The sequence below is a fragment of the Cryptomeria japonica genome, chromosome 3 (assembly GCF_030272615.1).
Source record: "Cryptomeria japonica chromosome 3, Sugi_1.0, whole genome shotgun sequence".
Lineage (NCBI taxonomy): Eukaryota > Viridiplantae > Streptophyta > Pinopsida > Cupressales > Cupressaceae > Cryptomeria > Cryptomeria japonica.
In genome coordinates this window covers 899,920,002-899,992,090 of record NC_081407.1, presented here as the reverse complement: position 1 = coordinate 899,992,090, position 72,089 = coordinate 899,920,002, and the positions used below count along the sequence as shown (strand labels likewise).

At 35.3% G+C, this 72,089-nt stretch overlaps 1 protein-coding gene across 1 annotated transcript; it reads right to left on the bottom strand.

The window, feature by feature from the left end:
* Positions 1-43,587: 43,587 nt before the first annotated feature.
* Positions 43,588-67,857, bottom strand: LOC131066380 (elongator complex protein 3). The gene is made up of 9 exons (XM_058001133.2): positions 67,057-67,857; positions 61,226-61,295; positions 60,953-61,125; positions 60,572-60,746; positions 59,988-60,154; positions 58,128-58,347; positions 55,758-55,862; positions 46,792-46,944; positions 43,588-44,112 (listed from the first exon to the last, which is right to left on the bottom strand). The coding sequence occupies exons 1-9, from the start codon at positions 67,548-67,550 to the stop codon at positions 43,954-43,956; spliced, it is 1,716 nt and encodes a 571-aa protein (XP_057857116.2). The 5' UTR covers positions 67,551-67,857; the 3' UTR covers positions 43,588-43,953.
* Positions 67,858-72,089: the final 4,232 nt, after the last annotated feature.

Sequence of the window (72,089 nt, the reverse complement as noted above, 5' to 3'; positions counted from 1 at the left end):
TAGTTTTGGTTGTTGGATGCCATACTGCGGAGTTTTGCTTCTAGTTTTGACATCTTGAATGTTCGCAAGTTTTGACGATTTTAATGCCCCTAGCTGAGTGTGCCTCTTGATGTGAATATGTACAGTGATTTCCAAGCCATGGTGGAATGTGGTAAGAGGATATATATGGATAAACCAGGATAGTGACTACGCTAAGTATGTCCTAAATGGATATGTGCTAAGTGTCGGGCGATGGCCGATAGTGTTTTTAAGGATACAGATAAAAAGGTACGGAGATAGATAGAGGAGCATGTTTATCAGGTTTTCACCATTTTGTTTTTATTGTACTTTTTTTTTTTTTTCTGGATTTTTTGATTTTTTTGCTTGTTTTGGCTTTTTCCGTGCACTAGGCTACTTAAGTGTAGTGCTTCTTCAGATGGATGTTGTTAGTTGGTTCGTCGAGCACATCTCCTTCTGAAGTTGTTAGCTGATAGGCACTTGATCCATAGATGGATATGATGACATAGGGACCCAACCAGTTAGGTTCAAACTTCCCTTTCTTTTCTCGATCTTGTTGATTTCTTGGATTTTCTTTGAGGACTAGGTCACCAATTTTGAAGTTGCGAGGGATGACCTTGTGATTGTAGCTCCTGCACATGCATTGCTTATATGCTTTAAGATGAGTGTAAGCATGCTGACGTCTTTCATCTAATAGTTCAAGTGTTTGCAGTTGGTTAACTCGATACTCTTCATCTAGGATTAAACCTTTCAAAGAGACTCTGAGAGATGGAATTTCTACTTCCAGGAGTAAAATGGCTTCTGATCCATGTACCAATGAGTATGGTGTTGCTCTTGTAGGCGTGCGGATGCTGGTTCTATATGCCCAAAGTGCTGGATTAAGTTGGACGTGCCAATCTTTGCCTGCATCATTCACTGTTTTCTTTAGGATTTTTAGTATTGTCTTGTTAGATGCTTCTGCTTGACCATTTCCCTGTGGGTAGTATGGTGTAGAGAACCGATGTTGGATTTTGAATTTTTCACATAGTTCTTGTACATCTTGGTTTTTGAAAGGTCGTCCATTATCTGTGATGATTGAACTTGGAATACCGTATCTGCAAATCAGATAATTTAGGATAAAAGAGGCAATTTGTTTCCCAGTCACTGTGGTCATGGGAACTGCTTCTATCCATTTGGTTAAGTATTATGTTGCCGTTATAATGAACTTGTGTCCATTTGAAGATGAAGGATGAATTTTGCCAACTAAGTCTAGTCCCCAATGACAGAAGGGCCAGGATGTCGTGAATGGTTGTAGTTCTTGTGCTGGTGCATGTATCAGATTGCCATGGATCTGGCATTTAGGACATTTCTTGGCGAAGTGATATGAATCTTTCTCCATTGTAGGCCAGTAGTATCCCATCCTTAGAAGCTTTTTAGCAAGAGTAGTACCACTTGAATGTGTGCCACAAATACCTTCGTGAAGCTCATGTAAAGCGGAATCGGAATCATTACGATCAAGGCAACGAAGAAGAGTACCATCTAGACCTCAACGATACAAAGTATTAGCGGTAAGGGTATAACGGGTAGCGTGCCGGATAAAGTTATGTTTTTGGTTACGGGATTGGTCAATTGGTAAGATATTGTTCTTGAGGTATTCGTATATGGGTCCATATAACAGAGAATCTGAACCAGTCAAGGCATAGATAACATGGGATTCATAATGGTCATAAGCTGGGGAGAACAGTTGTTCTACCAGGAACTCGTAACGACTCTGTTGCTCTGGAATTTGTAGTAATGAAGCAACAGTAGCCATTGCATTGGCTGCTTTGTTGTTCAACCTTGGTATTTTCTCGAAGGTGATGTGCACAAAATACTGTTTGAAGTCATCCACCATTCGCTTGTAGGGTAGTAGCTTGTCATCCTTTGTCTGATAGTCATTGTTGATTTGATTGACGACTAGTTGTGAGTCTTCGTAGACCTTTAACTCTATGATTTTCCATTCTACGGCCATTTTGATGCCTATAACCAATGCCTCATATTCAGCCACATTATTTGTGCATGGGAACATAGGCCTATATGATCTTGGTATAGTGTGTCCTTCAGGAGTGATGAATAGAATGCCAACACCTAAACCATGTTGTGTGTAGGATCCGTCAAAGTATAGGGTCCATTGTTTGGTAGAAATAGCAAGAACTTCCCTGTCTGGAAATTCAATCTCCATAGTTTGTTTTCCTGGTAGCGGTGCTTCAGCCAGCTGATCTGCAATCGCTTGTCCTTTGATGGCGCGTCTTTCTATGTATTGAATATCAAATTCACTGAGAATCATGACCCATTTAGCCAATCTTCCTGTAAGAGCTGCCTTGCTGAGTAGATATTTGAGAGGATCAATTTTTGCCACTAGCTTAATTGTGTGGGCTAGCATATAATGTCAGAACTTCTGAGATGCGAAGATCACTATTAGGCAATCCTTTTCAATGAATGTATAGTTGAGTTCATAGCCATTCAATGTCCTACTGATATAGTATATGGCTCGTTATTTCCCTTGTTGATCTTCTTGTGCCAATAGTGCCCCCAACGATATATCTGTTGTTGAGATATATAGGATAAGTGGCTTTCCTGCGACTGGTGGTACTAGAACCGATGGATTCATCAGGTACTGTTTGATTTGGTAAAAAGATTATGCACACTTGGTCTCCCATCTGAATGGTAATTTTTGTGTAGTAAATGGTTAAATGGTAGACTTTTATCTGCTAGCTAAGCGATGAATCGCCTGATTGATTGAAGTCATCCTTGTAGAGATCTGAGTTGACTGATATTCTTTGGTGGTGGCATTTCCATAATGGCTTATACCTTTGTTGGATCTACTTTGATACCTTTAGCTGAGACTATGTAGCCTAGTAACTTGCCTGATGTAACCCCGAAGACACACTTCTTAGGGTTGAGCCTGACTTGGAATTTCTCCAATCGATAAAAGATCTTTGTTAGGATGTTGAGATATTCTGCTCTGGTGAAGGATTTAGCTAGTAAATCATCCACGTAATCTTCCATAAATGTGTGCATCATATCATGAAAGATTGTTGTCATTGCTCTTTGATAAGTGGCCCCTGCATTCTTTAAGCCAAAAGGCATAACATTCCAACAGTATGTTCCCCAAGGACAGGTGAACGCGGTTTTATCTTGATCTTCTGGGGCTATTTTGATTTGATTATAGCCTGAGAAACCGTCCATTAGTGAGAGCATTGCATGTCCTGCTGTGAGATCTACAATTATGTCGATACTAAGCAGAGGAAAGTCATCTTTTGGACAAGCTTTGTTGACATCTCTGAAGTCAGTGCATATTCTGATACTACCATCTGGTTTTGATACTGGAACGATGTTGGAAATCCGCTCTACATAGTCAATGGGTCGGATGAATCCGACATCTAATAGTTTCTTTAGTTCAGTTTTGACCATGAGTGCTACCTATGGATTCATCTTTCTTAGCTTTTGTTTGATTGGCTTAACTCCTGAAGAGATGGACAAGTGATGCATGATTAAGTGTGGATCCACTCCGAGCATATCGGCATATGACCAAGCAAAGTTAATTTGTTGTTCTTTAAAGAAAACGATGAATGTTGATCTTTCTTCCTCTGTCAGAGATTCTGCAAGGTGTATGTTTTTTATTGCTTCTGTGGTACCAATATTGATTGATTGAGTGGGCTCAATCAATATGGGTGATCGCTCATGAAAGTGCTCAGGAAGAGTGTCAAGTCTCCCATCGTTAGGTGCCTTAAAAAGGTTTTCACCTTCAGATGCGTCCTTTATTTTTACTTTTTTGTGATCTAGAGCTGCCATTGACTGGTTTTCAGCATCAAATCTTTCATTTGGTTTATTTTTGCGACTGATAGACTTGGCACTCCCTGATTGGCAGACATCGTTACTTTGTTCACTGGTAGAGCCTGTTTCCAGATTAACGGTACATAGGTAATGGATAATAGATTCATCATCTGGTAAAATTGGTATATCATGGATTTCAGGTTCATCCCAGTCGATGAGGTCACGAAAGACAAGCGGTAAGGAATCGTTAGGTGGATCAAGTTCTACTACTATAAGTGTTAGGACAGAGTTTTCATCATGATTGTTCTTGGTTTTAAAGAAGTCCAGGATTTCGTTGAGGTCTTCGATGGTATTATCTTCCATATAGACTTGTTCATAATGTTTTTGTTCGCTTTCCTTGGTGTCATAGATATTTTGTGGTCCAAATTCAAGAGGTCTATCTTCTGCGTTATGTTCTTCTTGAGAAAGGGATATAGAATCAGTATCATTAGGGATATCTTTAGTAGCATTGGAGCAGGTACCCCATTCATATTCATTGGAATCAGTCTCAAAGGCATCATCCCAGATTCTATCAGTGTTGTAAACTGGTATGTTGTATGGTGAAAACAAATCTTTGATGATGGATACCATTTTGATAGTTTTTGTTGATTCTGTGTCAGATCTTGCTTCTACTTTCTGTATTTGTTCATAGACTGTGCCTCCTTGGGGAGAAATAAAGGTATCCGGAGATGATTTTATTGGTTCTTGAAATAGTGGATTCTGAACATGAGCTACTGCTGTCGATATGGCCCTTTTGTGGTTTAGAAGTTTTTCCTGATGTAACTTCTGGTCTTGACGTTCCCGTGCCTTGCGGATTGTTTTTGTTGATTCAAAGAGTGCTTCTTGCCAGGATTCTTCTTTGTACTTCTTCTTTACTTTCCATTGCGGTTTCGCAGCTATGCGGGGCGACTTTCTTAATAGGAAAGTGAGCTCACAACCCAATCCTATTTTGTCTCTACTGGGCTGTGAAGGAAGATCTATGGGTTCAGTGACTCCTTCTTTGCATTTCCCAATAGGTCCTTTACCGTCATATCCCATTTGTTGCATGATTAAGTATCATTTTCCATATAGGTGTGTTGGTAAAACAATGTCTAGAGCAGCTGCTCTGTTATCTTCTTCCTCATCTTTGTATAACCAGCTAAGAATATCCTTGTCTTCTGATTCATGCGCTAGAGTCCCCAATTGGATGAAGGTACCATCAAATTTGGTGATGGGTTGAGTGACCAGATGTGTTGATGTAGTAGGCAATCCATGAGATCTGGGTGATGTCGGTAATTTGGCCAAACATAAGGGCTCCAAAGAGTATTCTCCCATGCCTTGGTCTTTGATTTGCATTTTCTGCTTGAAATCTCCAAATAAGGAGTTGGGCTTTGCTATTTGTAGATCTGATGTTGAAGATTGCTGCTTTTCTCTATTATGAGGAACCAAACTGTCTTGGGCTGCCCCCATTGTGTTGCAATGTTGAAATGGATTGTGATCAGTAGATATGGAGATTTCTTGTCTGTTATAAGGAAATTTGACACACTAGTGATACGTAGAAGGTATTGCTTGCATTTCATGTATCCAAGGTCACCCTAACAAAATATTGTAGGTGAGATCTATGTCTAAGACCTGACACATAGTATCCTTTTGCACTGGTCCCACTTGAATAGGTAACATCACAGTTCCTTTAGATGATCTTTCCTCATCATCATATGCCTTTATGGTAATCTTCTTGCAGGGATTAATAGACTCTTATGAGAAGCCTAATGCACGGATAAGCTTTAAAGTACATATATTAAGTCCGGCTCCTCCATCTATTAAGACTCATTTTACTCGGTGTTTGCAAACAATGACTCCGATATGGAGAGGAGTGTTATGCAGATGACTCAAGGAAGCATTGTCATGCTCTAAGAAGGTGAGGTTATGAGGTCCTGTCATATGGGCGACCATGGCTTGAAATCTATCTGTATCCAGATTTTGAGGTACATTGGTTTCCAATAGCGTTTGTTCCAATATGTCTTTGTGCTTCGGTGATAGTTTCAGCAATTCTAGTATAGATATCTGAGCTGGAGTTTTGCGTAGTTGGCTAACCAAGTCATATTGGATTTTTGGTGTAGTAGTTGCAGGTGACGTATGTCCTTTTAAGACATATTTCTGAGTTCGGGTTGTTACATTGACAGATTCATGATCATGTTGATCTCGGATGGTGATGACATTTACTTGATGATCTTCAGCTGATATGTGATTTATGGTGTTGTTGTAGATATAGTTGATACGAGCTCTGCGTGTATCATCTAAGGTTGAAGCTCCATCTTTGTTGTAATTTGGGAGAGGATTTTTAAAGGCTCTGTGATCACCATTTATTTTGAGACCATCTACGTTAAGTCACCTCGATCAATCATGTCCTGCACCATGTGTTTCAATCTCATGCAATCGTTCGTCCGATGACCCTTGTTACGATGGAAATCACAATAGTGTGAATCATTCCACCAAGGTGGTTTAATTTGGGGTTCATAGTTGTTGATTGCAGGCAAGGAAAGAATTTCATTTGCCAGAAGTTCTCTGAATGTTGATTCTAGTGATTGCCCCAGTGGTGTGAAGATACACTTTTGGAAATTGTTCGTGTTGTTGCGTGAATTGTTGTTAGATCCTGGATTCATGTTTTTGCTTTGAGTATCATTGGTGTTGTTTGTGTTGAGTTGTCCTTGATCGGTGTTTGGTGCATATGTGTTAGCATTTGGATTAGCATTTTTAGGATTTTTCTTATTTTGAGGATTTCCGGATAATGCAAGCACTGGTTGTTTAGATTTGGGATCATGTGATTCATTGTTGCCTTCGTTTTTGTTTCGAGTCCAAAATCGAGATTTGTCTAGGTTGGTGTTGTTCTGGTTATTGTAGTTTGATGAGTTTGTTCCTTCCTTGTAGAATTTGAGTGTTCCCTTTTTGACACACGCTTCCTCTACTTGAATGCCATTTTCAATCAAATTAGCGAAAGACAGTATGCATTGAAGTTTTAGCCTGTAACTCATTTCACCATTCAAATTATCAATGAAGATTTCCATTTTCTCCTTTTCAGGAATATCTCGAGGATATCTGGAGACCATACGTCACCAGCGTTGAAGGAATATCATGAATGTTTCGTTGTTCTTTTGTTTGGTGTTGCAAACATCTAGCATGGTTATGGCATGTTGGATGTTATAGGAGTATTGGGTTATGAATTTGTTAACCAATTCATCAAATGATCTGACAGGTGGTGTAATTTTGGATAACCATTCCATTGTTTTCCCTCCTAGGCTTCTTGGGAATAACCTCATCAAATAGGTGTCATCATGAGCAAATTCAAGACTCATTGTGCAAAATTCTCAAACATGATCCCGAGGATCACTTTTCCCATCATATTTATCAAATTTAGGAACGTCTGAGTTTGGAGGAAAAGGCACCATGTTCAATCTTCTGTCAAATGGATAAGGACAGATTTCGTTTAAAGAGTACCACACTATTGTCTCTTGCTGCATGTCATGTATTTTTCTTTGTAACATTTGCATTTGTTGAGTAGGAGCCACCAAAGGCGCATTATTTTGCCGAGGAAGAAACTCTTCCCTTGTATTAATTCTCAGCTGAAAAGGTGTGTTAAATGGTATATTTTTCTTTGGAGTTTCTAACTCAGGTATACGCATTTCTGGTATACGTTGTTCTGGAATGTGTTGCTCAGGTATGTGTTGTTCAAGGTTACGAGTTTCTTCTTCTCTTTGTTGTTCTTGATATGCATATTGTCGAGATCCGGTTCTAAAGATGTTTGTGTCTAAATCTTCGGGAAGTTTAACGCCTTTACTTGTGAGCATGAGCAGATACTTTTCTTTGCCATTTTCCATAAGCCTTTCTACAAGCTTTTGGAATGAAGGGTTTTCCTGACATTCCTGAAGAAGCGCTTCAGAAATTTTAGTCTCTTCTAAGTGTGGAACTTCAAAAGGATTTGACAACCTTCGATTCATACTAGACTTTGCGTGTGTCTTGCTTTGTTGGTTTCTTTGAGAGCGAGTAACGGGCATTTTAGTAGAAACTTTCAGTGACAAAGGGGACAAAATCCTTATTGATATATTGCTCGGGGGTGGGTGGTTCTGGTTGAGATGTGTTATAAGTGATACACTCGTCAGGCAAGAATGTCGGATTGATTTTTCCTCCGCGGTTTATGATTTGATTAAAAGCAGACTTTTGACAGGAGGCTCTTGTTTTTAAGGGCTCTTTGTCAAATTCATTGAATTTGTTTTGGATATAACGTTTGACGTGATGAAGGAATACCCGATGAGATTTGAAGAGTTCACAATTGATGTATAAAAACTTATTTCTTTTGAGAACTTGGAAAAACTAGGTTGTTGTTTCTTCAATGTGATGTTACGATAAAGGTTATTTCTTCTCAGAATATGGGGATTAGTCATGCATGAGTGATCAACGGTTTCCTTTGATTTGTTTGGATTCAGTTGATCTTATTTGGAAAATTTCAAATCTTACTCTATCAAAGTGAAGGTTTAGATGCCCCTTCACGACAAAGCGTGTCAAATGATATGGATAAAAGCCTCCTGATATAGAGACTTGATTTGACAACTTGAAATTTTTAAACAAGTGTTTTTGAAATGAAATCCGTAAGATGGTAAAGGATTTTGTTGATACTGATGATGAGGTTTCTGGATTATGATAAGATAGATATGTTTTATCATGCGATCAGTTTAAGATTTTTACAACGTTTATTCTGACACAAATTTAGCTCAAGAAATAGTTTTAACGGTTTGTTTTCGCTACTCCGCTTTGATGAAAAATGTTGTTGATAATGAGAGGCTTTTGAAAATGTTTTCAAAAATTTTTAAAATTCCTCACTGTTTTGCCCTCTGTCTATATGTTTTTGGCCACGCGCTAAAATAGGGACGAAATGCGCTACTAAAATTACTCCACGCACTAAAATAATGACCACACGCGCTAGGCTGCCCCCAGACACGCACTAAAGATTTGACTATTCAAAAAATTGTTTTCTACCTGTTTAAAAAGTCATGCGCTAGCCTGGGCCTGTGATGCGCTAACTTTTGAACCTGATGCGCTAATATTTCGCTGCTACGTGTTAAGCTGATGCTCACACACGCTAGACTTTTTCTCTGATGCACTAAATATTTTAACACTGGTTTGATTTTGGAATAAAATGCTACTATTTGGAACAAACGCGCTAACTTGATGGTTGGATGCGCTAACAAAAGTACCTCACGCGCTAAGAAGTTGCTCTTATGCGCTAAACTGCCCTATTTTTCCTTTGGTTGGTTTTTTTTTTGTAAATTTTGGATTTTTGTGGTGAATTTTTCAGGTTTGATGGATGATTTTCTAAAGTAGTAAATGCAAGCATGGCACAAAAAGTACAACCATTTTGCCTAATCTAACAAAAAGTGTATGTTCTGCGAGGATGTGTTCAAATCCCCAATGTTTTAACAGGTTTGGATACGAATAATACACTTCAGAAAGACTCTTTATTCAAAGGTCATAAATAACATCATAGCCCACTAGTCTCGATACTCCATCAGCTCAAACAGCCATGTCACCCCCTAGAGGGCGCCCGTTTTTTTGCCTTTTGCCAGAAATTAACTCAAAGTGAATCGCTTCACAGTTGAGTAGTTATCTTGGGAGATATATGGTGAGTAATCTTGGGGGCAGATTCTTCCCCACCCTTGCACTATGATGTTATAAATGTCTGGTTACTGACTCGGTTCAAAGCTTCTATTTTTATGGTTTGTAATCAGGCTTCCTGTTCAGCTGTCAGTGATAAACTCCCTCGGGAGGCTTCCTAACCTTTAGGACAAAGGCTTTACGTATCTCGAGGATACTGGGGGAAGGCTAATCGCTGCGCGCAACCGTTGAAAAAGACTTTCGTCACTTTCCACTTTTGATTATAGTGGGTTGGAATACTTGGCGTCAAAGTCATTCCCCACTTAGGTCGTTCCCTTCACACCGGCCATAAACGGCTTTAAGAGTTGATTTCAACTCCTCGGGAAGGCAGGCCTGCTAAAGGATGTAAATGTTTTTGAAGGATATAAAGCTTTTTAAGAAAGGTCTGGTTTTTTTATCACCCAGTTAAGGGGAGAGCATATACCTTCCTCTTTCGATTCAAGGCAATCACAAATTCTTTGTAAACCTTCAATTCAGTGATTTTCTAACCTTCTTTTTAAAAGCGGGTCGATAGAACTCAAAATGTGGAAAACGGAGCTCTATGGAGCCTTGCTCACACACTCATAGGACTTCTTGGTGCAAGCTATGGACTAATGAAGTATCACTCAGCTTCCCAAGGTTGGTCCCATGGTTCTCTATCTTACACGGTCCCTCAAACCAATGTTTTTGCTCTCAGATCACTAAGCAAAATGGTTTAGGGATGGCCAATGCAAGAACGAGGGATGTTTTTTGTTGATTTAATATGAGATGCATCCTAAGCTATGCATGATGCTACAAATGCAATAAACTAACTATAAGATGACAAGATTAGTAGCAATACTATCCTAGCATACTATATTAGTTAATGATTTAAGCTAATGATAATAGAAATACTCTAAAATGCATATTAGATTAATTTCTATTTTAAAGAGAGGCTAAATGATGAGCATATATGAAATGAAAGCTTGAATGTATTTGAGCATAAGTATGATACTACCAACTTGGATGATGAAAATGGAGGAATGAGAGCTCTATTTATAGCAAAAATAGGGCAATGGATGGCCAGGATTGAAAGGTTTAATCAAGGGTTGAGTTTGAAAGTTGGGAATCCATGTTTGCAATTTGCACCAATGAAATGGTGACAAATGTCAACATAAGACTGGTTGAGAAAAGGGGTTGGAGACATTAAATGCCTGAGAAGACCTCATGGTTATCTAGAGGGTAAGAGTCAAGCTTAAGTTAGGCTTACCCATTGGATTAAGAGTTAATCCAAGGATAAACTCTTGTGCAAATGATTAAGAGATAATCATGGTCAAAGCATTAAAGGCTTGATGAGACCCTTGGGTTGGATGAAGGTTAAGTTAGGCAAAAAGTCTCTAACCATGTAAGAGGGTTGAATTAACCATTAATGGTTTGGGAGACTTTGGAAAATTAAGTGGTTGAAGACTTGAAGCCTTTAATGGTTATCAAAAACTTTAAGGTTTTGAGAAGTGACTTCCCTTTGCTTAGGGATGTGACAAAGCTTAGGAGATGGGTTAGGTTAATTTAGAAGTGATTAGAAGGGTCTAGAAGAAATTAGGAAGGGTTTTAGGAAGCAAGTGGGAGATGTAGGAAAATGCAAGTGGATGGAGGGATAATAGGATTTAATTGAAATAAAGTTAATTTAATTCAATTTGGTTGTAATTTGGGGAAATTAAATAAATTAGATTTATTCAATTTAGGATAACTATTTAATTAAATTTGAATTTAATTAAAAGTGGATAGGGGGGATTTAATTGAATAAAATGATTTATTCATTAAATGGGTATAGTGAATTTAATTGAGTAATTTACTTAATTAAATAGAGGAATGCGGGTAATTTAATTAAATTGGATTTAATTAAATAGAGAAATGAACATAAAATATTCATTTAGGAATATGGTCATTTTTATACGTCTACAACACCTATGACTACAAATGGCAAATTATCACTAAGGGATGAATCTACACCTGTTAATCCGACTAGGTACAAGTCTATGATAGGAAGACTACTATATTTGACACAAACAAGACCTGATATTATGAATGCAGTATGTATTGTTTCAAGATTTCAGAGTATTCCTAGAGAAAATCATGAATCAGCAGTAAAAAAGATTTTCCAGTACTTAAAAGGCACTACAAATCTTGGTTTATGGTATCCTAGAGATGAAAACTTTGAATTATGTGCATACACAGATGCAAATTGGGCAGGAGATGTGGATGACAGAAAAAGAACCACTGGTGGATCATTTTTTCTTGGAAGCACATTAATTTCTTGGTTGAGTAAGAAACAAAGTTGTACATCTTTATTAATAGCAGAATCAGAATATGTTGCAGTAGCAACTAACTGTACACAGGTATTATGGCTTAAGGAAATGTTGAAGGACATAGAGGTAAAATGCAAGGAACCTATAACTATCTATTGTGATAACACTGCAACAATTGATATATCTAAGAATCTGGTACTACATTCTAAAACTAAACATGTTTCTATCAAATTGAACTTTCTGAAAGAGAATGTTGAAGCAAAAGAAGTAAAACTGGTTTATGTGAATACTAAAGAGCATATTGCAGATATTTTCACTAAGCCTTTGCCTAAGGAGACTTTTGAATATCTCAGAGACCAGCTTGGGGTCATACCCCCACCGGTAGAGACTAAGATAGTTGATGTTTGTCATCAACCGGCAGAACTAACAGAGAAATCTTTTATTCTGGCTTTAATGAGGAGAGCTACTTCTCAGGGGTAGTAGCTGGTATACTGAATTGGTTTGTATTTTTTATTTGAACTTGGTTTTGTATTGGCTTTGGCATTTGATGTCAAAGGGGGAGAGATTGATATGGAAAAACACAAGGAAAACACATGTTACTCTCAGGGGGAGAGATTGATTACTATGGCACTGAATTTTGATTTCTGGTTATAATCTCTTTTGGGAGATTGTTGGTTTTTGGTTTTTGGCATTTCTGTTTTGGCACTTTGATGGTTTTTCCATCTTGTGTTGCCATCAATGCCAAAGGGGGATATTGTTGGTATTTTGGTATGGTTTTGTCATTGATATCAACACCTATCAACACTTATCAACTCTGGCACTTTGGAGGATCAGCAATGTTCACCGGCAAGCAAGTGACTTATGCACAGTCACCGATATCTGGTACACCGGCAGGATATAATGTTCACCGGCACTTGGAATGATATGGAAAACACCTGGTTATGTCGAAGACATCGTTTGGACACTTTGTCTTGGAGATTTGTTCATTGGTATATTCGTGTTTGCATATTTGCTGTTACCGGCAATTAGGTCCAAGTTATGCACCGGTAGGCTTATCTATACCATATCAACACGACACGCTTTGGAGATGATTTATTATTATTTTAAATGCATTAAGCCGACATATTAAATCGATTATTGCATCGGTTATTGATTTACTTGTAAAATGTTTTTATTGTAATATCTTTTAGAGCCGACCTACTAAAATTGGTCTTAGGTTATGGTATATATGTAAGACCTTATTTGTAAGATCGATATGCGATTGGGCTAAGGAATTGTAAGAAGGTATATGCGAGAATAAGCAGAGCTATACATGCAGACATCATTTAAGGTGAAGCGAGGTTTTTGTGAAGGTTTATCAGAACTGAACCGGTACTGAATCCAACATATGAAGATGTTATTTTGAGCAGTACACCTTTATTGGATTTAACCATCCAATTGTAGTCAGTGTGACTCCTATTTGTGTTTGAGAAGTGAGCTCTAGGCGCTTAGCCTTTCTGCATGTGCAGACCCCATTTGTATACACATACTATCTGCATTAGTATCATCTGATTGTGGGTAAGGTTTCCCACCGTGGTTTTTCTCCTTACAGGGTTTCCACGTACAAATATTGGTATTATGTGTTGTGGATGTTATTGTCTTTTTGTTTCATGCATTAATCTTTACCTATACTACAATTAATTGATAAATTGTCTACCGACATAAAGTTTGGTTTACCGGTATTAAGCATTAAGGTTGGTTAAGTTGTTTGTGGTTTGAATTTATTTGACAATTGATTCACCCCCCCCCCCCCCCCCCCGGTTGTCCCCGGGACCTAACAATAAAAAGGGGCACACTTAGGGTAAAGGGCCCAATTTTATAATGTGTGAAGTGATGAAATGTGACTTTAGATTTAATTTAATTAATTAATTAAATGCTTAAAGGGAAATAATAATGCAAGATGCAAACACACTAAAGCAGGTGCTAACCTAAGTGTGAAATTGTACCACCCTATCAAGGGTGTACAATTTATGACACTACAAATATAAAAAACAAATAAATACCAGAAAACCAATTTCCACAATGATTCCATAAACATCTACAATAAATAAAGCATTCAAACCCCAAATTGCCACTTCAAACCCTTGTTGGCAAGCCAAACTCTGAAACTGTTGTAACTACCAAATCCTCAAGCACAATGGTAACATTTGGATGAGATTACTCTTAGAAAACCTCAACCTCCCAACCTTAGATCACATGGAAACCATGAGCCTTCTCAAAAGGTCTCCTTCTCCATTGGTTTATCAACCACTAAAGAAACAAGCGAAAGCTATATCAAAATATGTGAACAAGAATGCCCAGGATATAAAATAACATCCAAATATATAGAGGTGAAACCACTCATGACCCCCTCTTGGAAAATAAATGAAACATCATCAATTTCCCTCCAAAAGAGGCTACTATTATGGCCATTGATTTGCCAAGTATTGAGTTGTCCCAAAAATGCCTTCTATTTGTATCTTTCATTTCTTGTTTGAGACTCTTTGTTGCATAAATCCAAAGGACACACATCCCAATGTCTCAACAGGCCAAATTTAATATTAATTAATAGTATTTCAAAATATTCCTTTTCCACATTAACCTCATATGGAATTCCCATAGCCATCTTTAAACGTTTAGCTAAAAAGAAGTTGTAATTTCCACTATGATAATCTATCATAAAATTGCCTCCTGAATTGGCTCTATAATAAAAAAAATTAATATTTATTTTCCCAAATGATATAAATTGCATTGGGACATTATAAATATTAAATAAATAATCTTTCCCAAAGTAGCTCATCATAGTCAATCTACTATTTTTGGCCAATGGGGACTTACTATATTTAGTAAGTTATTTTTAGAAAAGGGGACATGACATTAGCCTCCGCCACAAAGCTTTTTATATGACTCAACATGTTACAAGGTTGTTTTTGGATGCTATCCACATAAAGATGCCCTCAAATTAGTGGGGAAAATTACATCCAGTGGGACAGATAGAGCAAGGCTAACCTATAGCATTCTATTGGATTAACCTAGGTATCGATGTAATGCCTAGCAAAATACCCTAAAGAAACTAAACAATAATATACAAATGGAGATAATTTTTTTCTTAATTAACATCTAATAACAACTAATGCAACATATAACCTCTCCATTTATTTACATACATTAACCAATTAACCAATATAAACATACATCATTGCTCATTTCATCAAATAACGCAAGAGGAAATAACACAACATCAATAATCTTTCTCTAGGGTACTTTAACATCATTACTTAATTCATTTCCACAATAACATACTATACACACGATAGGTATATTTCACCTTCATTAATGCATCATATTCTAATTCTTTAACCATGAGATATGCAACCTACAACATTACTATTTCCTCATGATATGCGTAATTTCCTTTCTACCAATGCATCTATGTGAATCAGCCCTATTTACTAGACCCAATTAAAATCTTCTAACATATTCACGAATATTCATCTTTCAAGATTATTTAACATTATATCTAGCCTCTAAACATTCCATGAAATAATACAGTTATTCCATAATGCAGTTCCATTCTATTCCAACTATAATCCACTTATTTCCATGATTCATAAGATCGCATCTCTACACTAGTACCAATACAATATACCTAAATTCCAATTTCCAACTACAATTCATCTTACAAATACGAGTACATTAAATACATCATGAGCATAGCTCTTTCTACTACAAGAATCCATCTACTATATACAAGAATGTTACATTACATGCATTTTATTGTATCCATTACATAAATATGCTACAAGGTACATCCATAGTACATCATGAAGAAGAATCCACATCCATGCAAGAAGAATCCAAGAGAGCGTCCCAATGGCTAAAAAGCACCAACCTCCCGATCATGTGGAACCAATGGAACCACCCCCCATGCTAGGAGATGACACAAGGTCCCAACACACACTCTAAACCTTAAGCTGGCACTCTAACCAAAGAGACTAAACACACAAGGACTCTCAAGAAAGAACCCACACAATACAACAAGAATTAACTCCCAGAGGCGTAAAACTCATCAAGACATAAATGCATCCGATAAGCATAAGCATAAATCATAAAGGGGAAACACATGTAGGAGTGGAGTGTCATCATATGCCATCCTCATAGCATAATAACATAAGGCACGAGGCACTAGCCTGATGGACATGTGGAGCCATCTCAATCTATGAGAGACTAAGGGAGATTAGCTTACCGTCTTCACGACCTTCTCATGCTTATCCTAAAACATCCTCCCTAAGACTAAGTCATGAGGCTCAAACCAATTTATCATCTTATTAATTAATCTAACTACCCAACCCATCAATTATTACGTTATCACTTATTTACAAATCATGGAAAACTCCAATGTGCCCTAGTGGTCTAGACTTCATGCATCCTTACAAGGAACCTCATGCAAGCCTATCTCTCATGACCCTGGTCATCACAAGGAAGCCCACTCCTCCTAACATGGCCCAACAATAAATCACAAGAGGCTCTACCAACATAATTACATGAAAATAATACTCAATGCAGCCAACAATTTTCACACATACTCTTACAACATAAACAAGGCTATAACAACATCAATATAGCAAAATGAGCCTCTTGGCTAGCAATAAACAAAGGCATATCAAGTCATCAAATGTTGCCATCAAATAACAGATAACATCGCAGCAAGGCCTACTCACTTTCTGCTCCAAAACAACATAGTAATCATCTCAATCATCCATGGCCTATCCACATGGAAGAATGTCTAAAATATACACAATGGTGTAGAGAAGCAAATATACTCGAAACCATCAAAATGCATCAAAACTGATCAAACCCAAAACTAGAAAAAATTAACAGACCTCAAATAAAGCCTCTGGTATAAAAATCAATTCAGGAATTTTACCTCAAAAATGACCAAAACTGAGAAAATACAAAACACAGACAAGTTAGCGCTTTTGCCCCGTAGAATAGTGCTTCTGCCAAAAAAGACAATGCTTTTGTCAAGAAGAACGATGCTTATGTCAAGAAGAACAACGCTTATGTTTCCAGAATCGCGCATATGTATCCTGAGACATCGCTTATGCTGTGCAGAGCAACGCAAATGCAATACAGAACAACACTTTTGCAGAAATAGCGTTTTTGCACAAGACTTACGGAAAACTTAGAAAATTTTTGGGTAAAATAATAAAATCCAGACTTTACAAAAGAGCTCGAAAAACATATGAAAAGAGACGCCCAGAAACAAGGAATATATAGGTATAAACACACCGAAATATCTCAGACTATAAACCAAGATTTAATCAAATATCTTCATGGCATAAAACAAATAGAACCACTGCAAAACTCACAGAGAATCCAATGAAGACAATCCCAAACAATCACAACTAAAGGACTCACAAAAGGGAAAACCAGTCTACTCTCATCCAACAAAGATTAATCAACCAAAGATCTTCACAACAATTTTCACATAGTCGTGAAATGCCATACACAGGAAAACCAAATATATATATCCCAGCAACTATATAAAAACTCTCATAACATAAAGTTTCCCTCCCAAATATTAACCTTTAGCAATAATAAAATCATAGAGTAAAATAATATTTCAACCCAAACCCAAAACAATGCAGACACAATGCATACACAGAGAAGCCATTGAAAACCAAAATGCAAAGTGAAGAACTCCAACCTGCAACTTGAAGTAATGGATTGAAGCTGAAGAAGAGCTCCCACAAGCCAAACCAAAATCCAACCAAGCTCCAGCCAAAACCAAGAGAGAAGAAATCCAAAACCAAGAAGAAAACTTGTTGGAGAAATTTCTAGAGAAGAGCCAACCAACCCGAAAAACCTCATGGGAATGAAAATAAAAAGCAACAATAATCCAAAACCCTAGCCTCAATCTCGGCCAATCAAAATATTCCATTTTGGAGTATATTTTACCGACCCACCGTATAATATAATTTATTCACCCATTTTGAATTTAACCAATGAGAGTGAAGGGTAGGTAAAGTAAATAAAATATACTAATCCAGCTAAGTGGGATTGTTTTATTTCTTTATTTAATTTAATGTGTTCATACACCCCACTTAGGAATAAAAGTCAAACTATTAAATAAACATAAGTTGTAAATAAATAATCCAAATGGGGATTAAAATCAAATAAACCAAAAGCTAATAAAATAAATTAAAGAACCAAATAAATGTAAGATATCAAATAAATATCAAACCATAGAAGGTCAAATAAATAATTAAATAATCAAATACCAATAAAGATTAAATCATAAATATTAAATAAAAATTAAACAGTAATAAAGCTCATCAATTATTAAATAACCATAAAATCAATAAACGTTAATTATCAAATAAATATAAATATCACATAATTAAATATTCAAAACTTATAAATTAAATACATTAAAATAAACTTTACCAAATATAAAACTACACATCAAGAGCCACGTAATTACTTTAACATAATCAAGTAAATCGACCGGCATAAACTGGACTCACAATACCAAAAGACCAAGCTTACTAACTGACATGGCGAATTATGCCAAGACACTGACTACTCACGGTGAACAACTTAGACCTAGAGTATGTAAGGGGAACTCATGCCATTTCTGAACCACATAAGCCATTGGAACTAAAGACACACTCAGACCTGTGAAGCCAGGTAGAATCGACGTCTAGTACCTACAAAATCCTGCAACCACAAAACGACAACACCACACATACATATACACATATAGAACAAGCAAGTGATAGAGAATCGCGACGACACATCCTGCTCGCGATGAGTGATGTGGAATCATCTCTATCACAAAGACAGTCAAACAATAGTCAAACACATCTCATAAATATCTCATCATATGTAATCATGAAGTAGGGTTAGCGTAATCATAATCATCATCAAAACCATGATAAATCTAATCTATCAATAATCCATCACATAGTGAGCATATAAAATCCATCGAGTACATATATCAGCAAATCACATGATCAATCATGATAGTACCAACATCCATATAGATAATTAAAATAGCATATGTCCAATAGTGTCTAACATCAATCATAAGTCACTGAAGCACATGAGTAATCATCATCCAAATCATCAAAATATAGTCTAGATAAGTCTATCAAGTATAATATAAAATTCAACTCTAGTCAAAATAAGTCAAATCAAGGGTGGACACTACAATCGAGATAGTTGGGGAGGAGACGATACTGTCGACTAGGCCACAACAAAGTAAAATGAAGCATCAACCAAGCAATAGCCCACCTAGTAGCAAGCAAGCTACCATTGCTATTTTTTCCACTTCTAGTGAGGACACTATTTCTAAGAGCACTAGTTCTAGTTTGAGTTTAGAGGAGGATGATTTGGAAAGGGGGGAAAGAGCGTATTCAATACTAGTATGGCCACCACCTCCACCTCTAGTAAAGATAGTTGTCGGGAGTAGTGTTGTTGGCAGTGTTGCATTTGCACCTTCCATGTTCTTGCCCATTGCATGGATACTCTCGTCTAATGCGCTGTTATGAATCACTACATGGGAGGGTGTCCAGGAAGCCACATTGGTGGCCATTGTGGTGAGATTGAGGGTCCCAATGATGGCAATGTCAAACACGACACTAGTATCAATCGTTGCACTAGTGTCAAGTACTAAGGTGGTGCAAGGTGCCATGGTGTCATTCACCACGAACACAACAACCACACCATTAGATCATGAAGGAGAATATACAAGGGTGGACACCTGGCTTATTTGATTCTAGGCAACACCTGCAGCCCCTCCCCTACCATCACCTAGTTTCTTGGAGGATTTGGAGATTCTACTAGCCTACGAGGGGAAAGTCACACACCTCATAGTTGATGGAGCACGAAGTAGTGGAAGGGGAGCAAATAGTCCATGTTATCGAGCCTATGATATAGTGTAGGTAGATGAGCCTAATGGCTATGCCACACAAGAGATTGCCACTATTTCCCATCCAGTCAAGGCTATGGCCAATGCACTAGTAGGCGGGGATTCAAAAAGTTCTAGCAAGGATGAGACTCAAGGCCTACATATCCAAATTTAAAAACCAGATCCTCATGATATCTTGGGCACAATATAGAGATACCTATCTGAACTAGAGGATATCGCCCTAAATACACATGAGGTAGTAGAGATGTGACAACATATGGACTTCAAGCATGCACCACTAATGGCTCATGAGGTAGAGAAGATTCTGAGCTTTATACAGCTAGGTTGTGAGAAAGAGTTCTCTCGTTGTTTCATATCCTATAGATGGCTTGCTATGAAGACCCTTGATATGCAAGAGGCATGACATCCAACACGACCCACCATGATGGGTAAGCATGGCAGAGTGCTCTCGTCATTCCATAGTATGGAGAATTATTTCCATGAAGTTTTCTACTACATTAAGAGAGCACACACTTCCCTGGAGGAAGCTAAGATAGTGAAGACAAATGCACTAACCTAGGTAGAGGATTTTAGGGAGACTATGAGCGAGTTATCTACTTAGATAACAATTGTGCAGGAGTAGCTTGCTCAAGAAACATAGCTCACCACCTCTAAGTAGGAGCATCATATGGCTTTGGAGGAGTAGTTGTCAAAGCATGAGGATCAATGGGAGCGAAAACAATCTTCCTTAGTAGAGAAGGATGTCATGTTGGCAGAGCTGGAGGAGTGTCAGAACGTCATGGATTAAGAGAGGGAGAAATCCAAGCATGATTTGATGCAGGCAATACAAATGGTGACGAGTTCATGGGAGTAAGAGTTGGTGACAGAGCATGACCCGAGGCTTTGTATGAAGCAAGTGCAATATCTTCGCTGAAGGTTTTCCACCTTTGAGGTTACATTCATTTTGGTGTCCTCTACTTGTCCAGGGAGGTCTTCTCACCCTGCTTCTTAGTAATTTGTTATTGTACATAGCCCAAATTTGATTTTCATCATCTAGAAGATGACTTCTTTTTTAGGGGGCTGATGTAGTTGACAATTTTGTTGTAGTAATAAATAATATGTTGTTAAGTAATAATATTATGGCTATGTAATGACATTTTTTTTGAGTAGTTGTTGGCAATTCCCAATAGTTGGTAATCTTAACCAACTTTTGGGTACTATATATGTACTTCATTGATGCCTCAGAAACTAGTTATGCTTATGTACAATTATATTCAAGGGTAAGTGCATCAAGATGGTGAACAAAAAGGGGGCTATAAGTGGCTACTTGTTTTTTTGAAATCAGTTAAACCTGAACTTGGAGGAGCAATTTGAGACTCGTGCGGTCAAAATTTGAAGATACCAAAAGAACAAGAATTGTAGTACTCTGAATCTAGTTTCTAAACTAATTAAGTTTTTCAAAAATGGATAAGATTAAGGGGTCAAATATTTTGTGCACACAAATGTGTTCCTATTTTTTTCAGCAAAACATAACATAGTGTCTAGTGTGCACGTCAAAGAAGTTATAGTTGCATTTAATATTTTCAAAAACCCTATGGTAGAAAGATAGTTAAAAGTGAGTACAAGAAGTTGTGTATTTTTTTAATGATTTTTCAAAGTGGACGCATCTTGAAAATTAGATACTTGTTCATGTGCGTCACATAACTTGCACCAAAATAATCAAAAATTCAATTTGTTTAAAAGTGTAAAGAATGAAGTGAAGAACAATAATATATAATTTATTTCAAGTTTGGACAAGTAATTCAAAAGATATTAAAAAAATGGTACACATATGTCTCTAAGAACTATGGAGACATTGGTAAAAGAAATAAAAAATTAACATGTTAATGTTGTTCAAATTTGAAAAATATTATATGGTTAGAAATCTCAGAAGATGTGTGAAATTATGGTGGCAATTTTACAAATACCCACCTGATAATGTGTAAACCTAATGATGAGAAAGTCAAGAAACCAAATTGGAAGAAGAAAACACATTTAATTTTTTTCATTAGGATATATACATAAAATATAATGTTAAAGTTATATTTTCTCTTTGTCTTTTATCTTTCTCATATACTATGTTATATTTTATGTATATATTGGTAGGATGTTTGAGAATGGTTTAAGATCTCTAGGAGTCATAATGCAGATTCTAGATTGTAGGAGATCTTATAATTTTTTAGACTTAGTTAAATTTTAGTAATTAGTAAGTTCCTATCATAACTCTCTTGCTATCTCTCTATCTCATGTTCTTTGTCTCCCCCAATATCTAAACCTATCTATTTTCCTATCTCTCCTTCTCCTCCCTCTCTACCTCTCTCTATCTCACTCTCTCCTCTCTCCCCAAACTCTAGATCTTATAATTTTTTAGACAATAAAAATTCAATAATCACTAAGCTCCTATTATCATTCTCTCTATTTCTATTTCACTCTATTTTTCTCCCTTGATCTCTAGACCTATCCCTCTTCCTATCATTCTCTCTCTCCCCCTCTCTTCCCTATCTCTCTATCTCATTCTCTTATCTCTCCCCAATATCTAAGCCTATCTCTCTCACCCTTATACTTTGTATCCACCCTCTCTTCTCTACCTACCTCAACATTATCTCCTCTCTATCTTATCTCTCTCTATCCTTCCCTCTCTCTACTTATCGCTATCTCCTCTCTCCCTCTCCCTACACACCTCCCCTCACTCCCTACCTCTACTTCTCTACATACCTCTCCCTCTCTCTCTTCATTTCTTTATCCCACCCTCCCATGCTCCCTCTCTACTTATCTCACTCTTAACCTTTCCCTATGTACTTACCTCTATATCCCCTTTCCTTATCTCTACATATATCTACATCCCTCCCCCTACCTCTATTTATCTACATAAATCTCTCTCTCTCTATCTATTTCTACATAGCTCTCCTTCCCTCATCTCCCTCCCCTTCTATATCTACTTATATTTATCTCCCATCTCCCTCTCTATAAATACCTCTTCTTTCTTCCATACCTACCTCTATTTCTCTAAATAAATCTCCCTCCCATCCTCTCTCTTTATTCCTGCATCCCTCACTCCCCTCTCTTTGCCTCTCTACTTGTCCATCTATCTATACTCTTTATCTCCCCTTTCCCTTTCTCTATTTATCTCCTCTCTATATATCCATATATCTTGCCTCTTACTCTCTTTATCTCCCCTCTTCTTCTCTCTACCTACCTATCTTTCCATCCCTATCTACTTTGATATCCCCTAACTCTCTACCTCCTTCCCTCTATACTAATATTTATCTCACCTCACTCTCACTCTCCCTCCCTTTCTCTCCCTCCCTCCCTCCTTCCCTCTCCTTACTCCATCTCTCTCTAACTACTTTTATGGAGAGTTGGAGTGAGGGAGGGAAGGCAAAGTATTGAAATAGACAGAGGGTAGATAGAGACAAGTAGAGAGAGAAAGACATGGAGAAGTAGGGAGAGAGAGCGTGAACGAGGTGAGATAAATAGTAGTATAGAGGGAAGGAGGTATAATTAAGGGGACACAATATTAGAGAGGGATGGAAAGAGAGGTAGGTATCTAAATACGAAGAGAAAAGATAAAGAGAGTAAGAGGGAAGATAGATGGATAGAGAGAGAGAGAGAGAGGAGATAAGTAGAGAAATGGAGAGGGGAGATAGAGAGTAGATATGGATAAGTAGAGTGGAGAGAGAGAGAGAGAAAGAGGGAGCGATGCAAGTATAAAGAGAGAGGGTGAGAGGGAGATTTATGTAGAGAAATAGAGGTAGGTAGGGAAGGACAGAGAGGTATGTATAGCGAGAGGGAGAGGAGAGATAGATATAAGTAGAGATAGAAGGGGAGAGAGAGGAAGTAAGGAAAGATATGCAGAAAAACAAAGGTAGGAATGGAGTGAGAGGGAGGTATTTAGAGAGAGGGGTTGAAAGATAGGTCTAGATCTTGGGGTGGAGAGTAGAGAGTGAGAAAGAGAGAGGTAGTGAGAGGGGAGAGATGGGGAGTGATAGGGAGAGATAGGTATAAAGCTCGAGGGAGACAAAAAGAGTGAGATAAGGAGAAATAGAGAGGGAGGAGGGAGTGAGAAAGCGAGAAAGAGGGAGAGAGGGAGATTTATGTAGATAGATAGATGTAGGGAGGAAGGGAGGTAAAGGTATGTGGAGAGATGGAGAGGGGAGATAGAGGTAAGTAGAGAGGAAAAGGGTGACACTAAGATAAGTAGATAAGGACCATGGAGTGTGGGATAGAGAGAGAGGGGGGGGAGGTATGTAGAGAAGTAGAGGTACATAGGGAATGGGGGGATGCATATAGGGAGAGGGGGAGAGGAGATACAAATAAGTGGGGAAGGAGAGAGACAGGTGGGTAGGGGGAGAGAGAGGTGAGATAGAGGAGATAATATGTGAGATAGGTGGAGAAGAGAGGGGAGATGCAGAGATGGGTGAGAGAGTTAAGTTTAGAGCCTAGGGAGAGAGGAGAGAATGAGATAATGAGGTGGGGGAGAGAGGGATAGGGGGGAGTGATAGGAAGAGAGATAGGTTTAGAGATTGAGGGAGACAAAGAGAGTGAAATAGAGACAAAGAGAATGATAATAGCAGCTTGGTGATTGATTTTTTACCGTCTAAGAAATTGTAAGATCTAGAACTTGGGGAGAGAGGAGATAGAGAGATAGAGAGAGGTAAAGAGGGAGGAGAAGGAGAGGGATAGGAAAATAGATAGGCTAGAGCTTGGGGGAGTGAAAGAGCTTAAGATAGAGATATGGCAAGAGAATGATGATAGGAGCCTACTGATTATTGAAATTTGACTAAGTCTAAAAAGTTATATGATTTCCTAAATCCTAGAATCAACATTATGAATCTTAGAGATCTAAAACCATTCTCAAACATCCTGCCAATATATACATAAAATATAACTTAAAGTATAAGAAAGATAAAAGATAGAAACTATAGCTTAATATATAAAGAAACTATAACTTATACTTAGATGTTCTATTTTATGTATATATCATTGTTTTAAAAAAATAAGGGAAGGAAAAAGGCATTAGCATCTAGGGCATGTTCCTTTTCTAACTTTATATCAGCAAAACATGTACGTGTTTTTCTTGATTACCATAACACATATGTGTTATAATGCATGCATGTTTTTGCTTTCATAAAAACACGTACATGTTTTTATTTTAAATAACATGTATGTTTTTATTTTAAATAACATGTATGTTTTTTAAATTTAAATAATGTGTACGTGTTTTGACTCAAATTTTCCAATTTTTTGAATTCATCAAAAAAATGTGTTTCATCCATTTTAGGCATTTTTTTTTGAGTGGCCACTTTTTTGCTCACCATCTTGGTGGACATACCCTTTGACAATAAATGATATATCTTTTTGGCCATATTCTCATATCTGATATTGTTATGTTGCATTGTTGTATATTTTAATTTCTATTCCTATTTACTCCACCTAACCTAAACCAGTTCCCTATAGGAGAAAACACCTATCAACACCATTGTTATTCCTTTATTGTTAAGAATCTCAATGTCGTAAGAGTGTATGGGGTGTTAATTTTAGGAAAATGCATGGAAAGAAATAATTGGTTGAGTGTCTCTTAACTCCTAATCTATATCATCAACAACCTCTTGTACTTAATTAGCTCATTTATGTCCTTGACTATATTTACTATCACAATTAAAACATAATCTTCCTTTTGCACTTTTTTCTTCAAGCCAATAGGTTGATAAAATGACAGTATGGTGGATCTTGTCTCTTATGCTAATGATCCCATACTTTCTAGTGGTCAATAGCTTTTACTCTTCCCTAGATATGCCATGATAAGATACAATTGTAATGGTGGGAAAATGGTGAATGATAAATCAAGAAGGAAACTACCCTTTCCCTCAAAGAGAGATGAGATTTTCGCTATCGATTACCATTCAAGAACTTTTCACCATTACATTAAGAAGAGGAGAGGATTATTCACTAGATTCAATCTCTCCACACAAAGATGGTAGATTGAATTCTAAATGAATTGGGAATGCTAAGTTGATCCCCTCTTCCTTGTTTGATTTGGAAAGGAAATTGATTGAATTATGTAATGCAAAAGTGACAAATAATCGATTATAACTTAAGATCGGAATATGTGATGAAGTTGTGCACCTGGATCTGGCAATAAAATGTCGAGACGAAGTCGCCCTGTGAATTTGAGAAAAATTTGCCTGGACCGTGGTGGGAATGTACACGGTCTTCCGAAAAATCCACAAAATGAAAAGGGTTTTTCCGCCTCTGCAAATGAAGCCCAAATCCAAAAGTACAGTGGCGCACCTGCAACCTACACACAGAAAAGAGAGGAAAATGGGTTGGGATTGGGGGTTTGCCTTTAGGTCAAACCCCAGTTTTGGAATTAACCAAGTAATGAAGGAAAGTACTTGCAAGTAGATGTAAATGAAAGACTAAATTGTAAATCACCTCAAGGGAGGTTGTAGTAGCTATGTTGATAGAAACGCTTGTGTGGAATTGAATATTGAAATCAATCTCCTCTTCAATGGTTGAATCCTTGACTTGAATGCAACACCTATCCTTGAAGAGAGACTTGAGAATGCTCAATGCTGGAAAAGAATGCTTGATCACTTGTGCAACTTGAATCTCTCCAACTTTGACCTATCTAACTTATCGAATTTCCACTTATGAAAATGAGAGGATGAATGCCCCTTAAATACATGTTAGTGGGTTTGAATTTTGTCATGGGCCAACATCGGGGGAGTTTCTCACCCAAGGCACAACCAACAATGCAACCCTAGGAAGGGTCCTGCCCCAAAATAGGGCAAGGACAGGGGCGCCACGCCCCTGTCCTAGGAGGACAAGGGCACCACGTAGTTGTCCTACCCCTTTCTCCAGGGCAGAGTGCAAGCCGAGCAATCTTCGATCTCCAATCAGGCTTAGAGGATTCGAGTTCACATGCGTGAGGACCCTAATTCAATCGAAAATTTGCTAGGGTCGCAATTTTATGACACTACAACAATAAGAGGATCAAACATGTGTACCTGATGTTTGATGTTATCCTTGATCATGCTAAGAAATGTAAGGCCTTCAAGTTCTAAGTAATCATTTCTACCCATAAGGATACATTATGGAACTACTAAATATAATCCTTGATTAATCATGTTTATCATAGTTTGGCTAACTAGCTAAGGTAATTCTCCAATACACTAGGAGTTTTTTCTTTTGGCACACAAACATCTTTACCAAATGAATTTCTTATGTATTAGATGAAGGATGTGATTCTAAACTTATCTCTAAATGGGATTTAATGAACATTTTAAAAATATTTTCATTTTGTTAATCTAGGTAATTAAATTGGGTTGGGGATCTAGCTTGATTGGGAAGAGTTTCATGTGGTAGGAACGAGGTCACGAGGTTCAATCTCCCCCAACCCACGTGGTACTAGACAACGTGTCACACCAATGTCACTAATCACATTATAAGGTTTACCAAGCGCACTACAATTTATAGGGGGGCTACTTGATTCTTGCAATCTAAAAAAAATATAGGTAATTAAATCATTTCCATCAAAATTCTACATGTCCACATTTGGTATGAATTTTTAATATCTAAAATGAGTGTTAGAATTTGGATTAAGATTGGGTTGTTGTTGGCCTCATTTTTTAACTTGGCCTATTTTAATATTTTTCGTGTTTAATGTCCATCATGTGTCATCATTTCATGCCTATATACCAATTTTGGACATATGTGATGAATTGCCTAGTCATCTTTAATACATTACCCCCAATTGTGGTTGAAGTGTCTTGCTGATAGATTAACGAAAAATAATTAATTTTGGAAATTCATAAAGGCTGGTACATATTCCTCTTACAAGAATGTTCATAGGTATTTTCCACTCAATGTGGTCAATTTTTACGCTCATACGCTTCACCAATTGTGAGATTTTAAAAGTTTAGTTTTTGGTTTGATAATTTGTGGAAACAATCAAATCGGGATTTTTATGAAGTTTGGAGCAAAATGGTTTCATAGAGGTATTCATAGGGCTAATATGCACTATGTGCTCGGCTTTCAAATGAAAATATGCACCCAATCAAACTTAAGAATTTTTTCATATTCTGCATTCGCCTAGTATCATGTTGATCACTCGAAGTCATATTTAATTAAGTTAATGTCCCTACTTTGTTTGGCACTTATGAAATATATGAAAATAATTAAAGTATTTGAATGCTCTCAATGAAGGTTTTAAATTTTTAAGGTTAGCCAAATGATTGAATTGCCAAAAGAAGATTTAAAAGAAAAAGATTAACAAGAATTTTTTTAATTTTCCAAAATCACTAAATTAAAAGTAAAACACTTGAAAGTTTAAAAATGATAAAGTCCTTCAAATAAAAATGTGTTGGAAGTTTTAGAACTTTATTCATCCCAAAATAGTTTTGATTGGCAATTTTTTTTATTTAAAAATTACTTGACAAAATTATGGTTGACAAATTTTTTTTCTTTTTGGAAAGATTTTTCATTTCACAATAGGTATGTGCTGAAACGTTTTCTACTAGGAATCAAATACTTATATTTTGAGTGACAATGCAAAAGAAAGGAAGAAAAAACTAACTAAATCGTTCTCGGCGATTGTTAATTATTTGTTAAGCCCGAAAAGCATTATTTCAGCAGATTTTTAAGTTCAAAAACTTGATTTTTCGCCAACCAACATTGAATCAAAGGCCATCATGTATAGCCGAGGGAAGCTAACCTCATGTTTCCATGTGGCTACTTAAGTCCATTTTCTACTTAATAAATTTAAAATTGTTGGGAAAAGATAATCTAGAATCTTTTTGCTATTTTAGTGGAGTAGCTATTATTTAAGAATTGAAAATAAGCTGTGAGAAAATAGGGGGGCTGGAAATTTATTTTTGTCTTCTTTTTTATCATTTTATTTCTATTTTTTCTTATGCACAAATTATTACTAATATTATTAATACCAATTTTAACATGCCAGCTCACAAATATTTCCTAAAAATGTTGAATTTTCTTCTTAATTGGAGTATTCCCATGCAAATTTAATATTGTTGGTAAAGGATAATTTAGAATCTTTTGCTATTTAAGTGGAGCAGCTATTATTTAGGAATTGAAAATAAGCTATTATTTAGGAATTGAAAAAAGCAGCAACTTGCATATTGCCAAAAATGTCACACCACAAATTTGTTTCCCTCTTTTCTTTTAACATTTTATTTCTATTTTTTCTTGTGCACAAATTATTACTAATATTATTAATACCAATTTTAAGATTTCTCTTAAAAATAAGTAGAAAAATAAATACTCTTGGAGTCACCAGCTCCACAAATATTTCCTAAAAAAATTGAGCAACCCCTGCTACCAAAAATAAGCTAAGCAAACCCATAGAAACATACATAAAACAAAGCAAACAAAACATTTGAAAAAATGCTTCAGAATATTAGTCAAAATAGATTCATTGGAAACGCTTTAAAGCAGATGCAAAACGAATTTTTCAAACAGGGGAAGCCCAAAAATAGCATGTCAAAGGGATTACAGCGCAGGTGAAGATTACCAGCTGATTAAAGTAACAGTTTCTTATTATTGTACCAAGAAATTGAAAGATGTCATGGTGGAATGTAAAGGTCAAGATATTGCTCGGTTCCAGAATGTAGACTATGTCCATGGATGGGAGGAGGAGGTTGACGCCATGGTCGTAGATCTAAAAATGAGAGGTAATTTAGCATTTATGCTGGCCAAGAACTGTTTGTTAGAATCAGCCAGAGAAAAATGGTTTCTCTGGCGCCATGATTACAGGACATACATAAAATGGAATTGTTGAATCGGCTTTAGAAATCTTGCGGCATGTGCAAGCGTATAAAGGCGCAAGAGAAGAGGGTATGGATATCCATCAATGCATACAAGAATTGCAAGTGCCCTGGTCGATTTGCATGTGGAATGTGGAAGTATGGACACGACGAATTAACTGTTTGACAAAATGCCTCAAAATGAACTGTTTAACAAAATACCTCAAATAAATGTCATCTCATTGAATGAAATTATTACAGCATGCGCACGAAATGGATTTAAATGCTGCAACTCATGTTCTTCTCCTAAATATCTATGCAGAAATGGGCAGGTGTGGCGCATTCCAATTATTAAGGAGATCGATGAAAGATAGAGGAATCAAAAAGATATCTGGACTTAATTGGATTGAAAGCCATAAAATGGTACTGCTTTTAGCCTAAGAGACCGATCGCATCCTAGGCACAGAAGATCAATACAAAGATGGAGAAATCAGCAAGGTATTTCCATTTTCAGGACATCAACTTAATGTTGTGAAAAAGAAGGAAAAATAATTATTTATCTGCCACCATAGTGAAAAGTTAGCAAATATGATCCTTGAACAACTATTATAGTTGATAAGAATCTTGATTGTTACGCTGCATTTGAATTCATTTCCAATGTTGTGGCAAGAGGAATTGTTTTCAGGAATGTGAATTATTTCAATCCTTTTAAACATGGACAATGTTCTTGTGGATGTTACTGGTGATAGCTAAATGTAATGAAACAATCTGAAAAATAGGCTTGCACTGTATTAAGTATGCAGCACTGATGAAGGAACATTCATCAAAGCATAACAAAGGGAGATTTTTGTCAAATGTTGTGATTAAGTGTTCTCTTAAGCACACATCCAAAATATGGAATCATAGACAAGATGTGTGAACTATCACGAAGAAATCGAAGATGGCAACCAGAGTATATTAAAAAATGTCAATCGGAAGGTTTCTGTTCACAATTTGGTGAAAGAGTTTGCTGATTAAAGTAGAGAAAGCAACGGATACTTTCCAAAATCAAGACATTCACTTAAAGATCCACATTTTATCATTTAATTACGTTTAACGAGATGTGAAAAGTTCACATAATCATTTATAATTCATTTTCAAGAATCAATTACAGAGGAGGGAGACATTATAAATTGAATAACTTCCATTATATAGGGTATCTTTTTTCCACCTTCTCTTGAGAGAAATTTGGGCAAAGGAAATCTTAAATTTTCTTTTGTTGGTCTGTAATAGTGAGGGGAACATTCAAGAATTGAAGGGATTTTCTAAACTTAGTTTCAAAGTTTCATGTAATTGTAGATTTTTCTTTAGTGTTTTTCTATCATATTCGGTTGAATGTGTATTTGATAGTCTCTTATTTTATTAATTATCATTCTAGGTGTGAATCATTGAACTTTGACTCATTATTTGTTTCGGGTTAATTTTCATTTTGTGTTTGTCCTTGAAAACTTTGGGTGGATTTCATGGGTCTTTCATTTGAAGTTTTTTTATTTTTTGTAGTTTCCTTTCCTGTTTTTTGGTCAAAAGCACACTCTGAAAAACTCCAATTAAATCATACAAGGGAGTTACCCCTCTCAATATAGAGGAAGGTCACCATTTTCATTGGTGATCTCTCCAATTGTTGTGTGTAGTTTTGTCACCATTCCTTAGACAAGTCTCAATTTTCTTATCTTTTCAAAGTAACAAATCATTTTACTAACAATTGTCCACCCTTATTGAGCAACATATTGGGGGAGGGTGGTGTATGGGGATTGGATATTTGAGTGTGAGACAAAAATTCATGATGATATATATAAGACAATTTTGAACCCATATAATTATAACTCTAAGGTCCCATGTAATTCTAACTCTAACTCTATATCTATATCCTCTTTAATATACATGTGTGATGTTGTAGTAACTAACTAATGTGATGTATTTCTAACTCTAAATCTATATCCTCTTTAATAGTATTTTTTCTTCATGTGTGGGAGCTTTACAAGCTTGTCTTGTTAAAAAATTGACATTGTAGATATATATCAAAAAAAGATGGCTAAAAATTTCAAAAATCAAACTCCTAATGAATTTTGTAATATTTCAAAAAAAATTAAATTAAAATCATTCAAATATTGTGGGCTGAAGAGCAACTCACACATTTTGATCACAAGAAAAGATAAAATTTGGATTGTAGCTTCCTTAAATGATCCTACAACATTAGTGAAAAAAATTGTACAAACATTACACTCATTTGTGAGATATAAGGGAATTTGTTAAATTAAGGTATTTTCCTCGCCTTTACCCAAATCATAGTTCTAATACTATTCGTAAGGAAATACCTTGCACAAAATAAAATATAACAACAAATACTTGGAAATATAATACATTACTTGCAAATACTTGATAATAACAAGTCATTTTGAGGGGAAAATTCAAAAAGTCTTCAACAAAAAATTAAAATAAAATATCATGATAATAAGCCAACCACTACCGACCAATAAAAAGAAAAAAATAACCACTACCTCTTGCATATACTATACTTATGTCATGGAGACCTCTTAGACTAGCCATGTATCTTATAAAATTATACAAATGATTATATGACTGAATTAAAGTTTATGCTAGCCACAAGTCAACTACACATATCCTCATCCACACTATAGATTGAGGACATAACATGTAGGAGATCATATCCACACATCTATATTAAATCCACACCTGCACAAGTCATATCCTTAGGCGTGCAATCAATCTTGTAATTGGAAAAGTGAGAAAAATGATTTTACATATTTCAAAGTATTATTCTATCAACTTTTTTTGCATATTAATAAATCATAGTCACTATGACATCATATCCACAGCGGATTTCCAATTAAGTATTATTGTTTTATTTGTTTTATTTATGCATTTATTTAACACTTTAATCCAAGTAGTTACTAATGTCAACTATTAAATTTTATGACAATTACATAATTATTATTGTTTAATTTGTTTTCTTTAAGATCTTATCATTTATTTAAAAGGGATTTTATTCTTGTAACCTTTTATTAGATCAAATTGTAACCATTCCTATTACTTATTAATGGATTTCTAGTGCTATCATACTTATAATGATGGTTCTTGAAGACCATTTGAATAAATTAATAATCAAGAATAGGCAACACTTCACTAATATTGATGATCTTTTGGAATAAAACCTCATAATACTAAGTACTTTAACAAGTTAGATTTGAAATCTAGGTTCCAACTGGGTGGGAAAGGAGGATGTGGTAAAAACAACATTTAAAATAAGACAATTTGTATGAATGGTTGGTACTACTTTTTGAGATAAAGAATGCACCTATTACTTTCATGAGAAAGAAGAATAATGTGTGTAGGTTTTTTATACACTATTATATCATTGTATACTCAAATGACTTTGCTTTTTAGTGATACTTGAACTTGATGAATATCTAAGTTGTTTCTTAACAAGACTTAAACTCGATGCACATCCAATTGATGTGAAAGAAATTGTGTTAAAAAGAAAAGAAAAAAAGTGGAAAAAAAATAAAAAAACATTCAAGTTTGTACAATAATCATTATTATACTTAGGGCTTGAAGTTCGACAGTTTTTTATTGCTCTATCAAAAGTTGACACCATCTTAAAGTGGTTAGAAGGAGAACCATTGGCTTTATGAGTGTCATTCAATACTTACGAAGTTCATTAATCTTTCTCAATCATAGTAGCACCTTTATATGATATTATATTAAGTGGTTAGTTGAAGTCCAAATTAGCAAAAACTCATTTCATGAGTTTAATAAGAGGATTAGTAATGCACTAGTTTTTGGTTTTACCTAGATTTAATAATTGTTTAAGGGAGAAACTAATTTGAGTATATCATTGTGGACACAATTTGTAGTAATCTTTTGAGAGAGAATTCAATCCAAGTATATCATGGTGAATGTCTTATTCTAAAGAGGCGAACACATTTTTTATCATTTAGAACTATTTAGTGGTTCAATTTAGGGTTAATGCAATTATGATAAAAAAAAAAAACTATGATAATGTTCAAGCAACCATTTAATCGAAGCACTATTTAATGATGAAAGAAACCATTGTGCACACGAACAACCAATAATTTCAATGTTCACGAGTGTTGGTATGTGGTGACTATTGGTGTGTTTGACAACTTTGTGTCCCCCCCCCCCCACCCCTCAAATCAATTAACAGGAGAGTACAAGGGGGGTAGAGCCCCTTTTACGGAGCTTAGGGGGACCATCCATCTGGTGGACTTGGGGCAGAGCCCATGGTAGGGTTCTAGGGGCAATGCCCTTTGTGGGGGATGTTGGGGGTAATGCCCCTAAAGAAAAAATTGTTCATTATTTAATAAAGGAGTTGGTTGTTATTTTAGTATGAAAACTGACCTTTGTAAACTACCAAAAAGGCTTGACAAATAAGTGGTTGTAAAATGTAAAAATTCATGAGATTGTAATTTGTTTCTTCATTGGATAATAGAAGAAACTGGATGATCATTTCTCTGTAGATGCAGCCCACATTGGGTGAACCACATTAAATCTGTGCTATTTTGAATTGTTATTTTTTGTCTTTTTATTCTACATTATAATTAATATTATATATTGATTTGGTTTGCTTGAGCCCTAACAACAAGCTCAATCTAAATTGCACCGAGCTAAACATTATAAACAGATGGATTTATTGCAATCTTTTCATTTGGTGATCAAACAATTGGATGAATATGCTAACTAGACCTCCTCTAATTTTTGTATTGGGTACACTATCTTAACCTAGTCCTTTTGGGTATGAGGCTTATGAGCATGATGTAGATTTCATGGATGTACAAATATGAAAAAGTCAAAAGGAACACAATTTGAGCATGAAATTAACCATCTCAAAGATAGAATGCTCCATAAGTTGAGTAAATCATGTGTGCCTATAGATGAAGCAATTTAGCTAATGATCATAAGAAACATGTGTCAACAAATTGAATAAATATGCTACCTATACCTCCTCTAATGTCCATCTTGGGTGCATTACCTTAACTTGAGCCTTTTGTGCAAGAGGCTTATGGGCATGATATAGATTTTGGGGATGTACTTCATCATATGAAAAAGTCGAAAGAAACACAATTTGAGCATGAAAATAACCATCTCAAAGATATAATTCTCCACCAGTTGAGTAAATTGTGTGTGCCACTTAATGTGTGTTTGATGTGGGTTAGAATTTTGAACATCCCTCTGTGGTTTTGGGAGCCTTCTTGTTATGAGGTCATTGATAACTCTATCAATCACTTCTTAAAAGTTGATGATTCTACTTCATTCATGAGGTGCTCCACATTTGTATGCATTCTAATGGACATTAAAATTTCCAAGCCCCTTCATGGTGATATGGTTTTGATGATTGGGGACAAACGTTGGACTTAACTTCTTGATTATGACAGCCTCCCCTTTAGATGTCATCAATGCTTCTCCATCGATCACCCAGTTATTGATTGTCCTCTCTCACGTCACAAGGGCTATGCTATGTGGTGGAAGGATGTTGCTAATGACTACTTCGCTATCAATTCTTATGATTCATCGAGCGACTCCTATTAGGATGATGATGTGTCCCTTGCTTCTGGTGCAACTATAATGCCCTCAAACTCTATTGTGGAACCTCTTGCCCTCCACCTACAGACCAACTTTCTTTCAGCTAAGGAACCTCCTCATTGTTCCTCGTGTTGATGGACTCCATGTAGGAGAATCCCCACATGTGTTTTCTATACATTTGGATGTTCCCTCTTCATTTGTTGACAACCCCTCTGTGAGAGTTTCTCTTCATGCTTCCCCTTGTAATGAGCATTTGGATGACAATGTTGCTTGGACTAATATTCGTAGAAAAAAATCTCTTCCTCTTCTTCTTCCCATTCTCATACTTATGTTGTGAGTGATATATCAACTCTCTCCTGACTTTGAATTGTCTATGTGGATGGTTGTCTTGTTCATCAACTTGGATCTAGTTGTTTTTCTCTCTTTGTTATATTGTTTCTCTATAATTTATGATCTGTTGGGGCCAGTTTCATCCAACCTTTCGATTGCCTTTGTATAGGTTTGAGACCCTTGCCTCCCACATACCTTAATAAAACACAATTTAGCTAATGAGGGAAGAGTCCAATACTAACATTACAATTCACTTGAAGTGACAAAAATAGTTTCAAATCTTCAAAAGTGCATGTATTGTCCAAACATGTAGAACAATGTTGAAAGATTCATAGGAAATACTTGTACAATTCAAGCAAACAATCATTGGAAGACGGATGTGTACCATTGTTTACCAATTCCTTCTAGACCTTGTTTTAAAGACATGTTTGTTTCTTAAGAGAGTACAATAGGAATCATATTAAGACTTGGTACAAACATTTAGTGTATATTCAACATGCAACAATAGGTTTTTATATTCTACTTTTCTAAATCTTGGGATGTTTTGAATGGCTTCCTCTATACTCCCACATGCTACAAGAAATCTACTCTCAAAATTTAATTTCTCGTGGACACACCATTGTTTGTTCCTCCAACTGATAAAAGTGTTTTCAACAACATTCCTCTACGTGCTCTCAACTCTATTACACCTTTCGGCCTCCTTTGGCTACGATGGCATCAATGATAGGTTTTTATGCCTTCTAATAATGAATGTGTGGACATGGGGCTCCCACTAGATGGGACGGTGACTAAGACATCTCTTAGCCTTGTCACTCACTCTACTATTGGTGAGAAGGATGTGTCCTTTGTTGAGGTTTTTGATTCTCTATATGTGGTTATTGCTCACCCCCCTCTTTAGACAAAAACTATGTCCTACACTACAATTCTTGTTGTGCATCGTGCCCCAGAGATCAACAAGAACATTTCTCATTACATTCAATGTCTTCTAATTTACAAATTTAATCATTTTTGGTCTCTTAGCCTAACCTACATAAGTGGGTGTAGGCATCTTAGATGCCTCTCACAAATAAAAATATTGAGCTTTACTTGTGTGCTAAGGGGTTTTTTGTTGGCTTTGGTACCAATGTTGACATGGAGCTTAATATTTGACGGTAGGTTGTTGTTGTGCTTTTAATCCCCTTACAAAGCCCCTACATATTGTGCCAATTTGGGTTAGATTACCCATCCATTTATTGGAAGACTTCTTATGAAGTTATTGGTAGTTTTTGAAAGCTGACTTAGTTACTTCGAACATTAGTCACACTACCTATGCCCATTTTTTGGATATAGACAACTCCAAGGCACTTTCTAAGGTGGTCTTTTATGATAGTGGCGGATAGGCCTTAGACTCAAGTTATTGATTATTAAGGTCTTCCCTTTTTTTGCAAGCAATGCTTCACTCCTAGGCACCTTGCTTCTAATTACTGTCATTCACGTCACGAGAATGCTAGTTCTATTACATGATAGCGAGACACCTCTTTAAGCACTTCATACTTGATGTTTCTTACGGTTCAAATTCTCTACATGTTCCTTGTGAATCTTCAATGGTGGGGCATGATAACTCTGCTTAAGCTCCTTTTGTGCCTTAAACAATTGTTGGGGTGGAGGACCTTTCACCATTTGCATTATCTAAAGATCTTATTCTAGTGATTGTTAATCGTCTTACAGGGGATATTTTTCGAGTGTCTCCTCAAGTTTGTGTTGCATATTCAATTAGACAATCTACTTCCCCAACCAAGTGCTCTTCTCTTGTGTTTTTCCCGGTTGAGGCCTTGGAGAGTAATTCTCCTCTCTCCTCTATCTGAGAATTTGAATGATGAAGTTTCTTGGATTGTTGCCTAATAATAGAAGAAAGTTCTTCTAAAAGATGTATCTCAATCCCATATTGTCGTTGATGGTGTAAGAAGTAATTGTTTTTGCTACTTTTGTAGCATTTTTGTTGAAAAGCTCTTGAGAGCCCATTTTCTCTTATTTTTTGTTGTTCTACACAACTTGAGCTTTCTTTGTAATAGGGTTCTAAACCTTGTTTTCCATTTCATCATATGAAAAACAATAGGTACTACTAAATCTTTTATTCAATCATGTTTGATCATTTATCACCCAAGTTTTGACCATTTATCACCAAGTTTTAACCAAACATAACCAAATCCTTTTGATTTTGTGATAGGCGAGACACTTGTAATAGAGAACCAAGTGGATTTGGAAGTCCACAAAATTGAAAATTAATTTGAGAAAATTCAACAAATTCACCTCCAATGTCACAACCCTCCTTTATCACTTTTTGATTTGATACAATTTTATAATATAATTTTTAGTTGAGCTATTGAAAATGATTGAATAAATAATATAAAAGAATAAAAATAATAATAAACACACACACACTTGGAGAGTATAATTCAAAGACATTATTTTTATTTTTATTTATTTTCCCACTCCCAATTATGGCACATGTTGTAGGAGGAATTAGAAGCTTCCAGAGGAATCTCCACCACCTTGCATGTAACTCCCCCACTAAGTTTTTAATCAATTTGCATGAGTCCAATATTGGAAAAGAATCTCTTTTTTAAATTAAATTCTCTAGGTAGTGGAATTGAGGGATTTTTCTTATAAATTGTATGCAAGTTTCAAAGGAGTTGATTAGGTGTTGAAGCAAATTTTCCAAGTTTCCTTGTTGTTAGTAGTAGGATCTTCTTTGGTAGATTCATTTTCGTTGTAGGATTGCTAAGTTGTTCTTGAAGATTTGTCTCAAGTTGCAAGGAAGGATCAAAAAGGATAGCTAGAGGATTCAACATCAAACTTTGATAAGCCAGGTTCTCTCTTTGTCATCTCTCATTTACATATGAGAAATTTATATTATCAAAAAAATAGCTTCTAGATCTTCTTTCAAAAAATTTATTAGAGTAAATCTTTTTCTTCTTATTTAAGGATAAATATTGATAAAAGTATTTTCATATATTGCATGCAAAAGATAATTTTATTATTTATTTAATTCTCTTTAGAAAATAGATATCAGATGTTGCTTGCATGTGAAAGATAGCTTTATTATTTGTTTAATTTTTATTTTTAGAGAAGAAATATTAGATCTTGCTTGCATGTGAAAGATAGCCTTATTTTTATTTAAATTTCTTTAGAAAAATATATATATGATCTTGCTTTTGCTTTCCCCAAAGATTTTTTTGATATATGCAAAAAATCATATTTTCCCTTATTTTAAATTTCTTTTTCTGAGATTAAAACTCCTCTCTGTGTGATTATATGATATGAATCTTAATCTTTATTATTCTCCTCTCGAATTCATTTCTCTGGCTCTTCGAATGGAAATCTGAAAATAAGTCTCATTCTTTAAATAAACACTCTCCCTGTGAATGCTAGAAATAAACTCTCTCCCTGTGAATGCTGGAAATAAAAACTCTCTCTCTCTCTCTCTCTCTCTCTCTCTCTCTCTCTCTCTCTCTCTCTCTCTCTCTCTCTCTCTCTCTCTCTCTGTGAATGTAGGAATAAATCCTCTCTATGAATGTAGGAATAAATCCTCTCTGTAAATGTAGAAATAAATCCCTCTCTGTGGAAAAAGAGGTATTGAACTCTCTGTGAATATTAGTTGAATAAAATGAGGTAAAATCCTCTCTGTGATTAGATCTCTATGCTATCTCATCCCTGTGTATAAATTCTTATTCTCATCTGTTTACATTAACATTTCTATTACGCATATATTTGTTTATATATTGCTCTCTTATGCTATCAAATAAACTAAGAAACCATCTATATATATATATATATATATATATATATATATATATATATATATATATATATATATATATATATATATATATATATACTTCGCAAATATTAAAACCTTAACAAAAAATGTATTTGAATTAACGTGCACCGTTATCGAAAACCATTATTATGGTGGTCAACGCATGGGAGGCGGAGTAACCGTCGGGACAGTGGTATCGGTAACCACCGAGGGCAGTGGTACCCTCCACTAACCCTGCAGTCACTGTCACGGCAGTGGCCGCAGGGGGAGTGGAGGGGCCCACGATGTCCCCTCAACCCTGCGGGCCTGCGCATGCAGGACCTCAGGGGTGATGGGACCCGTGGTCCCAACCCCCACTCCCCCTATTTACTATTAAAACAAACAAATTCGCTTATCAATTTTTTTGTAATTAGTTTTTTTTTAATATATATTCTTTTTGAATTGCAAATTGGAATTGTTAGTAATTACTTTGGGTTAAATTTTAAGTTAATTGCTAATAATTGTTTTAGTTAAATTTTAAGTTAATAAATTAGGATTATTGTGTAAAAGAATTGAAATTTAAAATTATTGTGAATAATTGGAATCTCTCAATCCCTTTGAGGATTTATTGGATTACTTGGTTGGTGATTTTAGGCTCACTTAAAACAAATAAGTCTTATTATTGTGATTTGATCCAAAATTTCCAAAAGTATAAACTAATTGCTCATTTTGAACTAGTAACTCTATAATTAAATATTCTCCCGATAGAAGTAAACATTGCTTAATTTTGTATGTAAATGACACTATTTTTGCATCATACGCACTACTTATATATTAAATTGCATTCATTGATGAGCAAGTTACATTCCCATTATCTTCATGCAAGTTACATGTTTTAATATGTGAGTTCATAATTGTCATTATCATACCATTATATATTAATTAGTTTAGTTGTAGAAGAATGGTATTTCTTTTTATCAAATGGTACTTGGATGCCATCAAAGTAGTTATTCAAATAATTAAGCTTTGCAATATCTAATTGTACATGTTCAATTCATAATTGTTTTCAAGCATGATGCTTTTCATAGCTCCTTAATTAGAAAACTAATTAAAGGAAGTCGGAAAACCAAAACCTAGCAGCGTTCGGTATATACAGTGCCTCTGGGTCACGCTTACGGATAATGTCGTCGTGTTGAACTACTGCACTTAACGCCTAATAACGTTGCATCAACAACATCTGTGGCATCGTCCCTATAAATCGTCAGGGAGTAATAAGGGACACTTGGAAGTTAAAATCCAAGGGGCGGGTAACCCCCCTTGGATCGATAATCTAATAAGATAATCTTTAAATGATTTTTCATCCGCTGAGTTAAACCATAGTAAACCCCCTTAAGGTTGTTTGAGTGAAATGCTTTTATGAAATTGTTTTAATCTCGAAGAATTGTTGTCGATTGACAATTGGTCAAGGGTGGCGCTTATGATAGGTATTAAGATCTATTTGTTTTAGGCCACAAGCAATAAGCCATCTTGAGCCTTTGCTTAAGTGCTACCACCGTGGGTAGCAATCACAGAGAAACTGTCTGGGACATTGACCCTAGAAAGGGTTGCGTACCCACTAATCAGTTTACATCAAACCATAGAATAGAAAATAGAACTACATACTTTATGCCTTGATCCCGTGCCGAAACGGGTATGTAGGCAATCTTGGGACGGAGTTGCCCCTAGTACTCAGGCGTTCGTGGGTGGGGTCTAGGCTTGGTAAAAAGAAGGATTAAGTAGAATCCTAATTTGAAAGATAAGTATAATATAAAGGAAAAAGTAATTCATTGCATACTCAGAAGGAATCCCGTATGGATTCGCTTGACTTCCCGAGGCTTTAAGTCAAATTCCGAGGTGGAATTCAAGCTTGTATTATGTTATTTAATTACTCCCAAGGACGGTGACCTCAGTGCACTCCTATTAGAAGAGTGTAGTACTTAGTGAGTGGCTCAGGACCCAAATGGTCCTGATGAGTCTAAGTCTCTGGCCAGAGCACCTCCTATCCCGATTGGATAGATGCCTATCCCGTATTGGATAGATGAAATCTTATGTCCCGTATGGACAGTGCCTAACCCGTATGGTTAGATGCTCATCCTGGATGGATGAATGCCTAACCCAAATGGATGGATGCCCAAAGTATGCGATTGAATCAAACACAAGTGATTAAATTAAACAAAAAAAAAGAGAATGGTCAAATTTGTTGGGTAAAGTATGTTGGGTTATTACATCCAAGTTCAAGCAAGGTTTAAGGAATCTCATTGATTGTACACAATTTCCAAGCTAGGAATAAAGTATAGTTATACTTAAGCAAACAAGATAAAGCCATTACACAATGGCCCATTTTATTGAGCAAGTGGGTGAGAACATTTTATAGTTGAATTTGTCAAGCAACTATGTGTTTAGATCCAAAATTAATCAATAAGTTCATCTAATGAACAAACAACCACTTAAGTCACTTCCTCGAAGCTTATTAATGACAACATAAAATAAGACCCGTTTTCTTTTAAGTGAAATGATCAAAAAGTCAGTTGCAAGACACACAAGTGTACATACAATTACCGAGGTGATCCAAACACCTAAAGACTAGCCATTTTAAAAATGGGCATCTTTTACAAGTGCAATAACAAAGGCACCTACCACTGTTAGAATAAGAAATGATGACATGTTCGACCACAACTAAACATATGACATGACAAATGGCACACAACATAAAGAAGAGTTTAGCTTTTTGTATCCCATCTCTTGGGCGTTTCTTTACAGTTTGAACTTCTTTATCAAATTCTCCTATGACTCGGGTTTATAATATCCCTTTGCAAACATACAGAATAACATTTTAAATTTTGAGGACTTTAATTGATGTTTTATGCAAGTCCACATCAAAATCAATTAGTAAATCAGTCAAGAATTGATTTAAGATAATTGAGATTTATGTTGATAAATGCAATCCACCCATCACCATCAGAACTCTTAATGGCATCATATAAAGTGGTTTGGTATTAATACAAGTGTAAAAAATACTTGCTCGTGTTTGGTATTAATGATTAGAATCTCAATAATAGGCTCGTGCTTAGTGTGATAATAATTCCTATACTCTTCCCAAAAACTCTTACCCCCATTAATTTAATTTAAATTCTATTTACAAGATTAAGTTCATAAGTGGTGAATAAATTAACATTCCGTGTCAATTGGTTCAAGACAACATTCTCAACTTGGACTTAATAATAAATAATGTTTCTTTGTTATGTACTTTAGCAAACATATAATGTAAATGGAAGAGATCCCAACATGTGACACGGAATCCAATTGATTAGCAATATTACTTTATGTGTATTGGATATCAAGGCATCTCAACCCACAAACATCTTTTTTATATATTGGATATCAAGGCATCTTCACACACAAACATCTCTTGTTCTATGATCTCTATTCTATTCGGGCATCTTGACCCACAAACATCTTTCGTTCTATGATCTCTATTCTATTCGACCATTGAATGTCTGGACCTTATTATTATTCTAGAATTTTTAAGGATGGGGAATGCAATTTTCTCAGCTTTTTAAGACGAATTCATATATATATATATATATATATATATATATATATATATACACTTCATAATTAATAATTAAAATGTGTAAAATCGTGCACTTAAATAGAAAAATTCAAATGTCAAATACAAACTGCTCGGATAAATACATAGTGCTAAAGTGATTGTATTCGTTTAAGTTTTCTTCTGAACTGTTTTTTGGAGGATCCTCGTCCCTAGTACATTAATTAAAATTCGTAAACTCGAGCACTTGAATAGTAAAATTCGAAGTGTCAAAAAGAAACTGCTTCGGTAAATACAAAGTGTTGAGTAAGTGTTCTTTTACGTTTTTTTGTCTTTTTTGAGGAACCTTGTCCCTAGTACAATGAAGGATATTTAGTGTCTCCTTAACCATATCAATGATAGCAAGATATCGCCACATTCCAAAAAACATGAAAGATCCTGTGTATTTCCTCACATGGCAGGGATGTTCCATGGATGCTCCTCAAAAAAGTCCAAGCATTATAAATGTTCACCCACATCCCTACAGTCCCAAGACAACATGAAAAACCCAAGGAAGTGGAATGGTGACAATAATAAATTTTCACTATGAGCAATTCCATATGCAATTTGAGTGCAAAAATCATTGCAGGAACCTCAAGAAATTAACAATTAAATCACCCTGTAGCATTATAAGTGGGAGTACAGAAAAAATTGCACATAGAATGTTTAAAGATAACCCTGCTGAACCAATTGGAAATCAGCCTCAAATTTAAGACAACTTAAGAATTTAAACAAACATGAAAATGTGAAATCTATTATTTATCCAAAAAACGTTCTGAATACATTAATTATAAACAAATTGAAAATTAAATGACACTAAAAGCCACCGAATAACCAGACATATTACAAGAGATATTTAAGCAAAAAAGACCACCAGTGCCAGAAACCGAGATTGTGTAACTTTTTTGATACAATTACAACTTGCAGCCCAGCAAATTATTGGCTGTTCCTAGTACTATAACTGGCCATGCGCTTAATTGGAACAGTACACAAAAATGATTAAAGCACTTAACAAGGTAGTGCTCCATGCCTGAGCATAGTAGATTGCTCCTAACAAATCGTAACTGAGAATATGGTACAGATTGAATCCTTGTAACCTATTAGTTAAGACATTTTACCATGTACGGGCCTTCAAGCTCGTAACCAAGCTTTCGATAATAATGTCTTGTTCCTACACCTGATATCACAGCTAGTTTTGTTGATCTATGTTCTTTCCGTGAAATCCTCTCAGCTTCTTCCATAAGAAGTGTCCCATAACCCTGTTTAAAGTTCCAAAGGCATAGCATTAATATAAAAAAAAATCTGATGTTACAAGTATGTTAAACTAATAACAATACAGAATGAATGGTAAACTATGATAGCTGCAAAAACGTTGACCATTATATGGAACCAAAATACTCCATTACCAGGAACCACAAAATGAAAGCATAAAATATCCACTGGTCCTACTCAAAGCAATTTATTAGATTTTAATTTCTTCTTTCCATTCCTTCCTTTGTAATATCATATATGCGCTTTCCTCGAACCAGGTATCTTATACACTTACTGAAAGTTAAATACAGATTAAGCATTCTCCATAAAATAATTAATAACAGCACTCATTTTGGGTAAATAAAAGTATTTGGAATAACAATAGTACACAAAGTAAGGCCATATAAGTGCACAATTTGAGGAAATGGCAGGATAGAATTTAGGATTTCAGAAAATAGTCAAGACCACACCATATCTCTATAACTTCAATGGGAGAACAAAAACAAATTTCTCTTAAACAGCTTACCGCTCAATGCCCCTGCAACCCATTTACTCTTGAACAGCTTACCACTCAATGCCCTTGCAACCCATTTATTCTTGAACAGCATTAAGTTTGTAATTTTTAAAATTTTGGAGATTTGTAGAGTTGTCGAGTGATTTTTTTATGGCTTGTCTTGTTACAGTAAAGTCTTGGAGTATTGCCTGCTGCATTTCTCTGTAAAAGCAATAATTACTAGCTTCACGTTGATAAAAACAACATAAACACTACTTGCCAACTTTAAAGTGTCTACTGCATATCATGGGTTACATTTATAATTTTATTTAATGGTGTTATTTCTTATTGAGTATTTATGGTATTTACTATTAAATGATATTAATGGTTTGTGTTTCAGCGGAATGAAAAGGTGGTTTTGTCTATTATATGATGCTATTTGGTGTTCTCAGCTTAATTCCTGTTCTTAACTTTTTAGACTGCAAATATGTCTAATATAATAAACTTTTATATGTTTTTTGATTTTTCGATGTACAAACCAAAAAAAAAACCATCCCTGAAAAAATATCTGCCGTATCAGCATATCCAAACAAGAACCAGTAACTTAACCTTTAAAAATATTATCCATCTTTTTTTGGCAACAAATGCCTTTTTAGTGGCTGTCAAGAGTTGTCCAGACCAACAGGTAAGGTCTGGTTCTCGCCTAGCAATTTCACAAAGGACAAATATCTGCAGTTGATTCCCAAGCACAAATATTATGGACAACAAAGAAATTATTTTAAATATTATATGACCTTTAATGGTTTTATCTATACTTTATATTGCCAACGGATGCCTTGCTGGTGTCTGCCAGGACTTGTCCAGAAATGTCCCAGATAAGGTCCAGATCTGACCTAACATAACAATGGGAAAACACCTGATATTGATTCTCAAACCTAACCTAAACCAGAATAAAATTTCAATGTCAATAGATAGTTAGCATTTGGCAACAGGCATGTGATGCTTGATTGCATGAGTGATACCAGTACAGATCTTACAAATTTGTTACTGAGGAAAACAAAGAAGCTTTTCATATTATGAACAGTAATGCAATAGAAAAATAAATTTGAAACTTAACAACTGCTAGTGTATCAATGTCCAGCAGCTTTGAAATACCAAGAAAAGAATTCAATATGCATTTAGATTTTAGATTAAACTCTACTTGCCAGCACAGAAATAACATGTCTGCAAAATTTCACATACTAGTGTTTGACAAATAGAAATGTTAAGTCTGCAGAGGAGAAAAGTTTCCAATTGTTTCATCCATTGTAAAGTTGACCGGAAAAGTTTAAGAAAATTGTAATACAAAGTACGAACGCGTACTGTAAGGGACTCGACCTTATTCTGATAAAAGGATAAGGTAAGCTGTTGTCGGCTTAAAACAGACAATCGTCACATTTGTTCCTCAACTAACATCTCCAATTTCTTAAAAAATATCTTGCAGCTTCATTCCATTGAGTAGACATCCCATTTTACTTCATAAAATGTAGTCCTTTAACAGTTCATATCTAGATTTTTTTCCAAAGTGATTGTGTGACAGGCATGATTTATTGCACAAGGGGAAATATCATTGCTCACTTCTATAAAATTTTGCAGGATGTAAAATTGTTTATTTTGTTAGAAACTTAGAAGCAACTTACAATTCTGAGATGCCAATCATGAGAGACATAATTCAAATTCCACTATTAACCTTGAATAGTTCTTCAATTTTAAAAGAAGCCATTCAGGTTAACTGCTTTAGCCATTTTAACTTATTTTGACATTTTCTAATGGCATTGTCATTTGTAATATGACATCAGGCCCTAATTGCAATGCTGACAATTAACCAGAAAAAATTGATGTCAAGACAACTCATAATTTCTATCTTTGAATACCAAACACGTGTTCTCTTTGCTATTTACCGTTATTTTATCCATCTCATGATTCTCATTTTGCATCCTATCTATTTAAAATTTTATACACTTCTACAAATTATGGAGCAATGGGAGTCATAAAATCATCTGTTACTGCATATTTCTATACAATTTTTTATCCTATTCACAACATACTCCTTGTGAAATTCCAGAAATCATAACATTGTTAAAACACATTACTGGACAAAATGGTAGAGCTTCAATTTGACAAAAAAGGATCTGAGACACCATAAAGAATGTACCTGATGTTGCAATTTGTCAGCCTCACGTCCATGAACTGGCACAGCAGTCCCATAAACATGAAGTTCACGAACAATCGAGCACCTACCCTTTAGCTCCGGGCACATTGTATTGCAGCCACATTTTCTCAAGCGCAATAAACCAACTAAAATATCCTGTAAATATATTTAGAGTACCAAAATTTAATAAGAAGAAACAACATATAAAACACAAGTTTGATATCATATATAGCAGTGTCCTAAGGTACACCAAAACTGTATACTACAGAACAGTATGTCTGCAAAATAATCATCTAAAGGAAAATATACCACTCAGTAAAATTCGTATACAGCCATATACTATACAAAAAAAGAATCTAGCAAACATCAAGACATCTGTTGTTAGGGAGAGATATTCCAATCCAAAAGACTTTTCATGTTAAGTGTATTGCTTATAGAGTATAGTTGATATAGCGCATCAAAGTAGTCCATTAGGCTTACTGTATTCAAAATCATTGGGAAAGGACCTACAGACAGACTAGTTAGTTGACAGAAAAAGAAGTAAATATCATATCAACAAGAATAAGCCATTTATTAGAGTGTATCATGTAATGTCCCCTTTATTTGGCCTAGAAATATAATTAAATAATTAAAATTGTGTTTTAATTATTAATAAGGTCATTATAAAATTATGTTAATGGACCACTTTAGTATTTTCCAAGTTGAAGTTGTAAATTAAAAAGAAAAGAAAATATGTAAAAGAGAGGGAATGTGAAGAGAAGAATTCGAAGAGTTTCTCAAAGAGTTATAAAAGAGCAGTGAGAGGCCCATTTGAAGCATGTTGAGTTTATTCTTTATCTTGGATTGAAACCTTCATAGTTCTGGAGATTGGAACTTATTCCATCTCAGCCTCTTGAAAACACAAACCCTCTTGGGAAGATCAGTTCCACGGGTGAAAGATTCCTCCCTAGCTGGTGATCAGTGGAGTCAAATAAGATTTTGCATTAGTTTTAACTGTTGGAGTTCAGTGAAATTTCAAATTTCCAGATTTTGAAATATTGAAAATCAAAAGTTTCTACAATTTCAAGAGTAAGAGCTAAACTTAGATTATAAGGTGCACAATGTTTATTTTCGGATTGCAGCAAACTCTGTTCCAGATTGGCATATCTAAAAATCAACTCAGTTTTACATATTCCCGTATTATTGAAAGGAATATGGTTAATGGTTATTTCTATTTCTTGCATTGCGCCTTTTATTCTGAGCAACATCCAACTTTGACATATATAAAATTGTTTGACAAAATTATTGAGAAGATAAAGTGAAATTTTTGGAAAGATTTGTTAGGGGATCTTACATATTATAGCATATATTAGAATTATAATGCAATAAAATGTATGTTTACACTAGTATGTAATCAATTAGATCATTAGGTGTAGTTCATTAAATAGGCTTGTTGTAGTCGTTGCAGCACTTTAATGAAAATGTCGTACTGTCATTAATATGGTAGTTATAAAATTAATGCAGAAATTGCAGTAATAAATTTCTCGATCTATAAATAGCTGTGCTCTCTTCATGAAAGATAAGCCTTCTCTTATGGACATGACAATCAGACCATGTGGAGGACACAAACCCTCAAGAAGTAAATATCAGACCAATGTGGAGACAAACCTCAAGGAGCAGGTCAAGATGTAGAATAACTCTCAAACATTAGATTGTTCAGATTTGCACGTATACCAGACTTGTATGCTCAGATTCATAAGTTGTATCAAACTGGAAGATTACAGGTTGTATGTGTATTTGAATATAATAAAAAAAATTGCTATTATGTATGTATTTTATTGAGATCTTTAAAGTGGTATCAGAGCTAAGACCTGGCCAGCCTGAAGGAGATATAAATATTTTTTTTACATTAAATATCAATACTGCATGTCAACAACATATAGATACTTGAAGCACGGGCAGCAACATCTCATTGATCTCTTTGTCCAGATTATTCAAGATAAGGCAACCAAGAAACCAAACCATGCCTCTAGGACATGGTGCACAAGGAGGATATTCATCTTCAGCCGTAAACCAGAACACACCATTTTAATTAGTCACTTGTACAGGTACCAAACTGCTGAGTCATTTCTTATAGAAAAAAGCCATGCCACAGGAAGGGGATATGGACAACCAACAGGAGGTTGACTTGGATACTCTCCATGTTGAATATGAAGCAAAGAGTGCTGAGTTTCAAGCAAACATCTCATTTGAGATTTTTGCATATCATAGTCAAAAACCAAAAACAAGAATGAAAGTAAAGCCACCCAGCGCAAACCTTGCAAAGATTTGCATTGTAGATTGGGGAAGGTCGCAGTCCCCTCATTTAATGGATCCAACAAAGCTTTAGCCCAAGCTTGGATCTAAAAGCTAAATACCTACTTCTCACAAATAGATGTATATGAATGCTGGTGTCACAGGCTAGTCACTCCATAGCATAGCCTTATCAGCACCCATGAGGAGTTTTGCGTGAGGTTAACCAACAGATATGAGAGGGAAGACCTAGAGGAATGTTTTGCGGAGTTGACACAACTACAACACCAAGGCTCACCAGATGTGCATGTGGCTGAATTCTAGAGCCCTTCAAAGGTCTAATTAAGACCCTTGACCCATATTCATTGTAGGTAACCACCAAAAGCACCTTGACACTGGAACCATCAAACAACCTTATCTCCCCACCCTCTAAATCCTTGACATTAGACTTTAGAGATCCCTACACCTAGTAGATCTTCCAAGAGACTAACCACAGCAACAACAAAAACTCCACACAAACCTTTTCCACAAAGATTGAGGGCTGCAACCTCTTGACCCACCAAGAGACCTGTAATATCCCAGAATAATTTCTATTATTTGATCAAATTTTATTTACTTCACAAAATTTCAACAACTTTTGATCACCTAAATCCCAAGATGAGCGAGGTGAGACCATATAGTGAATGAATTACACCACAATTTAGAATAATGGGTTATGATCAGATTGAATCCAGTTATGAGTACTGGTGGCAAGCCACTCAATCTTAAAATCAATCATTGAATAATCAGCTTGTTTTGCAAATAGATACTTATTCCTTCACCATGGACCAACAAGATGCAATGGATTTGCCAATATTCCTGGATGATAGCAGCAAAGATTATTAATTGTTATTATTGTTTTTTGGTCCTTTTGGAATCATCCACACAATTATTGCATACTGAAAACAAGATGACAGAGTTTGGCCCTGAAGGAGCGGCACAAAACAAATGAAATGATATACAATTGACTTCAAACTTAAACCTTCATCCACATACACAATTGAGCAATTCCAACAAAAGATCAGAAGAAATCACAATATATAATGGTCCACCACAGATAACAAATGACAATCTGTTCCAATAGACTCAGCCATTGCACTCAGCCGAACCAATACCACTACACCAGATTGACGCTATTCTAGCCACCCAGCAGTTACAAAATAATGGGTTATGCTAGCCACCCAACAATTACCAAATAATGGCACTATACTAGTTACCTTGCAACACAATCTTTTCAATGATAATCAATTCTATACAAGCATTTGATGCAGTCTAAATATCCAGTATTGACCCTCAACAAGCTGTTGCAACAAAAATCACACATCAGCCCTATGCATGCAGCCATCACAATAATCATAGATTAGCCCTATACAAGCAACCGTGGCAAATGATGCATATAATAGTCTTAATTCAAATCATAAATTGCTCTATACAAGCAACCCTCAAAACTGTCAGAATCATCAAAGATTGTCTCAAAATACAGATTCAGTATATAAAAATATAGCATCAAAATCTTTTTGCCATGTATCCAATTGCCTGAATGCAATCTCTAGATGAGATCACTGCAACTCTGAATCAGGGGCTCCTGACCACCAATTCAGTATTTGAAAATCAGTGAATTTCATCCTCCAATCTCTAGCAGAGGATTTCCGTACTTAGTACAACAAATGAATATGATGCTCAATCTATTTGGAAAGAATTTGGATTGATATCAAAAGCATGCCTCCTTTGTTCTGTTGCCTGGCTCATATAGAACTCTCAACTCTCCTTTCCCTTCAAAAGATGCCTTTTCAAATTCTTCAAGTGTCTTTTCCAAGGGAACTTAAGAGAACTAAAATAAAAAATTATTTGATTTACAAAGGCCTCATGCTCCAGTCACCCTCTTCATTGTAACTGTTCAAGTAGTCACACTGTGTAAAATATTAGAAGTATAACTCAAAATTATATAAAGTTACTACCTTAAGCCAACCGGAAATGGTAAATGGGAAATGGGAAATGGGCTTTCAGGTCATAAAAATTTATCCAAAAAGGGGACATGACAAGATTGACCCTATCGTGACCATTTAACACATCACCCCATCAAAGATGAGGACCCCTTTTTTTCCGCTTTCCAGCAGCATGAGTCAATTGGTAAGGTAGCTTACAGCCTAGGTGAGGCTCCAAAATCAGAGTTTTTGCTTTAAGTCATAATTGCAAGACAAGAGTCTTTAGGGTTAAAAGGGTGAAGTGGAGGGTTGAACTGGTCTAGGTCAAAATGAGGAAAAAGAGTCATTGAGATTGCTTTCAAGGTAAGATAGACAATGCAATCCCACAGCATAGGTCAAATTTGGGGTTTTAATGCGAAGATTGGACAAGAGCTTAACAAGAAGAGTTAGTACGAATGAAGCCTTGAAGATCAAAACTTTAGTACAAATGAACCCTAGAAAGCAGCCCTAGTGAATTGTATGAAATTGATTCTTCCACTTGATTAAGTATTCTCGGACCTAGAATTAATCAATTAATAAAGGGGATAAATAAATAATTAATGACTTACCCCAAAAAGCTAATGATTGGAGATCAAAAATTATAACTCATCGATATAACTTAACTTGGGGCCATTTTAAGTCATTAGGTTGTTTCACCTAGGCGAATCATTATGGGGGTCAATTTAATAATTTACACAACATTGGATATTGTGCCCAAGTCTATTAAGGAGGTTTCTAGATGGATCGATGCCTTTTGCTGAAGTTATTATTTAAGGAGAGGTTGATTTTTAAGAGGATTATTATTGCATCAAACTTATTTTCTGATTTTGGCGCTCTGCAAATGGAGACCATTGTACAGGACGAAACCCCTGTAAGGCAGCTCTGGACATAGAGCCAGGTCTGCAGTAACAGCTTTTTCAGTACCCCAAAGCCATTAATCTGCTCTGAATGCATATCGCATGTGTTGAAGATGATTTATTGAGCGATTTAGAGGTATCACAGTCTGCTGGGAATTGTAACCTGGTTAAAGGGACTCAATCACAAGCACCCATTTTCTGCAAATACAATCCACCCGCCAGCTAGAAGGAGCAGTTCAGTAAAAGACACTTCTGGGTGCGATCAGGCTATGATTAATTGGTGTGTAGCTGAACACTTCCAATCAATTGCAACAGCATTGTAACCTGGAATAAGTTTCAGAATCGTCTACTCTAGCAATAAAATCAGGAGATTGTTAGTGTAATTGTTTGATATCGTGCTTAATCCTTCATTGCAAATCCCAATTCTTGCATGCATTGAACTCACATGATATAAAAAAAAAAAAAAAAAGAATAAGACAAAAACAAATCAAAGTCACAATCCCCGTTAAAATCAGAGGCAAGAATATTTCAATGCTCAAGGCACCTTGGATTAACAACAATCACATTAAACATTAAGCTTATCCACAAGTCAAGACCTGACAGTAGAAACCTTGGAGTTGTCTCAGTTGATCGTAAAGCATAGCATTTGAGAGACTTTGTTCAAGAGAGGATAAGATACCTTGGTATTTTATTGTGTGTTCGATTGTGCTAAAAAAAACATCAACATGCTCCACCTTTATAAGTCAATAGTTGGATGGCATAACATGCAACAAGATGTCATGTTTCAGCGGCAACGAGTCTTGGGGCCTGACACATTGATGCTTGGGAAAGGGACAAGTATATCTAATTGAGGTGTTCCCCAATGATGAGGGACAGCCTGAGTTGTGTATGAGGCATAGAGTGTAGAGGAGGGTAAAGTATCTAGCACCATAGGCCTTCCATCACTAGAAGGAGTCGGCTGACATTTTAGATCACCCAGCTTTGTCTTGTTTGAGGCTAAGTAAATTTGGGAGGTAGGATTTGTAATGCTCCATTGTGACATTCATGGTGCAAGGGGACCAGTTCTCTAATCCACAGACATTTAGTGAGTGAACTATCAACATAGGAGTAGCAGATAGGTAGAAGTAGAACTGCAATTACTGTCAATTAAGAAGAAATAATTAATGGAATAAAGTGGCTGACTTTGTCTCACACCTAAGAGTAATCGATTTAGTTTGAGTTTACATTTTCAGTTTCAGTTCACCACTTAAGTTTGATTTTGCCATCAAGTTAGAGATGGGTTTGTCAGTTATATTGCCTATGATTAGCATACGCAAGGAGCATGGAGTGTACAAAGTGTTGGGAGAAAAACCGAAAAGGCACTACTGAAATTTAAAAACAAAAATCAATTTCATCACCACGAATGTGATGCTGTTTGCATAAGCTATGGCACTTGGAGATAGCAAACTTCAGATGTGACAATCAGACAATTTTGAGGAGGGAAACCATCAAGGAGCAGATATCACAGACCGCCATGGGGACAGAAACCCTCACGGAGATCAAGATTCAGAGTGACCTTGTAACATCAGAGATATTCAGGATTTATATTGTGTATTAGAACATTAAATTTCAAGTTGTATGTGTGATTGACTAAAATATAAAAAAATACATAAAAAATATTGTTATAGCATTTATGGTTATTTCTAGGTGTGTATTATGTATGCATTTAGTTGGTCTTTTATGCAGTGTAAAAAAGTTTCCCAATTTTACTACATAAAATCATATTAAACTCAGCAATCAATGAAATATTCCTATTTTCTGGAAAATTATTCCAGTTTTTCATTATTTTTCGAATTGGGCACATTTTTTTGGTTATATATAGCATTTTTTGGGGTCATTTTTAGTATCTTTTCCGATTTCAGAACTCATTTTGGTCTCCACAACCTGCACATGTTCATATGCATCAAGCACCATGACTATGCCCTTCTTCCCCACAATGCTGCCACATTAACCATCATCCACCTTTCCCTGCCATCACTAATGCCCACCTTTGTCACAGCTAACCTCATCCTCATTGGCTTTAAAATTTATTTGAGATGACTCCAATCAAAACAAATATGGAGTTTATGATGGCAACCTTCCTCAGCTGGAACATCTCAGTGTGCCTTTACTCGTATTCCTGATATGAAAATTTTCAAGCCAATAAACTAACAACTTCTTCTAAATCACTGCTCAATTGACAGCCTCTGCCTTTTTTACAAGTTACAATCAGTAGTACTGATGTTTTCAGCTAAAACTAACAAACATTCATTTGCCATTACTTCAAGATTGAGATTGATGGTTTACAATTTTTGTATTGATACCAGACTTGGAATTTAGTATGGAAGATGCTTGTCAAATAAAAAAACTTTATGACTCTCGCAAATTTCTTACTGTCAAGTTAGATGACATCAGATTAATGAATTGTTTACAAAATTGAATTTCTAACTATAACAAGGCTATAAACTTTCTATGCCATTAATTGTGTTAATATCAGCAATTTCTTAAAATAATACCACAGTTTACACTAAAATCTGCAAGTCATGATTTATGTTCTCCTTGAAACAGTCTGTGTAAACATTTACAAAAGCTTGAAATATTTATACTAAAAGAGTTCAAGAAGTATAAACAGAAAGGCAGTTATTCAGCGATCTGAAAATGAGGTACTAAATACTTGTAGTATATTACCATGTAATTAATGTACTATTCATTGTGCAATGCAATCAACAATCTGGATTCTGAAAATTATGTAAACAAACCTTATTTCAAAATTCAGAGTAAACTCTAGTTTCACAAAATACTATTTTTTTTTATCAATTATACTTGTCAAATATTACTATGTATTAATGTACTATGCATTGTGCAATGCAATCAACAATATGAAAATTATTTTCAAAATTCATGGTGTCAACTCTAATTTCCCCTCACTCTCTATCTCTATGAAATTACATTGCCTTTAAATATAAAATACACCAATTTTTCTCTTTTCTTCTGCATTATTTCGATACCAATTTTTTTCCTGATATCTTTTGGTTTGGAAAGTTATTCCAAAGGTACAGTTTTGCTACTATAATTCACATAATTCATATGAACTGAACATTCAATTTGATTACACAGCATTTCTTTATGACGTAAAGCAGAAACTACTGAATAACAACATATTTAAACTGTAATCTTCTTCACCCTGCAAAGAGTAAGAAGAAACTCCACTCAAACTGCCATGAATGAAGAGTGTTCACCTCCCAACCATTGGGCATCATTACACTTTTGACCTTAGCCACCCCCAAGCCTAAGGGGATCCAAGAAACCACAATGTTGCAAATACACCTCAATACTCCTCCCAAGGATACACAAAATGGTTTAGTAATGATCCTATTTGGATAAAACATACGACAACCTGCTGAAACCACCTAAAAGACATGGGGTTCCACACTTTGCAGCAGTACACCTATAAATATACCCAAAAAAAGACTGCACCATCTAATTTGTCCTAAATACTTGGAAGAAACGGCAAGAAGGGAGGTTGAGCATAGCCTCCTGTCTCCTCCAGACTGAAATTTCCACCATGCAATCATGAAAAGGCACAAGAGAAAAAGGCAGCAATAGAGGCATAATATTTTTTAGGGCATCAATAGAGGCTTAATTTGAATCAGTTAAGTCAGATTTTTTTTAAAAACCCTAGGATCTTAACAATCTGCAAAGCAATTGAGTCTGGGATGGAATATTTGTACATTGAGTTTGTCAATTTCTTTGATGCTTAGTAACTGACCTTGCTCGAAATGAAAAAATATAAAATGACTTACAATCTTAACAAAATTACCTGCCGTATATCCTCATATGAAAGGAATGTTTCCCAGCCTTCATTTGCAGCATAGTCACAGCGTACAAGCTCTACTTCCTCTGGTCTTATTTTATGATGAATATCCTGATAAAACATCCAGTGAATTACATTGATGCAGTACTATATATAATAAGTACTAAAAAACATCCAGTGGATTACATTAATCGTTAATGCAGTATTATATATAAGAATACCAAATTGATATAGCCAGAACTTTGGATCTAAGGATAGCCATCTTCCCTGGAAGATTACTTGGTATGCCACTATTCGGGGGAGTCAATAAGAGCAGCTATTGGGACAGCCTTATTTACAATTGCAAGAAAAAGATGGACTTATGGAAAGGCAAATGGCTTTCATCGGCAGGTAGGATCCTCCTAATCAATACAGTCTTATCAGCTATTCCCATTTACTCCATGTCTTGCATGAAACTTCCCAAGGCAGTGCAGGATGGGCTAGTTGAAATCATGAGATGATTTATGTGGAATGGACCGGAAGACCAGAACAAGATTCCACTTCTTGCCTGGGACAACATATGTAAACCCCTCAATGCTAAATGGGCGGGTATCAGAGAGTTGCACAACATGAACCTGGCTATGGGCGCCAATCTTGTCTGGAGCATCTATAAGGATGGGAACAGAAAATGGGTTCAGATCATGTGCAGGATGTACCTGGACTCTTTGGACCCAATTAGGATTCTAAATACTCTGGACCCCCCCCCTACTGGGTCTCAATTCTGGGAGAACTCCTGGGAAGGTTTTCCAGCTCTCAAGACTATGGAGGACATGGACATCATAAGGGTCGAAACCACTAGGCGGTGGGGCAAGAAGATAGCAGATTATGGAAGTATGGTTGTAGATAATAGCGTGCAAAAATGGAGGTGGCACTCATTGGACGATATACCTGTTCCGGCTGAGCAAAAGGTAAAATTAAAAGAAATCCTCGACTCTCGCAGCTTCATTTGGGATAACAAAAAAGACAACATAAGGTGGGGTACTTCTCAAGAAGGGGATTACAAGGTAAAGTTTGGATATAAGACTCTTGAACTGGTGGATGTCACACCTCTATGGCCTAAAGATCTGTTATGGGGCAGAGATTGCTCGCTGCGAACGGGGGCATTTGCTTGGCTTGCTATTCAGGGTCGCGTTCTGACTCAGGACAGACTTAACAAGATTGGTATCATTGGCCCGGGGCGCTGCCCTTTGTGCAAACAGCAAGATGAGGATGCGAATCATGTCCTCCTATGGTGCCCCTATGCGGAATACAGCTGGAATACTTTCCTACATAAACTCAATTGGTACACTCCCAAACCAAGAACTTTGGAGGAGTGGTTCTTCATGTGGCCTGCTCGTCTTCGTAAAGGCGTTTTTAAAAGCCTCTGGCAAGTTGCTCCATCTATGATTGTGTGGGAACTGTGGAAGGAATGCAACAATCGTATCTTTAGGAATGAAGCTCTGCCCAGGGAACAGCTCATTAAGAAAATTGAAGCCTCAATCACCGAACTAGTAAACTCTGCGGCTAGGAACAGCAAAGGGAATACTTTCTCACTCTGGGATGACAACATATCCCAGGTGTTCCCAGGATTCATTGTCCCACAGCTCACTGGAATCGCGAATTCAGAAGATAAGGCGAAAGCTCGTGCCAACACCCAATGGACGGCTCCTGATGCAGGCTGGGTAAAACCCAATTTCGATGGACCCACTCGTGGTAACCCAGGGCCTAGTGGCATTGGGATTGTTATTAGAGACGAGCATGGAGTCGCTCTGGTTGAACATTAGGAATACATTGGCCTGGGCTCCGACAACAGGGCAGAATTTTGGGCTGCAACCAAAGGTTTGGAGCTGTCCCTTCAACTTGGACTCCGGAAAGTCCACTTGGAAGGTGACTCCCTGATCGTGGTCAACGCAATTAGATTGAAAAAAGCTCAGGACTGGAGACTCAACAAATGGGTAAGCTGTATACTGAGACTGGTTGGGATGCTGGAAGACTTCAAAATCGACCATATCTACCGTGAAGGAAATAATGTTGCAGATGGGCTGGCTAAACAAGCATGGACGGCAGGGGATAGCAGAGAGCTATGACTGGTACTTTTCCTGGGATTGATCACAGTCATCAGATTGGTTTATTTGTAAACAATAGTATGACTTCTGGGTTTCTTTTGTAATAGTCTTGGGATGGTGGTCGCCTTAATGGCTGGATCAACATTTTCTGTAAACTCTACTCTTTTTTAGTAATTGAATGGGAGCTGGCCCTTCCCAGCTATCTATTTATCAAAAAAAAAAAAGTACCGTATTTTAAAATAAAAACATCTCAATTACAAATTGTCCCTGAAAAGTAAGCTGCATAAATTACCTGAATACCAGCCTCACGAGTTCTAACATCGCGGCATTTCAATCCCAAGTCATCCATACGTGCCAAAGCTAATTCCCTAAGATTACCCTTTTCTACACCAGAAGTTACAAGAGGCATTGGAATATCCCTTTGGACACGGTAGACCCGAGTCCAAGGTGGTACTAGAGCTAACACCCTTGCAATTATGTCCACAAGCTGTTCTGGAGGGTAATTCCGATACCTGTTCATTGATGCAGTGGTTTGAAATTAATATTTAACTTGGCCTTTCTTTCCTGAACATCAAGCCCCATAACAGTACCTACTATTAAGATTATTATTTATTGTAAGAAATTGCAAGCACAGTACACCAGAAGTGCTGAGTTTTTTTTGCTTCAAAACTAGGTAATCTTTTAACTGATATGTTAGTAGTTATATAACTATTCCCATGATTAAATGTATGCCTAGAAACATGGGTAACATATTTGCATATCCATTTATTCCAAGATTCATATACCGATGTCTCAAAGATTAAACACCAAGCTACTAAATGCTAATGTCAAAACAAATGCATGATTGAATAAAGGATGCACAAGAGACATGTAATTGCTTGTGCAGGGTCATATAGTTGAGGAGGTATAATATTATAATTTATTAACACTTTCCACATGCTTGAAAAAAAAACGGTTGTCATATTTACTTGAAAGTTGAAACTCTTTATATAAAAACAGAAATTATTCAAGATCAAGAGTAGTTGAAAACGGTATCGCTCATGTTGGGTTAGGTGGTCATAATGATAGCAGTCTTAGGGGTTTGGCCTCCAATCGCATGTATATCTTTTAACGTAGTTGTGTTTTTTGTGTAGTTAGACATATTGCAATTATAATGTGCCAGTCAAACTATAAATATTACATCCAAATCTGCAGCAGACCTCTATGATTTTGCAGATTTATGACAACTCATGTCATACCTCCATTATTTAATAGTAACTAATTTCTTTTCTTTATTTATTTGACATAAGTAATTGGTCATTAATCTTAAAAACTTACCAGCCATTACTTCGCATTTCATGGATCTGCTAACCCACATGGCACTTTGATATTGATATTTGGTGTGACCCAATCATCTATTGGTTACAGGTGTTCATTAGCCTGTGCAGTGTTGATGGTTGTTAACATGCATTTAGTGGGGCTCAATCCACATCAGTTCTAACTGAATGTGTATCATACAGTGCAGTGCTGGTATTTATTTAGTCTCAATGTCAAGAGTAAGCTTTGGCTGTCACTCATGAAACCATTCTGATTATAACAGTGGCTTTAAGAAGTATAGTATGACACAGATTCTAAAATATTTGAGTGATTATTTATCAAATTGGTAGACACAATAAGCATGAACAGGAATTGCTACTTCCCATGAAACAAAGAAGAGATGGAACCTTGACTAGCATGATATTGTGTCAAATTGACAGAACACAAATAAAAGTTCCACCACAACTGAACAGAAGCAACTAGAAAAATTCACAACTCTGGCCTTATCAGCATCTTCATTAAAGCATTCTCTAAAGCATTTGTTGACCCTGAAATTCTCTTGCTCAAGAAGCATTGAATTTCAGGTTCAGTAGTAATTTCAGTAGTAATCTCATTAAATGAGGTTCAGTAGTAATTTCAGTGCTATATCCAAGACCAAAGACAATATTGTCAAGTTAATGGCATGTGCTCCTTGTAAAACTGGTGTCCAGTTATCACATGCTAAATTTATATGCTATTTTAATGCCTTCGATTACTCTGTTTAATCCTCTTTACCAATAAATATTCATAGCTTTGCTTGAAAAACATTTATCATCAAGTAAAAGAAATATAGAACAGCAGGAAATGACAATAGCACCTGCCAGTTTTCCAGAGTTCATAGAGTCCAGTTCCACGAATCACTAAAGTAGGGTAAATCTTAAGGCCATCAGCCCTGAAAGAAGGATTCTCAAAGAACTCTCTGAAGCTCTCCATATCTCGCTCCACACCAACATTTGGCAGGTCGGGCATCATATGTGCAACCACCTGTTATGGAAACACATACAGATTTAGCAACCCGCTATAGATGAATTATTATCAACTTGAAAATTCAATAATTTTATGCTAACCTCTATATGAACCCCTAGTACAAAGGTATTTAGATATTCATATGAAACCCAACCAATGGGAATAAAAATCATAATGATTATGATCAGACATGCTGAATATACCCTGAAAAATTATTGATGAAATTTCTAAAAATGCCAAAGATTACAAACGCATGAAAAGAATGAAAAAACGAGCTTCTCATTCAATGCCTTGTAGAAGAAAGGAATCTTCAAGTACAAGTCCATAAACAAGCCTTCATATATTACTCAAACACTGCAAAATGCAAAAATAATAACACTCTTTTGCTGCTTAGATTGTAGTGACTATTCACTAGAGACAGTGACAGAAGAACACCTTGAAACCAGCATCTTTGGCCAAGCAAAAGCAATCAGTTACTGCAGCTACAGTGTGACCCCTGTTGGTGTCACGGGCAACATCCTCATAAGTGCTCTGGACTCCGATTTCCAGTCGTGTGCATCCATAAGATAACATTTGTCGTAGATGAGGTCCAAGACAGTAATCAGGCCTCCTAAAAACAGAAACCACACAGAGATTATGATTATAGTAAAACTAATTCAAACCATATATGGATGGGATCTGGTTAAGGCCATGATAAAACCCATGCATAATCAATGCCCTTGGAAAGCTTCAAGTATGAATATCCACCACCCAAATGGTTTTGTAAATTTTTATTCATTATAAAACCAGAATATTCTACATCCAATAAAATCTTACGTTTCAATGGTCAAGCCAATACATTTGGTAGCACCATGTTCTGAATAATGCACAGCTTCCTCCACATTTGATGAGGTGTGACCAGATAAAGCATCATGGAGATTTCGTATAAAATAATCACGATAGTCAGCTGGCAAAGACATGAAAGTACCTCCCATCAAAATGAACTCCACCTGCAAGCATAAATTTCTCACTGGCCACTCAAACATGAAAGACATGAATAAGAAAAAGCAAACAAGACATTTTAAAAACAGCATTAAGATACAAGCTAACCTTGTCCACACTATGACCTAATCGCTTCAGTTGATCTATCCGACCCCTTGCCTGAACATACGGATTATATCTGTAGCCCCAAAATTACAACCAGACATGATGAGAACTTATTTGTTAACAATTAAAGGAAAGCAGTCTTTAAGACATTAAAAATTACAGCATTACATGTATTAGATGCATTAAAGATTCGAATTCAAGGATAGCATAACAGACAAATGGCATCCCCCTTTGGCCACATATGGCAAATTAAAGAATATATTCAACACAATTTGTCCAACATAAAGAGTAGTTCATAGCTCAACTGCTTATTACCTGTGCTTAAATCTAGATCAAAAGGAAAGGTCTTGGCTAAAATCAGTCCTTGGATTTTGCTGGCTACATTTGCTTCTTTAAGACTATCTAGAGTATAATATTGAAATTATAGCTAAGTTCGGATTACATGTAATTATAGCTTGCTATGTACAACCTTAGTTGGCTTAGTGGTGGAGAATTTGTGCTCTTGAAAATGAGGTCACAAGTTCAAATCCCACAAGGAGGTAGGGTATGTACACCTTATCGGCTTCGGCCCATTACCTATCAAAAAAAAAAATTATAGCTTGCTATGAATATTGGGCAAGACCTATATATTGTAACTTGTGGATAGGACAAGACCTATTGAATGTAACTTGTATTAAAACATGTTGGAGCTGACCTATATTAAAATCACTTGTAACGTGAGGGCTATTTCAGTTTTGGCGCCAACCTTAAAGCATTGAATTGTAATTAAATATGTTCTTCATGCAAGCCGACTTGGGAGAATTAAAAGGCTAAGTCTCCTATATATACAAGGCTATCAATCATTGTATGATACAACACACTCAAGCGAATTACTTCTCTAATCTGCAAGTCATCTAAGTATACAGCGAATCCTTCTAAGAGATCAGCGAATTCTTCTTGAAGACAGCATATAATGTCCCCATCCTAGTTATTAGAATATTTAATTATATTTTAGTCACCTATATTTAGTTCCTTGTTTAATGGTCATTTAGCTTTTTAGTTAATTAGCTTTTAAGCTTTATTTAGCGTTTAGCTTTTTCTTTTTAGTTAATTAGCTTTTAAGCTTAATTTAGCTTTTAGCTCTTTAATCTTTTACTTTAACGTTATGTTCTAATTATAGAACATCGTCTTGTAACCTCTATATCTACGTGTGTATATCGTTCAATGTAATCATCCGATTATTGAATCATCCATTCAATTTATTTTTCATGGTATCAGAGCAGATCGATGGGATTCTTTAAAGTTTGGCGAATTTTTTTATAAAAATTCATGGCCTTCTTTCTGGAATATTTTCCAGATTTTTTTATTGTTTTTTATAAAAAAACGAAATTGCTTTTTTGAAGGCTTTTTGAGGGTGTTTGGTTCGTGGGCGAATTTCTTTGTGCTGGGCAACAGTTCATGTTTTTTTTAGTGTTCTGGAGATTTTTGGGCCTGCAACTTGGACTTTTTTTTGCAGATTGAAAATTTTCCTAGGGTTTCTGCAATTTTCGACTAGGGTTTTGACCCTTCAGTTCAAGTCGAAATTTTATTTTGCTTGCAAATTCTTGGTGGGTTTTTCAAGAGCTTTTCTGGGTTAGTCTCAAATTTTTTTGGGTGCCTCATTTTCCGCGTCTCGAATTTTGTGCTAGCAAATTTGCCTTGGAATTTAAAAACAGTTCACAATTTGTGCTATTTCTGTGGACGTTGGGATTTTTGCTTTTTTTGGGGGGCACCATTTATGCTGTTTTAAGTGTGCAAAAAATTTTAATTTCTAGGTTTCTTCCAAACCTTGAAATTTGCACCTTGGAATTTGTGCCAGAATTCTCCTCCAGGGTTTCAGATTTTTTGTGCAGCTGCTTCTATTCTGATTTTTGGATCAGATTATTTTGTCTCATGCTTTCACTAAGTTGACCTCGTTCAACCTCCATTTTTGTGATGGCATCTTTGACTAACATCATGTTGGAACACAGACAAAAGTTCAACAACTGTCACAACACCTGGAAATAGTGCATGTTCACGATATCTGAATATCGTTGCCTTGATCAGATTGATTTAGGCCAGACCTTGTCTTACAGGTCCCATGGTTTTCACGATTTTTTCCTGAAAAATTGTCTGTCGGTTTTCTGATTTTTTCCACAAAAAATCATGGGAGGGTTTCAACGATTTTTTCCTCAAAAATTGTTCGCAAGATTTTCCCTTGAAAATTATCTCATCTGTAATCCGCAATATTTGCGTAAGATGTTAGTTATCTGGGTTTTACCCTTTTTTTCCACAAAAACGATGATTTGTAAGCTCAGATTTCTTGGTTTTTCAATTTTCTCCTCAAAATCGTAAATTCTCTGTTCAAGGGTTCCTATTTCAGGGTTTGACGGTTTTTTCCTCAAAATCGTGCTTTGTTGCAGTCAGTTTGGGTCGCACCTACCAGGGCGAACATTTGCAACCGTGGTATCTTGCAGTCAATTTTGGAGTTGGTACTCTTTTGCAAAAGGGTTTGCTGATTTTTCCTCAAAATCATTGTTTCAGGCTTCAGTAATTCGTGTGTGCCAGATCTCTAATTTGCGTGTGAAGGCTACGTCAAGTTGGATGGATTTTGGTATTCTTGGTCATTAACACTTTCAGATCCAGGGAGGGTCTCCACCACAGCAGAGTGTTCTTTTCATTTGTGATCAAAAGACCTGCAGTGTCTTCTGTAGGGTAGTTAGTAGATAGAATGACCATTAAGGGAGGGTATTAGAATATTTAATTATATTTTAGTCACCTATATTTAGTTCCTTGTTTAATGGTCATTTAGCTTTTTAGTTAATTAGCTTTTAAGCTTTATTTAGCATTTAGCTTTTTCTTTTTAGTTAATTAGCTTGTAAGCTTAATTTAGCTTTTAGCTCTTTAATCTTTTACTTTAACGTTATGTTCTAATTATAGAACATCGTCTTGTAACCTCTATATATACGTGTGTATATCGTTCAATGTAATCATCCAATTATTGAATCATCCATTCAATTTATTTTTCACTAGTCAGGGACTTGGGTTTGAGGAGTTAACCTATTTTTGGACCCTTGTAGGCTAACAGGGTATGGATAAAGAGGTCAATAATGTAGTATCTTGAGGAGTGGTCTGTCTATTTGTTCTAGTTCAGTGTTGAGTTCAGTTCTGGTCTTCGTTTCATCAATTTCTAACACTTTATGAGGATTTCCTATTTTTTAGGGAAAAATTGCTAAAAATAGACATGGTCCTATTTTCATTGGCATGGCGAACTGTGGCCCTAGCTTCTAACAGATTCAGTTTCCGAGCAATAATGAGAGAGATATGAATTTTTAGGTGGTTCCACAGGGAATTAATATTTTAATGAAATATTAATATAAAATCATAAAGTGCATCACTTAAATTTATTTAAGTGAAAATTTATTATCTCCTAAGCTAGGCGTTGCTTTTAGGGTTAAGTTCGAAACCCTAAAAGCAAGTTATAGTTTTTAAATCCCTAATTGCCAAAAATCGCACCTTTTGGGTATTTAGGCAGCCAAGATGGAAATTAAACCTCATTCTTTGATATTGAGCATTTGACATTTCCTTCTGAGCACTTGGCTATGGCGGCTAGGGTTTGGACCCTATTTTGGAGAGCGTGCATTCTTCAGAATTCAGTAGCTTTGAGATTGTGAAAGATCAATCGAATTGTTGCAGCTTGGCTGGCTTCATTCAGAAGTCAAATTGAATTGAATTGGGGCAGATTTGGCTTCTTACAAGATAGATTTGTTGGAGGTTTCCCTATTTACTGTTTGGTTGTTAATTCTTCTAAGGTTTGGAGGCTTCTTTCCCAAACTTACAGCTTGCTCATTTATTGGCACCATCTTCCACTGTTTGGGTGTCTTAGTACTAAATAAGAGCAGATCTGAATTGTTCCAGAATAAAAATCAGAACTTTGTAAGTTACTGATTTATTCTTTATTTACAATAAATTGGCTAAGGACCTACGGGTATGCTTCTAAATTCTCTAATTCATTATTTCAGTTGATTAAATTCATGTATTATTTCAATATGGTTGCAAATTAAAGAAACCCTCTTCTGCAACTTCTGTCTATTTCTGAAAAACCGCCTTAATAATTAAAAATTACAAAGAAGATCTACAAATTACAGCAGTTGAAGAGTTGAACCAGCAAGGGTTCATCACACAGCAACCATCATCTAGAAGACAGCGAACACCACTGAGTGACTGCGAACTGGTTTCAAGTGGCAGCAGTCATCATTTGAAGATCAGCGTGCTATTCTTGAAGGCTGTGAACACCATTCTAGGATCAGCAAACTTCATCCCTGGGACAACAACTTTTGTATTGCAGATAAGTTCATCATTTCAGCATGCCCTAGGTTATAAGTATAACTGTGATTAGGTTGCTGTTAAAGAGTGAAGCTCATTGTAAATTAAATTGGTGTTGCCCAGTAAAGATCTGAGATTAGTGGCTGGGTTTTTCACCTCCAAGAGGGAGGGTTTCCTAGGGTATCTGTGTGTTTTGTGTTTGTTCTTCATTGCATTTTGATTTCTGTTGTTTACTGTTTAATCTGATTGCTAAAATTAACATATAATATAAGCAAAATACATCAAAAGAATGTGATTAATCATGAGTAAAAGCTGACCAGCTGTCAAAATATACTAGATGAAACCGGCTTGCTCTATTTTAAGTTTAACCAGGCTTTTTGATCAAAACCTGCAAGTTTTTAAAAAAACAAGGAAAAGAACATGGACTATTCTGTAAACCGCATTGGTGCATTCTTTTCCCTTTTTTTTCAAAAAGCACTACCATTTTCTTATAACTACCTATTCTTTCATATTTGCAACTTTTTAAATTTTTTATTGACCATGATTTTCCCAATTTTTATCCATGTAATCAAACTCAATTTACACTTTCAGTTTGCCCTCTTAATGCCATGTAAATGCTAACATGGTAAATATGGATTAAGTATTTTTGGAAGCAGATTAGAAAAGATATTAAGGACTAAGTTTAAATGTTTGATAATTACCAAAGGAAGGAACAAGAATATTTTTAAAAGTTCAAAACAGTTCCAACCACATCCCATTCCAAATCAAATGGTTGAATTAAAATTAGCATTGTTCTTTTGACATTTTTGCCCAAGGTAGTCAAACAAAATCGGTCAAGAATGATCAATGAAGATAAAAGTTATAGACTATCTCGCTTAAGTGGAAGGTATGCTGATAAGCTTGTAACCAAATAAGAAAACCATAAAATTTCACTGAAATTCACACCTAACAATCCATTAATATAGGTTACGGATTATATTTTAGGGTTAAATGCAATGAGATCGAATGTTAAAGAATCTGGGATTTAATGGCAGAGCCCCAGCATCCAATTCTGAGAAAACGTCCTCAAGTGTAAAAATTTGTGTAAATCATTATGAGCAACTCATATAAAACAAGGCCAGGAGTTAGGTCATCACACTTAAGAATGTGCGATGAGACGGAAAGGTACATGGTCGTAGTATCTAAGTCAATGATTTTGCTATCTTTTAAATGGAAAAGAGTTAAAAGAATTGGGATGGTCTTTCTAATTCAATTACGGTTTAATTTTTTTAACTACTTTAACTCATTGATATATATTCACTGAAAAAAGCAATTGCCAATCCATTGCACGTTTAGCGCCAGGTTTCAGGGTTATAATGCCTTACAGGAAAAAATATCTGGTCAAGGTTTAGGGTTTGATCTGAATTATCAAAAAGAATGCCTAGCTAGGGTTTAGGGTTCAATCTGAATTATCAAAAAATATAACTGGTAAGGATTTAGGGCTTATGTTGAATTGTGGAAACAAAGCATACCTGGCTCGAATGGCACGCATACTGGTAGGCTCGTAGCCCGTGTAAGACTGCGTGCTGTACTCGAAATCCGAATCAGGTCCGCCGGGGCAGTAAACACAAATATTTCCAGTGGTGGCAATGTGAGGGCAGCGATGGGGTTTCGACATGACGGCGACAACGGCAATGCCGGAAGCAGTGCGCACGGGCTTCGCCCTAAGCTTGGGTAGCACCATCGCCCTGTCGTTCTCTGGCAAAGCAGCAATCATTTCGACCAACTTCGGTGCCCTGGATAAGCCGTAGCGCCTGCAGGCATTCGCTTTCACAGCGTTGAGGTCCACGTCCTCGCCCTTGCGGCATCCTTCCACCATGGCTCCTACTATTTCTGCTATGGCTCTAACCCTCGCTTCTTCCTCTGTTAACTGGTGCGAAAGCACGCCGCCACGACCAGGCGTGGGTTTTTTCTTTGGTTTGGCGTGCACTGGTATTGCCATGGTTTCTATTTCTACCGCTGCCATATCTTCGAGGATTTAGAGCTCAATATAGGTTTCGATTTCTAGCGATTGAAACCGATCTCCGTGCTTAAATTCCCAAGTTTTTCCACGAGATTTGTATTTATTAACACAAATTTGAACGTTAGGAGAAGAAGTTGGAAACTGATTCAGAAAATCTCTAGCAGAAAACGATGCAATTTCTGTGCCAGTGAAAAAAAATCGGTGCTTGCTCAGGTAATGTGTTTTCATCCATGGAAAGTCTCACAAATCCCGTCAATTACAAAATTTATGTTGCAAGTATTAAGTTCCAATCGTTTTCAATATTAAAACGAGTACTTGTATCTATATTAATTAGCGCTTGCATCAAATGAAGATGCAATAGTAAAGCTGATATACTTAAAAATTTCATATTCTTAAATAGAATATAAAAATAAATTTCTTTCAAATTGTCAATCCATTACATCATTACGAAATGCAGTCACCACATTTTAATATAAATTTATTGAAATCTAAGATTTTTTTAAATGAGCATATATTAATGATAAAACCAACAATTTATGATCTAAGATGGACATTTATTTTATAATGCATTATTTATTATTATTTATATTTTATTTACTAGTTTTTTAATTCATATCTAAAGCTCACCATTCACAACAACTTAAGTCAATCCAAAACTAGAAAAAAGGAGAAAAATAGCTGCTTGCACCACGATAAAGTGTTGTGCGACAATGCTTTTGTTTTGCAATAGTAAAAAGTTTAGATGTGAAAATATTGTCAAATTGTAAACTGAATATTTCTTGCGAGATGGACTTTAGAAAAAATGTATGGCTACTTTAAGACCAAAAATAGTAGATAAGAATTGAGTCAAATTTGGGTCTAAGAAAACTCACCTAGTTGTTTCCATAAGCATTCCAATCTATTCATAAATAGCAAATAATTACTCATAAGCACTCTAGTCTGATCATAAATAGCAAATAATTACTCATAAGCACTCTAGTCTGATCATAAATAGCAAATAATTACTCATAAGCACTCTAGTTTGTTCATAAATGCCATTTTATTTACTTAAAGATGTAATGATTTCATGATAGAAGGTCTCAAACATTTGAATACTATTATTTTTCTTTTCACTAATGTAAAAGATATGATTTAAATATTTAAACATTCTAAAAGTAATTAAATACTTTATTTAATTATTAATTTAACATTAAATAATTGTCAATATATATCATTTAAAAAAACACTCTTATAAAATCTATCCATTACTAGTTAATTATAATTATTAATATTAATTGATAAATTAGAAATAAAATATATAGACATTAAGATTACAAGTATATGACTATCTTATATGCATATATATAAAGAATAAGAAATATAATCTTGAATTATTCAATTTCTTTTAGATTTTTTTTTACATATGAAATAAATCTTAGTTAAAATAGAATCATTTTAAAATTATTTTATTTTATTTGTCTATTTTATGTACTTATAAATTTACAATAAATACTTATTTACATATTTATATCATAAAAATGTGCAAAGTTTTAAAAAAAATATATTGTAAAGTTAACTATAAAAACACATAATTATTTTTATATTTCTAAAAATATTATAATGATATTATCATAGTCAATAAAAAAATTTGTATCCAAACTTTATAATAATGAAATTAAAAAGAGAAAGCGTGGAATTTGATGGTCATCCCTGCCTGTCATATGATTTTTTTATGAGTCATTCTAATGCCTTTCATTTTACGTTTTAAGAAAAATATTAAGTGTCATTTTTTTTTTAATTTGTGAATAGTTTAATATTTTTTTAATATATTTAAACATTTTTATCAATTTTTGTAACCATTCAATTGGTAGTTTTCTTATTAGTTGTACTTTTTCCTTCCCTTGATTAACAAAAATATTAAGTGTCATTTTTTTTTAATTTGTGAATAGTTTAATATTTTTTATATATATTTAAACATTTTTATCAATTTTTGTAACCATTCAATTCAAAATTTTCTTTTTACTTGTACTTTTTCCTTCCTTTGATACCTGCCTAACGTCTTCATTAATGCTATTTATACAAAAATAAATATATTAATTATGTATACAATATGATTTTGAAATAAGATATTGAATTAAAAAAAAAGGAGAAGCTATGCATAAAGAAGAAAAAATGCTATTTATACAAAAATAAATATATTAATTATGTATACAATATGATTTTGAAATAAGATTGAATTAAAAAAAAAAGGAGAAGCTATGCATAAAGAAGAGACAAGGGTTGAAGTAAAATAATTCAAGGAAATATGATGATTAAAGAGAACTAAACCCTGCATCAAAAAAATACTTACAAAATAAATAGTGAAGCTATGATAAAATAAATACTTAGTAAAATAATAAGTCCAAATAAAAAGAATGTAAAAAATTGAAAAACAATGATAAATTAGTAATGCACTCAAAAATATTAAATTTTTTTGCAAGTTTCTAAATTCACACCCAAAAATCTTGTTTATAATAAAAATAGAAATTATTCTAATTTTTTATTACAATATTTTAAAAAATTAGAAATCTTATCATTTCAATTATGAGAAGTTTCTAAATTGATATTGAAGACAATCTTATAAAAAATATTAAAAATATAAATTGACAAAAAAATTTAATTTATATAAAAAAAACATACTAAAAATTCATATAAAAATAATATAATATTAGAAACAATTATATATTAATCCTACCATTTTAAATTATTCTAAATAAATTTATATATTTAAAATAAACCTTGTAAAATAATATATATCAATATTATAAATTATATATTACCTATTATGATTTTTTAGGATTTATTAATAATTTTAAGTGTGGTAAATACAGTTTTTGGAAAAATTAGCATGTCGATGTATATGGTCCACTAATTTTATTAGTTGTCATATATGATCTAAAAGTGAAAAACGGTCATATAGACCGTCAAATTCGTGTTCCGATGAGCAAATATTTGATTGGCTCGGATACAAAGCGGTTAGGGAACGGATTATGAGAAATCAATTAAAGCCAACACACAATTTTTTTAGACTATCGTATCACATTTTCCCCAGAGCGTGAGACAATTCCAGTGGTAGCCTATCAGCTAAAAATATTTGTCATAATTTTTAATTATTATTATTTTAAAATTATATTATTTTTTAATATTAACTATAACTCTCACTTTAATAAAATAATAATTATTATTATAATATATATAAACATTATAGTGAAAATGTATATATTTTTTTAAGAATACAACCTAATTTAATTATAAAATCTATAACTCCCACTTTAATAAAATATTTATTATTATTATAAAATATATAAACATTATAGTGAAAATATACATTTTTCTTAAGAATACAATCCTAATTTAATTATAAAATCTATATAATTATAATTATAATAATAAAAGTAATCTTAAACTTAATTATTAATTATTAGTTTAAGATTATATATTATTTTGATCATATTTATGTAATATTAATTAGAATTGATCTTAATAAAATAACTTTTCATGATTATAAAATTATATATTATAAATCTCTCACAACCTAATTCACATCTAGATATTTAATGATTACTTTTTATGAAGTTAACTAGCATGTGGGGAGCTAGTGTAATGTGCATTTATGGTGGCATGAGAAGCTGATTACCATGGTGAATCATCAATGCGAAGGACAAGGTCCATAACTGACAATTGGGCATCGTGCAAGGTGAAGGATACATGCTTTCTTAGGGATGTTTATGTTATGATGGAGACAATTGGAGGTTGTCTATTTATAACCATAATGGCGAATTGTGTCTCATAACTTTGTCTTATTTCAAAGTGTAGTGCTGGTTTAGGGATGGATACGCATGTGCTTCTTGAGTCCACTAAGTGTCAGATGTCATTCCTCAGTGAGGTGATTGATAAAAGGTTAATTGTTGTGCTAAAATCCGGTCACTCATTGGTATTGCATGCGGTGAAAGTCATTTTGGGTCAAGAATTTTTTATGGCTTATCATTGCCATAAGGTTAGCTCTGATATTTGCGCTATGTTTTTGGCAATGGGTTTGCATTTAGGAGTGTTGAAGGAAAAGATTAAGTAGCTATGTCAAAGTCTATTTAAGCATGCCTTATTGGGTGAAATAGGGCAGATCTTGATAATGTAGACCAAGGTTTGAAGATCCCTCTACCACGACACTATTATCTAGCAAACAATTGTGGTGGGGCTTTGTAGAAATTCCCACCTGTAATGTCCCTGGAGCCAGAGCTGTTGGAAGCTTAGTGGGGTGAGATGGTGTGTAGTGTTCTTTTTCTGCAACGATTGACTCACATGGTGGAGTGTCTAAAAGAGAACTTGTTGCGGTCTTACATGAAGGATGAGGGGTTGATGGCAGATGATGAGGAAAATGTGATTAAGGAGGAGGATCTTTCTCTGCTAACTAATGGAGAGGAGTGGGTGGAAAATGATTTCAGAGATTGCCAAGGGTCCAACCCCATCAGGCCTGCAGCTCAGAGTGCCCTATGATTGCACGGGCTTAGGTGGTGACCATGGTTA

Bases quoted from the DNA above. Each gene is read 5' to 3' on its own strand.
- LOC131066380 (XM_058001133.2), bottom strand. From the start codon at position 67,550: ATGGCAGCGGTAGAAATAGAAACCATGGCAATACCAGTGCACGCCAAA. The intron at 55,863-58,127 runs GTAATTTATGCA...ATGTTTTATCAG, and splicing joins CTCGTGAGGCTGGTATTCAG to GATATTCATCATAAAATAAG. The intron at 44,113-46,791 runs GTACATTCTTTA...AACTTTAAACAG, and splicing joins CTGACAAATTGCAACATCAG to GGTTATGGGACACTTCTTAT.